General features: G+C 37.1%; 2 protein-coding genes across 2 annotated transcripts; one reads left to right on the plus strand and one right to left on the minus strand.

Annotated features, from left to right (window-relative positions):
• Positions 1–22,771: 22,771 nt before the first annotated feature.
• On the minus strand, positions 22,772–39,571 carry LOC306857978 (ADP-ribosylation factor 1-like). The gene is made up of 5 exons (XM_079398298.1): positions 39,481–39,571; positions 33,062–33,219; positions 26,379–26,489; positions 26,169–26,293; positions 22,772–24,904 (listed from the first exon to the last, which is right to left on the minus strand). Exons 2-5 carry the CDS (start codon positions 33,207–33,209, stop codon positions 24,743–24,745), a joined length of 546 nt encoding a protein of 181 aa, XP_079254424.1. The 5' UTR covers positions 33,210–33,219; positions 39,481–39,571; the 3' UTR covers positions 22,772–24,742.
• A 2,284-nt stretch (positions 39,572–41,855) lies between these two features.
• On the plus strand, positions 41,856–55,686 carry LOC306850430 (protein Wnt-9b-like). The gene is made up of 4 exons (XM_079386089.1): positions 41,856–42,003; positions 43,117–43,370; positions 47,650–47,915; positions 52,478–55,686. Exons 1-4 carry the CDS (start codon positions 41,918–41,920, stop codon positions 52,946–52,948), a joined length of 1,077 nt encoding a protein of 358 aa, XP_079242215.1. The 5' UTR covers positions 41,856–41,917; the 3' UTR covers positions 52,949–55,686.
• The last annotated feature ends 3,124 nt before the right edge of the window (positions 55,687–58,810 follow it).

The raw sequence follows: 58,810 nt of genomic DNA on the forward strand, positions 1-58,810 counted from the left end.
AGACACATACTCAACATCTCAAAGTCCAGTCAAAAGAAGGGAGAAAGGGAAGGACAGAAAAAAGAAACCCAGAGAAGTCACTCCTCCATACAGTCACGTATTTCAAAGAGAAAGCACTGCCAAGCATCAATGGTAGAAGGCTTGGCCCCATTGATTCGTGCTGTTGTACATTCACAAGACACTATTTGCAGGAGGCTACGGATCCAATATGTTTTCCCACACATATGCGGTGTAAACCAGTTCTGTATTATGGTCTTCTTCGCAGCTGTAAAACCAGCAAACAACATTCTCTTTTGCATCGAACTTATACAGAGACCAGAATCATCATTAAGAAGACACAAACTTGGGTTAACTGACCGATCAGTTTGCAGTAAGGATGATAAAACCAGGTTTACATGTGTCCATAGACTGATAGTGATAGGACATTCCCAAAACATATGCAGAAAGTACCTGATGATGTAGTATTACATATATGGCAGTTGAAATTTGATTGTAGTTTCATTTTGAATCTTTTGTAAGGAGTTATGTATGCTCTATGAATGACTTTGAAGTGAATAAGACAATGAGCCAGATTTTTAGATGTTAAACTGAGATTAGACCACACCCTCTCCCAGTCGACAGATAAATTAAGGTCAGATAATTCCCTATTCCAAATAGTTTTAATAGAAAGAGGTTTTATAATGCAATCAAGAATCTTATTATATATTAAGGAAGCAGATGGCGACCAGCAGATGGTGCAATCCAGTCCCGCATAGGATGAGAGGAAACAGGAGAAGACCAAGGAACGCCATACGCTTTGAGAGAGGAACGTAATTGAAGAAAGACAAAATATGCAGATGCTGGTAGACAACATTAGGTTCTTAACATCTGAAATGAACATAGGCCCTGGTTATCATATATATCACCGCACGTGTTTACACCTAAAGAAGACCAAGAGGGTTGGACAAATGGGCGATTTCCGCATACAAAATTAAAATTGTGCCATAAAGGTGTACTATTACAAAATTTGAAGGGTCCTCCTATCCGACGTTCAACCGTTTTCCAGATTTTAATAGAGTTGGCCACAATCGGACCAAATTTATAATTATCCCCTTTTTTCCCTGTGCCAGTAAATAAAATATCTTGGAGTCTATTTGGTTTAACCTTGTCAGCTTCAATCACTCTCCAAGAAGGATCAACCCAAGTATGAAGAGCCTTAAGCTGGAACGACCAATAATACAGTTCAAAATTTGGTACAGCCAGTCCTCCTGCGCTATTAGGATGTTGTAATGTGGTAAGTTTAATTCTGGGGCATTTATCATTCCAGACAAATTTCGTAATTATGGAGTTGATCTCCTTAAAGTAACCTGGAGGGGGAGAAAGCGGTAGCATAGAGAAAAAAAAATTAAATCGAGGTAGTAAATTCATCTTAACAGTGGAGATTCTTCCTTGGAGGGAAACAATAAGGGGGAAAGCGGACAGCCCTGCCTCATTCCCTGCTGTAAAGGGAATGGGGGGGAAATAACATTACCAGTTATGACTGATGCTGCAGGTGAGTGGTATAATGTCTTAATCATAGAAATGAAGTGTTCACCAAAGCCGAAACATTGCAAAACTGCCCACATATAATTCCACTCTAGCCTGTCAAAGGCTTTTTCTGCATCAAGTGAAAAGACTGCACAAGGGGTTGGGTGGGAGTCTGCAAAGTCAAGAATATGAAGGAGTCGACGCATATTATCAGATGCATTACGCCCCTTGATGAAACCAGTTTGGTCCTCCTTGATCAGACTATGAATTACCTTCTCCATACGAGAAGCAAAAACTTTAGCATAGATTTTTAGATCACATGAGATAAGCGAAATTGGTCTGTAGTTGGAACAATCTAATGGATCTTTCCCTTTTTTAAGAAGTAATGAAATCAGTGATGTTTTTTGATCTCTATGAAATACCCCATGTTCAATTGCAAAATTAAATGAATTAAGCATAAGTGTCCCTACCAACTCCCAAATTTCTAAATATAATTCCGGGGGGAGACCATCTAGGCCCGGCGATTTGCCCTTCTGAAGGCTTTTTAGAGAGACATGGAGTTCCTCCAAACTTAATGGGGCCTCCAAAGATTCTTTATCCATCTGTGAGATCCGAGGCAGTTCCAATTTATCTAAATACTGCTTACAAATTGATTCATCAAAATCTGTTTCGGCTTTATATTGTCACGGTGTACACACGAGGGAGGAACAAGGAACACGCATACGAGGATGAAACTCAAATAACATATACTTTACTTAAAACATCAAGGAAGGACAAGGCAAGGCAGACACAGACATCAAACACCGGGGAGTAACGAATAGACCAGACAAAATGGCACTACACAGACAGGACTATAAATACACAGGTAAATTAACGAACACGGCTGGACCAGAATAAACTACTAATGACATGACAAGGACAGGAAACAAACCAAATATGGGCACAAGAGGCAGCAACACATGACACACACACAACAGTTCCCTTACATATATAGATTTGTGTAGAAACCTTTAAATATTTCATTAATTGCCACAGGGTTTGTGGTGACCTGCTCATCCGATGATTTTATTGCGCTAATATATGCCTTAGACTCGCATTCTCTCAACCTAAGAGCCAATAAATGACTAGGTCTCTCCGATTCAAAATAATATTTTTGCCTAGTCCTATGTAAAATAAATTCCGCCTTTGATTGTGAAAGCAAATCATATTCTTCTTTTAAAGAGGACAACTGTGTAGCCTGTTGCTCCGTAAAATTTTGTTTTTGTAGGTTTTGTAATGATTGGATTTTATTTTCTAATTGTGTAAACTGGCGGGTTTTCGCTTTGGCAAGAGTAGAAGAGAAAGATATACAGAAACCTCGTATAGCGCACTTAGTCGTCTCCCACAGTTTTTGAGGATCCACACCAGAGGGCATGTTAATTTCAAGAAACTCCTTAATATATTCTTTTAAAGAAGTAATGAAAGTCTGATTACTTAATAATGATACGTTAAAGCGCCATCTAGGGGACTTGGCTTTAACATCGGAAAGAGGAACACTGCACAGCACAGCAGAATGATCAGATAATAAAATTGGTAATATAGAGATGGAGGAATCAGACGAAATTAAAGATGGGCTGAGAAATATGTAGTCTATCCTAGAGAAAGTCTTGTGTCTATTAGAGAAAAAAGTGAAGTCCTTAGATTTAGTATTCTGAATTCTCCAAAGATCGATTACGTTAAGCTCAGTGATAAATTTATTCAGTAATTTAGAGGATGGATTGGCTGTTGTATCAGACTGAGGTTTATCTAAAGCAGGATTTATGGCAGCATTAAAATCCCCACCCACCACTAAAGGGCAATTAATCTGCTCAAGCAGTTTTGGAAATCTGTGAAAGGAATGCACTGTCTGTCTCATTCGGACCATAAATAGAGACCAATGCTAACCTATTATTATATATTTTGCATCGGATAAAAACAAATCTACCCTTCTCATCACTACCAAGGTGTTCAATTGTTCAATTTAACTTCCGGTTAACAATGATAAGCACCCCCTTAGTTTTATTTTGAGCGCAGGAAAAAGCTGCTAATTTGTAATACTTATTCTGGAAACGTGCCATGTCGGATTGCTTTAAATGTGTCTCTTGAATTAGGGCACAGGAAATAGATTTACGATGTAAATATTCTAACACACGAGTTCGTTTAACAGCAGAATTTAACCCATTCACATTTAGTGATAAAATATTTAGAGTATGCATTGAATATATAGCGTGTAAACATTGATGTGTATTTTAGATACCAAACCTCCTAGATGAAAAATCCCTTTAGAAATAAGGTAAAATAAATAAAAGTATAAATGTCTGTTGTAAAAAGTAAAAACAACATAAAAACATGAACAACCGACAACCTTAAACAAGGAACAACTCAGACCGCACATTACCCAGAACTGACTGAGCAACAAAAAATAGTGATGGTTCGTGACCGATCCACTCCAACGCAGGACATGTCTCCCAAAAAGCTTGTACCGCCAAAAAAAATATTTTCAATTAAACCAACTCTCAATTAGTCCCCTCCAAAAGAGAAAAAAGGGGTGTCAGTCTTGCCAGCAACTGTCACGGTTCAGGGTGCCTTCTCGGCTCCTCGTGCTGTCTGTGTTGTCCTGTCATGTGCGGCAGCTCGTGGTCTGGGCAATCAGCGCTGATCGTGCAGCGGGAGGGCACGGATCACGAGCTGACTCTCCCCCACCTGTCGCTCATTCCCCCACTCCCATATATGTCCCTGTTTTTCCGTTTCTCGTTGCGAGTAGATTATTTTGTCCGTACTCGTGTTATGTGTTTTTTGAGAATCTCACTTCTCGTTTCTCTGACCCTCTATTCCCTTGTGCTACAGGACTCATTGCACGGAGATCCAGCAGCTTGTGTGGTCCGCAGACACTGCCGGCCAGCTCTGGAATCTCCGCTTCCTTGAGTCGCTTATATATTGTTTATGTTATTTTGTGTTTTGGTGGCAAAATAAAAGTTTGCACCTTCTCAACTCTGCACCTGAGTCCTTCCTCACTCACGCCGTGACAGCAACGAGATCGTTGTACCGGATATATAGGAACAATATCTCAGTAGTAGAGGGGAGTAAAAATTGGTTTAGCCAGCATCCATGTCCATTCTGCCATCATCTGCTCATGGGCAGCTGGGACCATGTTCATCCCGGTCATCAAAGTCCTCCCGTCGGGCTGGAGAGACAGCGGCCGCCGTTCCCCCGCGCAGAGCCGCGGCATACGTCTTCTGCTGGGACAGGGAGCTAATAAAATCCTCCGCTTTCTGAGGAGAATCGAAGCTTTTCTGTTCCCCCTTGTGCCGTAGTTTGATTACGGCCGGATAGATGAGAAAGGGCTGGAGACCAAGCGCTGTCATCTTCTTCAAAACCGGACCAAATGCCTTTCTCCTGATCACTGTAGCTGGACTAAAGTCGGGAAAAAATAGCAGTGTGACATTGTTCTGTGCGCATTTCACCGGATAAGCCTTTCGAGCACCCTTCAGGATATCTGATCAGTCATGCCATCTCAGTACACGGAAGATGAGAGTGTCAATTTACCGGGTTTAAATATTAGCATTTAAAGGGACATGCAACAAAATGGTTCGCTGTGAACAAAGCTGATTTTGACAAGGTAAAAATGGTGTTGTTTTACACTACCATTGCGAAATTTTAAACAAAGTATGTTATAAACTTTTCAGGAAGACCCTAAAGAATCATATCAACTTCTGAAAAATGGGCATCTGATGTCCCCTTTAATGCAAATTTGTCAATTAAAAACACACACATATCCCAAGCGTTTGAATGGTAGTATACCATGGTTTCTGCATAGCCTAAATATTAAGCCCAACTGATTTCAACATTGACAGTAATAAGAAATGTTTCTTGAGCAGCAAAACAGCATAATAGGATGATTTCTGAAGGATCATATGACACTGAAGACTAGAGTAGTGATGCTGAAAAATTAGCTTTCCTATCACAGAAATAAATGGTATTTTAAACAGTTTACAAAACTATGTTAAACTATTTTACAATATCAGTGTTTTACAGTATTTTTAAAGTGGTCATCGGATGCCCATTTTCCAAAAGATTCTTTAGAGTCTTAATGAAAAGCCTATAACATACTTTGGTTGAAATTTCTCAATGGTAGTGTAAAAAAATACCCTTTTTACCAATTTGGCTCTGCCCAACCCACCCCTCTCTTCCGTGGGGTGACGAGTCATTGTAAACTTTAACCGCAACTAACTAACTATAATGTGCTAACTAGCTAACTAACTAACTAGCACATTATTAGTAAAGGTGATTTGCAAAGATTCATAAAAAACCTTTATACCTCTTCTGGAGGTGAAACTAGATCACGACTGATTCACGCTAACATAAACGCATTTAGGCAGATTGGGGGGGGGGGGGGGGGGGGGGTGCATTCCCTTCAACAAAAAAAAAAAAAAAAAGGTAGTCCACTGTGTCTTCAGCGGCTCAGATGTTGGGAGTAAATGACGACTGCTATGTTCATTATTACATTCAACAACAAAACACCTCAGTCGCTAAGGAGACATTCTTGTCTACCTGTACACCGGCGTCGTAACAATATCGGAATAATGGCATTTCATTTCAATCTGTGATAAAACGGCAGTGTCCTTCGACAGTCGTGGGAGGGGCCTGTGCAGAACTACATCACTCTGCCAAGAGTCTGTGAACGGCTTGTTCTGAGACACTGCTTATTATTTATTGGGATTTTTAAAAAAAACACTGGGTAGATTTTTAATCATTACAGGGTGGTTGTGTACACACACTGCCAAAACAAATTTCAGTTCAAACAACATATATAAGTGAATTTTGCATCCGATGACTCCTTTAAGCACATAAATGCAACCTTGGAAAGCATAAGAGACTTCATTAAAAACAATAAAAAAAATGAACAGAAGGAGCTCTGTGTACATGTATACATGGATAATAACTTGATGATGAATAGATTGATGATTTAGATTATTACTATTATTTTCATTATTATTAAAAATACACATATTTATATGGAAGTGCCTCAAAAATCTGTTTAAATGAGCATGAGGTTGTTGGTTGTATTAAGATCATACTTCAGTCCAGCTATAGAAAGTGCTGTGAATCCATGAGAGCACATTAATGATAGATCATTGACTCATGGGTCAAAAATCCCTCTGATCATAACAAAGCCAGAAGAAGAAACCACAACATGTATGTGCAGGTGAGTTGCGCACTAGGGTCTGTTTTGTGCATGTGTTTTTTACGGATGCTTCAAAGAAAGGCTTTCTAAGATTGACAGATAAAGGGACGGCAAGGCAGAGAGAGTTCTTAATGATTTGTATCATTAATAATGTATGGCCAGGCAAGCTCAGGCTCAGAGAACACGACTGCCTGCCTGCAGTCCATCTGGTAAATGACAAAAAAATAGAAAGGAGAACAGGGTCCAACCTGCTGCTATACCTCTATTAAGAAGAGGGAGATCACAGGAGATCTCAGGCATTGTGCCAGGGAGTTATGCATAGTTCAATCTATCACTTGCATGTCCAGGATCAGTTTAGCCAATAAACTCGTCACCATGTTATAATGAGATGAGTGAGATCTGATTGCAAATCAACCTCAGTGCGGTTTCTGTTAGTGGTTATTACAGAGCAAAACTACGGATGAGTCAGATGAGAAATGCACACACTTGCACGCTCATTAATATGCAGTACTGCATGCGATACAGTTGGACCACAGGGGTCTATCACACTCAAACACAAGTGCATGATTAAACACACTCAAACACACACCCTCAATCACACTCATCTTTCACTGTCACTCTAATCTAGCGCATACATGGCATGACGAAGATGATGGGAATGATTATAATAGCCGAGTAGTTCTCAAGGTCATTATTATCATGATGGAGAAAAGCGAGAGAGGAGAAACAGGAACTAGACTGAGAAAAATGGAATAATGAGTGTGAGAAAGGGTGTAAACAATATTGATTTATTGGAAATAGCAAGAGAGAAAACATTGAAAGGGTCAGTTTAGTCTTTGAACCCCTACCAAGACTAGACCCTGCAACAAGCTGGCAAAACCAGCAGAGAACAATGCAAAACAACTGAGATATTGATGCAGCAGAAACAGCACTCTGCTCATCTAATTTGATATATTAGGACAAACCTTCAGACTCAGCAAAAACACAGCAACTTTTTCAGGGTGTTTCTAACTGCTTGTACTTGTGTGCTTTTACTTTGCAATTCGATTTTTGAATTTGAATAAAGGTAGCAAACAGGATGTATAATATCGCTACTACTACTACTACTACTAATAATAATAATATAGTTATTATATGAAGAGTTCAGATGTAGAGGCCTCTAAGTGCCGCCTGAAATTTTCTTCTAAAATTAGCATTTTTATTAGGCGCCTATGTGTAAGTTCAGTAATTTCGCATAGGTTTAATTTCACATAATAGGTTATTTTCATTGCTATTAAAGTGAAATAACTGAACATAAATATAGGAGTCTGATAAAAATGCTAATTTTAGAAGAAAATTTCAGATGGCACTTAGAGGCCTCTGCATCTGAACTCTTCATAAAGTTATTATTATCATTATTATATTTAAAAACATTGTCAATGACAAATAATCATTTATAACCTTTAATTGATTTTGGGAAGCAACGCTCATCTAATTTGATGGTGTTTCTAACCACTTGTACTTGTGTTTATCTTGCAAGTCAATTTTAATATGAATACAAGTAGTTAAAAGGATGTATAATTATAATAATGTATGAGGGGTTAAGCCATTTGGCAGAAAATTTTAAAACAATGTCAATGATAAATTATCATTAAAAATTATTAAATAAATAGTTCACCCAAAAATGAAAATTCTGTCATTAATTACTCACGCTCATGTTGTTCCAAATCCATAAGACCTTCGTTCATCTTCAGAACACAATTTAAGATATTTTTAATGAAATCTGAGAGCTTTCTGATCTTCCATAGACAGCAAGGGAACTACCACGATCAGTGGTTCAACCGTAATTTATGAAGCTACGAGAATACAATTTGTGTAAATAACGACTTCATTCAACAATTTCTTCTCTTCCATGTCAGTCTTTGCAGCACGTTCATGATGTACGTAAAATGACGCATGCGTGCGGTGCTGACTGAAGTAAACGTCCATCTCTCCTAGCTCATCATCTGTATATTCTTCTTCAAATAAGCAAGTCTGGGCAAAACATTGCATGTCATCCTCTCTGTGGAAATCTTCAGACATGTTTACATGTATATTTATGTAAAGCATGTGTCTTCTACTGCTTGTAAACAAGGTGCAGCACATCTGGTTTCTATGTCAGAAAGCTCTCGGATTTCATCAAAAATGTCTTATTTTTTGGTGAACTATCCCTTTAATGCAAAGATGGAAATCTAAACCCTCCTCATAAACAACATTGGTTATGTTTAGTTTAATTACAAACTGGACACAAGAACAGTTGTTATTTCTTGCCCAACTGGTTAATATAATCAAATATAATATAATATATTCATATATAATATAATCAAAGGTTGGGATAACCTCCAAAACCAAAGGTGATACATTTTTAAAAGCTCATTATCGTCAAATATTTCTAAAACGCTTACGTTCTGAGGCAGATTTCTGGCAGCAGCTATTTTAAGTTTGTGGTTCGGTCTTAATGACTTAGGAGTCCTCTTCACTACTCCTAACGTTTCACAGATTTAGGAGCTAGTTTTAGTGCTAAAACGCTTTGTGAAATACTCTTAGAGCAAAAATTTAGGAGTCCTAAATTTAGGACTGACACGTCCATTATTTTTAAGATTTTCTCCTAAATCTGCGAGTTATGAGCTACTTTTAACCTTTCGTGAATACGGGCCCTGATCATTTACAAGGCAAGATTTCTTATTATTATTTATAATAATTTACTATATGTATTTTTTTTACAAACTGAGTATTTGAATTGTGAAATAAGAATCATCTTTCCAGCATATGACAAACCTACAGTGGCCTTTTCAAAATGTATAAATGATCAGTGACTCAAAACAATACTAAGGCACCATTAAAAATGTCAAATGGAATGTCAGGCTGAGCTGCTTTTCCCTTTGAAAGCAAACGAATCATCACAAAGCTAATTTTACAGTGACATTTGACATGACGCTAAAGGCATTCATCTATAAAGAGATGTTTAAAGGCCTTTTCTTTGTTGCTCATTCAATCAATGTCATCTGAAGAATACTGTTTCCTAAAGGCAGCTTTGATTACGTTATGAGAAAGTTACTCAGAACTTCCTCTTTATAATTCTTTGTGAGATTTTTCTTGCATGAAAAACCCTGTAATTGCCAGGGAAGCAGTGTTCAGTTTGAGACTATGAAATAATTTAAATTACTTTTATCAAAATAATGAATGTGGTTTAGCATCACCAGTGATATGAATTTGCCAAATGTAAACTTTCATTATCAGAAGTTTACGATTTTTGTTGTTGTTATTTTCCTCCCCAACAGGCATTCCGAAATTGAATTAGTTATGTGAATTAAATTATTTATGCGGTTTAAAGTATCAGTATGAGGTCTGCTATTTTCACAAGGTCTTAATATTAAAGCAACTTGTATGAGAAAACTGAACTAAACTAATACATTTGTCCAAACTTTATGAGATATTTTCTGATTTATTCCAGGAAAACATATTACCATGCAAAAAGCCTATTACATTTTGGACAATAATTTGTACCCTTAAAAAGCATCTGTGAGCGGTAATCAATGGAGGCATGCTGAGACCAACTGAGGGATTTGATTACTGCAATTTAAATATCGGCAGGGCTTTTGAGCTCTACCAGCCAGCACTGAAATGATTTTCTCAGAGAATTTTAGCTCAGAAGACTGAGTGGTTATGACATTCTTTTCTGAGGCAGAATGTGGCGTTTTACAGTTTTTAATCCCTTCCTTCCAGAGCAGCACAAATTACAAGGACGTGCAAAGCCAACAGCGCCAGGCTGTCAGACACTGACCACTGCTGACCATTTCCCATGCTGCTCTTTAACTATTCTTGTTTTCTCAGTGCATGTGATTTTCTGGGCTGTTTTAATCTAACACTAATACCTTTTGTATATTGTTTTCCAAATGGTTGCAAGAAAAAAACAAATATATATAAATATGTATATACATACATATGCATCATTACACGATTTATCTCGTTTCTGTCTTCAAACCTTCATCTTTCCTATGCCTTTCACTCCTATACATGTTTCCCTTACCCATATGTGTGTGTGTGTGTGTGTGTCTCTCATTAGTGAGGTGGTTGTGGTTGTGTTCAATAAAGCACAGAGCGGGTTCCTCCGTTGTGCTCTCCTCTCTCTCTTTCTTTTCCCTCAGGCAATGTGCTGCAATCTCTCTTTCCCTCCTGCCTTCTAATAACATGTCATCCCTCCTTCACCGCTCTGATGGCACAGTGAAGCTGATGAGGACAGATTCAAGTGCCTGTGTTTCTTTAACCTTCCTCATCTCTGCTTTCCTCTCCTGTTCTCCACCTGCCATTTCCCTCAGAAAAGCCAGGAGCAGCTCAATGCGGTTGCTCTCAGTACACGTGTATGTGTGTGAGCAACTGCTTTCTACTGGTCCTCTGTTTCCAGCACTGCCCCTCTGAAGAGTGCTGCGCATTAACCCAGAAACCTTTGCAACAGACAGCAACTCAACTAAAAGAATTTCTCCTTCGCTCCAGTGACAGCATTGCTATGGCAATCGTTAGCCCTCTGGAGGTGGAGATGCTGGGCTAGTGGCTTGAGAAGACTAGATCAGACAGGACAGTTGAGTGGGACAATAATCACACACACTCACTTCTCGAACTATGCATACTACAAATAATGACAATACAACTGGCCACAAAAACTTAAAGTACTATCAGGGTCAGTACCACTAATATAGATACTAAATGCTAATGTCTCTATTAAAGGGATAGTTCAACCAAAAATGAAAATTCTGTCATTAATTACTCACCCTCATGTCGTTCCAAACCTGTAAGATCTTCATTCATCTTCAGAAAACAAATTAAGATATTTTTGCTGAAATCCGAGAGCTTTCTGACCCTGTAAAGTATTCTCGTAGCATCACTAATGTAACAAACTATTTTTACTCATTTTTTTTCTGGCCTTTAACATGGTGTTTTTAACAAGCTGTTTTTGTCATTTTATTATTATTAATATAATTTTTTACATATATATTTTTTATTATATTTTAGTTTTCAGTTTCAATTTCATTTTGTTTTTAGTTTCAACAAACAAACTAAATGAAGATGAGAAATGTTGCCACGGCAAATTGCTGAAATAAAATAACTAATAACATTTTTGCTTTTATTTCATTTAAAGTTTATTTTATTTCAAGTAACTAAATTTATTTAGCCTTAGTTAACAATACTAACCCTATAACAAATTTTAAATTTTCAGCCATAATAGAGCCACAAAAGTTTCATAACATTTTTTCTGATTAAGAATTTTGACCTTCTGATATTAAGAATATTTTTTGAATACTCAAGTTTGCATTTTTTGGAATATATATTTATGAAATTTATATTAGAAATTGTGTATGTTTATGTGGAATTATGTACATTATATTAAATGCACGGACAATACTTTTAAATACTGAAGAAGAAGGGGGTGGCTCTAAACAATCTAGAGCATGAAATCATGTTCATTTTGAAGCTTGCAAATAGTTCGATTTTTCTGTATTTAGACAAATGAGCAAAAACTGTTACACTGCAAATTAGTGGCTTCATGTGTCTAATCATAATGACATTCCCTACAGACATGGCAGAGTTATTAAAAACAGCTTACTGCCAATACAATATGCATAATTTTTGTGCTAAATAAACAAAATTAAAAACGCACACACATAGTATATGTTATCTATATAACAGTATAACAGTACACCATCAGTATCGAAAGATTTGATGCATCAAGTTCAATTCCTAATGTTTGAGAAAACAAAAACTAAGAATATTATGCATCCATCACAGCTTTCCCCTGCACATCTTTAGTGTACCAATACACTTTGTGTTATGGTTTACGCTCCACGAAGGAATGCAGGAATCGAGAGGGCAAGTACAAAACAGGGTTTTAATAACAAAAGAGTTTCTGAATACAAGGAATTAAACTTCTAACAACGTAATCATAACTTCAAGACGAGACAAGGACAAAGACTAAACTGAATGCTTATAAAGGAACTAGAACAAAGGAGCAAACTAAATAATTAATTGGAACACAGGTGAAAAGACTAAACCATGATTAACTAATAACAGGAAAGAAGAACAGGAAGAACCAAATAAGGGCAAAAGAGGACTAAAGAGAAACTAAACCATGACAGTTTGTACATTCAATGACAACATGCCTCGCACACACTAACATTTATTTTCACACATCTCTGGGCCACTAAAACAGAATTTAAATGGAGGAATACACTCATGCATCTACATTTTGCACTTTATTCACAGGTACACAAACAAGCGAACATCTTCAGTTTAACCTTCATATTTTTGCTTATGCTATTAAGGCCTTATTGCATTGTGCCATGGTACAGCGATGAAGAGCCAGGGTGATGGATAACTGCAGAAAAGCACAGTGAGGTACAGAGAATTCAATAACCTCGATTCTTCATCACACATTGGCATCCCATCTTCTCACTGTCTGGATTTTCACTGAAATCAGCTTCTCCTTCACCAATAATACTACTTAAATTCCCTTTTTAAACACACACCTTTATCTGCCTTTGCTTGCTAAATCCTGCTTTTTACATGCTTCAAAATCAGTATAAAGGAATATTCTTTTTGTTTTGTGCTGCAGTGGATGAGAATGACAGCTGTCTGTCTTTCCTTGTGGACCAATAAAGCAAATTATGATCATTATGATGTGCATATTATATGCCATTAGTCTCAGCTCATCCCTTGATAATAATTATCCACCCATCTCTGTTCGAGACTCATTCGTATGCAGTCTCTTCACAGTATTGCGTTACAATTGTTACCTTAAAAAATTTAAAATAGTTCAATCTCTGTAGATTCTATGGAACGACTGCTCTGACTGAATTTTCCCTCAAATCATAACCCTAAAGCACAGCACACATCATCACACACCAACCCAGACCTTTGGGTTTCCATGGCGACCATGATGGTGGTGGAGGGGTGCTGTGTTTTTGCATTATTGCGTGAGATGAGGAAAGTAAAGAAACTGTGGGGAGCTGTGTTTACAGGGCACCGATGAGGTCTGAATGTGACAGCCCATTACAGCATCTATAGCGCAGACAGTTTTAGGAGGGGACAGAAAAAAGGCCCCAGAATTACAGACACTAAATCTCATTTACTGTACGCACAACTGTATGTGAAAGCTGTGCATGTTTGTGCACAATTATCACTGTTCATCAAAACCTTTATACTTGAGGTGGCTTTTTTATATATATACTTAAGGTGGCTTTCCCTACTTTGACATTTAGAATAATGACTTTGTCGTCATCATGTAGTATTCTTTACATACACTAATAAATAAATACCACAGTTAACTATAATATTAATCTTACTAAAATATATATTTTTTAATTATATTAAAATATACCAATATTTATTTATATTATAATTTTATTTAATTAACAACAATTATAAATTAAACAAAATATTCATTTTTAATAATATACATTGTAATATTGTGTTTTAGGCAGCATTTATTCTATACTAGTCTATTATTCTCCAAGTTAGAGTTTTTTTCCATTTAGAAAAATACACACACACATGCATACATATATATTACAAATTGTAGTCCGTTACTGATTACTGATTACAGATTACATGATGATAATTGCAGTTAGTAATGTAATCTAGGTTACTCATTTTAGGTATTGTGATGTGAATAGATCACTTTTAGATTACATTTTACCTAACTTGTTTTAAACTTGCCATTAGATGTACCACACTGATATAAAAAAGCACAGAGAAAGAAAGTATATTTCATTCTTTGATACCAACATCATAAAATGCATTAAACATTTGAACACTAGAAATATTCAGTTTGTTCACCTTTATTCACATATACTGTATATATATATATATATATACCCACAAACACAAAAATACACACAGAGAAAACTATTACTCAATGTCCTTAGAGTATAGCTTGCGTGCCGTGCCAATGATTGCGTGTGAAGCTGGATGTGAGCTGTCGATCTGATGCAGAGGAAAATGTGATCTGACACCCTAAAAGAGGTCAGATAACCAATGAAATGTTCACAGATGTACACAAATACTCAAACTAAACAAAGAGCAAAACCATGTCCCCACTGTATATAAACATAAAATGCATCAAACATGCATACAAGTGAGATCACACATGCACATTTACACCTGCATACACACAATGAATAACTAAAGGGGCACTCAAGATAAAACACACATTTACATTATGCCGTTCTCAACTCTAGAAAACACAGAATTGTGCATCTAAAAACAATTCTCATAAAAATAAAATTTACTATTTGTTTTTATCAAACTACATTTTAAAACATGAATTAAATAAACGTTTTTTAAATATGCAGATATTAGATTTTATTTTAGATGCATATTTTAATAAAAAATAAAAATGTATATTACTTTATCATTTTATTTTAACGCCATGGATAGTTTTAAATGTCTACTAATTTTCCATTTAAAATGGGATTTATTTTTTATTTCTATTTTTATGTTTTCTTAAATTAATAACAGATTCCTTCATTTTATTTTCATATGGCACTTCTAGTGCTCCATAAAAAGAAGGCATGGAATTATGAATCGATGATGTGACAGACATGACCTTTAACATACTTTGATCAGCTATATCAAAACGCTAACTTTGCAAAGAAATATGAGGAAAAATGTCTTCTCAATTATAGTTTGTTCCTTTATGGCATGGTGTGGGGAATAAAGGAGAAATAAACTCTCATCCATCCATCTTTCCTCAATCCACGATGGCCTTCAAATAGTCCTTTGGGATTTAGAGGGGAGGAGACATGCTCTGTGTGGTGGAGGCTGAAGCTTGCCAAATAAATAAGACAGCGGCTATTTGCACTAAGTGTTATTTATTTGCACTAAGTGTTATAATTAGATGCTATTTGCACTAAGTGTTATTTATTTGCACTAAGTGTTATAATTAGATGCTATTTACACTAAGTGAAAAGAGCAGTATTTCTTAACGATATGCTGTTTACACTAAGTGCAAATAGCTATAGATTCTATTTACACTATGTTAAAATAGCAAGATTTTCTGCTATTTATACTACTTATTGCAAATAGTGGCAATTATCTGCACCTCAGTATTGTAGTACATTATAAAACAGTAGGCAATAATAACGTACTGAGTGTAAATTATAATTTTAATTCAAATTTATTAAATGGATGCCTCTTATTGGGACAATAAAGCCCTCCCTACACCTACCCTAACCCGACCCGATACTTTATTTTCAACTTTTTGATTATTTCCTTCATTTTTATTGAAAATAAATGCCTTTCTGATGCGATATGAGATTTGAAAAGGGAGAAAAAAATGTTTGGCTAAAGGTGGGCTCGAACTCGGGTCGATTGCGTCAAAATGCATGCGCCTTACCATCTACGCCACTGAAACTGATGTTGACTAACCCAATCACACGTTAGTGGGCGGAGTTAGTGTAAATAGCCTTTGCCAACAAGATGAGCTATTTGCACTTAGTGTAAATAGACACTCTGAATAAATAACTGCCCTCAAATTTCAAAGGACCCATAGGTTCAGTGATCAATGCGATTAATGCCGGGTGAGTGTATGCGTGATGCATGCGCCTGTTCTCACTTCTGGGAGACATTGGGTGGGGTTGCATGGCGCTGAACTAGAGGTGTGAGATACTGAATTCGATATGAATATTTAAGAGACGTGCCTCACCGATCAAACAGCCCCCAGATGTGGAGGAGAGAGAAAGACAGGAGGTTTCTTTTTCTTATCTGTTCCTGCTCTGTTTCTCTCTCCTCTCCGACTCTATAAATAAGTAAGATTCCGTTTCCAAGGTAACATGTCCCCTGAGATTCGGTCCCTTCTACTATTAGGGGGAAAAGGTGCGAGAGGAACCAACACACAACAGGTCTCACAGTCCTTGCAACTTCAACACACGTTATCTATACACAAATGTTTACAATCAAACATAAGCTGGAGTCATAAATCTATCTAAATGCCTAGGGTTTCCCATCATTCCCACCTGCCGTGTTTGTGTTGTCACCAATGCTTCATTCCCCATCAGCGGCCCCCTTTAAATCACAGCATATGGGGACAGCTTTGTGCTGAGATACATGAATAAGTGCTCATAAACTGGTGGGAAATTTACAAGTGCACTGCTACAGCATGTCAGTGACAATGAGAACAGATGCCAAGTCAAAGAGATTTGAATGCTTTTGCAATTAACTCGTCATTGCTGTTCATATCTGACTGCTGACTTTGCTCAATTCGGCACTGTAATGATAAGCTGAGAAGCTTGATATAATTTAAGCATGCATTAACTAACAGGAGAGTTGGATGAATACCAAGGCCTCTCACCTGCAGTTTTTGTGAACGGCTCCCTCTTGTGGTGGCTTTGGTGTTTAAAAGCCGAGCAGTGGCCTGGAACAATGTCATTTGGAGATCGAACCAGGAACAATCCACTCGACTGCATAGGCGATTTGACCAAGCCATTTTCACTTGGCTGCGGACCAGTAAAACTAGTTATTCAAATTTACTCAAAAGTCCTTATATAACGAGAGGTGTTATACTGAATAGCGGCCGAAGACACTTTAAAACCACCTCTATGCCGCGTGTGTGCCTCGTTGTCTGTCGATCAGTTTGAAACGGCCGATTCACGAACGAGTCATTCTTTTGATTCACTTCAACGCTAAGATAGAACGTTATCAAAACGGTTTGAATCGGTTCGCGAATCATTCGAAAATTCGAATCATTCACGTTTTGAACGAATTAGAAAAAATATATATTTTATGAAAAAGCTGGATGAATTAAATGTTTACCTTCAATCAATTTAATCAATTAAGTTTTTCATTAAGACGTTTTTTGAGTTCAATACCAGGCCTATTTTGAATGACTCAACAGTCGACATATAGGCTATGTGTAGTAGCCTATTATATTTTAATACATAATTTTACCATAATCATCTTAACGTTATTGAAAAGTAATTTTCATTACTAGTGCTCTGTCATGTGAATGTTTTTGAAGATGCTTTGTAGCCCAGAAACTTTCATTTAAATAACTGATGAAATTATTTTATTTATCCTGTAGAAAACAACTGTAGGAATAGTTTGAATATTACACAAGCCAGATGTGTTTTGAGGGCCTCATGCCCTACATGCCTAAGAAAGAAGTCACACGGGAAATAATGGGATTTTGGCTGAAATTGGCATTTGTATTGATACTAAGTTGCTTTTCTAGGCCACGTGGCTTTCAAACATGGTCTTATGATAAAAAATTATGAGAGAAATACACTGAATAATAATTTTTGTGACATGTTTTGATGCAGGCTATTTGGCAGTCCACCACTCTTACAAGGTCAACCAAGTAATGAGGAGACCATGGGAACAGAGTTAGGGAGTATCAGGAAGAGAACTCCTAAAATAAGATCAGAGGTTGAAAATCATATATTCAATCATATATATATGATTGAAAATCATATATATATATAAAATCATATAATCATAATCATAGCTTTGAGTGAGAGGGTCAAATCTCAGCTTTTTTGTCTCCTTCAAAAATGTCTTATTTTGTCCTCTGGAATTCCGACTTTGAATATTTTTTTTCAAGACTTATAAGATTTTCTCCACAACATAAACTAACATCATGTTTATTTATGATTATGTATTTTTCTAAATCGATGCACTGAGGCCTAGTTGAAAATGTGGATTTAGTGTATCTTGGAACACGGTGTAAAAAACAAAATATATCATATGATTGCTGTCAAATTTTATTCATTTGTCTTTATATTAACAAGATTTTTACGAGATTTCTGTCTTTCCCTATTTAGGCAAATATGTACTTCTATAGAAAATAGCCCACAGAGAATATTATAAGCCATTATATGGCCACTGAGTGAACTTCACCTGAACTCAGTAAGCTTACTGAGGCTAAAGACTTGTCAATTAATATGTGCTCCAGTCAAAGAGTCTAGTCTATGTAGGTGTTAATGGAGCATACTAGGGAGTATGAGAATACTGTATTAAGCTTCTGATTACACACACCAAGTCTAGTGGGAAGAGTATCTAGCGTAAAATCCCTCGTCTCTCCTCTTTTCGATAATGCTAATTAACATCTTTTAGCTCAGCAGATCCCAGGAAACATCAAAGCATACGATTAAATTATCACAATTAGTCCACTGGAAGTCATTATCCAGCGATCATCCCAAATATCAGTCATGGAGATTGGGAAATGCAGGGAGGAGAGATGGGTGGAGTACCGTGAGGGTGCAGAACAATGCAGTAGAGACCAAAAATATAGGAGTGAAGATGAAAACTGGATGCTCATAAGCTGATTTTTAACAAAAGCTCATTTGCGAAAGTGTGATGATAGTTCTTCACCTCAGCTAATGTGTGAGTGACATGGGGAAGCTTGTACAAGAATGAAGCATTCACACCAGATCTCTCCAGAGCAACATACACCCCTCAGTGTGAGTAATGAGATGAATCCATACAGCCGTTTCTCTCACCCTGGTCCTTAGGAATTTAGATTTTTTGGCCAAAATGTGTCTCTATTTTTTCAGGCAGATGAATCTATTTCCTCTTATTTCCTCTACTGGATCTCAGTCCTGGGCTGAGTTTTCCTATTCCCAAGCGTGAAGTGTTTTTCTCTGTGGTAACACATAAGTGAGATGTTCTTCACATTAAGCTGTTTAAATGAAAATAAAATCATAATGTGTCTTTTAATTTTTGTGACAGGTGTGGTTTCAATGGGAGATGGAGACTGGCTCATGTGAGCATTGAATGATGCAGTGACTGAACAACTGGGTTTTTGTCACCAATATACAGGAAACGCAGCAAAATAATGAGCAAAATAACTATTGCATGGAGGCAGATCTGAATCGAGATGGAGGTTGATTGTAAGAAAGGGGCAATGTTTAAGCAGACTAAATGGACTTATTTACACTTCATGATATATTGATCATCTAACTAACTGATTGTAAGAAATTACCAGGTGTAAATGCCCTTCAAAACCCATTCAAGGCTTCAAAAAGTGATTTGAGACGCATTCCAGCCGTACAAGCTGTACAAGTGTAAATGCATCTGGTTAAGTCATATATGTAAATTGTAAAAAAAAAAATTGGTCCCACTTTATATTAGGTGGCCTTAACTACTATGTACTTACATTTAAATTAATCATTTGATACAATGCAATTATTGTGTACATACGTTTTTACATTGTAAAAATACCTATATGAAATTACATCTGTAATTCATTTCTGTAATTAAATTTATAGTTACACTGTTGACCCACCCCTTTCACCTTAACCCACCCTTAAACCTACCCATACCACCAAACCTGTCACTAACCTTACCCGTATCCCACCTTTATAGCAGCAAAAGTGCTTTACAACACAACATGACCACAATAAGTACATTGTACTTATTTTTTTATGTAAGTACATAGTAGTTAAGGCCACCTAATATAAAGTGTGACCAAAAAATTTAATATAAATGGAGCAGTTTTGACAAATCAGATAACAAAACTGATTGAGAAAATGCATTAAGTGACAAGTGTAAACAGGCCCAGTGATTGATGAAGGCCAGCATACTTCATGCAATACAAAATGCAAGTCTTGTGTTTTACCAGAAGATCAAGTTATGACATTTTGATGCATGCGTGATTAAATTGTTCACACTAAAATCATTAAGATGCTGTAAAAAATAGATATGGTGATTTCTCATTTAGTGCCAACTTTGAAATTAATATCTGAAACTCATGTTTCTGAAATTCGAGCCCTTTGGTTTAACTGTAAACTGGATGAAGTGATTCATCTTGAGCAATTGTGCACAACCTAATGTTCATTCGAGTCCGCCTGTGTTCAATCGCTCAATGGCATCATTAATTCCAGTTTGAGAGTTTTACTCAGTTGAGCTTTTATAACTGAAATAAAAGCATACATCAATTCTGCTGTCTGTGGGGTGTAGAGATGAATTTGTAAGAAGGAAAAAAAAAAAAAAAAAAGATTTTCAAAACCTTGAACTTTCTTGCCTGAAAGGAAAGTGCTATATTGGGTGCAAACCAAATATAGTTCCCCCACATAACTGTGGTGACAGCATTGTGTGTTCATTTCAACAGGAGTAACTGGAAAGTGTATTAGCATCAAGGACAACCTGGATGGAACCAAATATAGGCAAGTCCTTTTGGAGAGTTTTATTCAACTAGAATTCTCCAGAATAATGGCCTAAAGGAAACTGCAAACATATTGAAAAATTAGGCTAAGAAAATGGTAGGTGATCTGTAATGGTTCCATTTTGAGTATAGTCTTAAATGTGGGTATCAGAACCAATTGTTTGTGGAAATGCTTAAGCAGCTGAGAACATAAGGAATATAAGAGAGTATGTAAATGTTTAACTATAAGATTTGCTGAATATTAAAGGGTTACTCCACCCCAAAATGAAAATTTTGTCATTAATGACAAATTCAATTGTTGAATAAAGTCTCTTTTTTTTTTTCTTTGGGTACAAAACGTATTCTCGTAACTTCATAAAGTTCAGGTTGAACCACTGATGGCAGATGGACTATTCTAATGATGTTTTTATACTTTTCTGGGCCTTGACAGTGTTAATTGTTTGGCAGTCAATGGGACAGTCACAAGCCTCCTGGTTTTTACCCAAAACATCTTAAATTGTTTTCCGAAGACGAACAAAGCTTTTACGGGTTTGGAACGACATGGGGGTAAGTGATTAATGACAAAATTTTCATTTTGGGGTGGAGTAACCCTTTAAGCTCTGTTGCCCCTTCCATTAGTGTGTGTGTGTGTGTGAGTGAGAGAGAGCGAGAGAGAGAAGCCTCTTTCTTTTGTTTTTACCTACCACAATGCCATTTTATACACTGATCACAGTTATATCCTTCCTTCACAGTGAGTCGTAGTATGTCTTTATAGCATTCTTGTGATTTATTGTATCTCTTCTCCAGGGTCTCTACATGTATTAATGGATAACATATGGGCTGCTCCTCTTGGTCTGTTGCCACCATGACCTAGTCCCAGATAAGCAGAAGATGGATGTTTTCATTATATGTGCAGCTCAAATCTTATACTCCAGTGGCACGGTTCCGCTAGACCCATTTTGTTTAACTTGATTTATATTTTCTATGGATTACAAACAAATGGCTTTTTTCACTTGTAATCCTTAAGTCCATTCATCTTCCAACTACTAGTCCTATGTAGTATGCTGGAAACTGTCCCAGCAGCTCAGGCTATAGGTTGTACTAGTTACTATGGCTATTTAAAATGGAAGTTCTGTGTGGCTACCACATTCATGGCTCTGCAAAAGTCATGTCCTTGCACCCCTCTTTAACTAATGCCATCTTTATAATGGTGTCCACAACTTTTTGTCTTTTCTTTCTATACATATCTGTTACCGTTACCGATGTTTTGGCAATGTAAAGTCTTTTACTGTGTAAATAAAGCTACCAGAGTCTTATCCAGAAATTTTAATTAATTCTCCAAGTTGTTCATGAATAAGCATTCGTAATTTAATGACAAGCAAAAATGTGGTGCGGTAGCTCATTTGCTTAATAGGAAATAAAATGTGAACTGTCAACTTCAATGAATTGTTGGGTCATATGTGCAATACATGTTTTTAATTTATGACAAGACCCCAACAGGATATTTAAGTTTTCAGGATTGATTTATGACAGCTTTGAGAGAAAGGTTATTTGAAATTATTCTACAGAACGTGTATTAGTGGTTCTTTATGAAAGCTGTAATGTCTTGTGCAGGACCTGTTTGGGTGTCCACATATCCAAGAGGCTGGACAATGAACCAAAATTTAAGCAAACTGTTAAGGTAAATAAATGATAAAAGCTCAGACTTAACGTTGACTTGATGTCTTTATAAGGATAAGGCATGTATTTGTCAATCTGATAACTATATAACTCTTACCTTGTCAGCATCAGTTCCACAGCACCACCTGCAGTTGAACTAGTGTCTGACATAACCACACCAGAGCTCCACCAATAGGACACAAAGATTTGAATATTGACAAAAGTTGTAAAATAAAGGAACAACAAAAAATCAGTTGTAATAGAGATCTCTTTATTATAGTGCATTTATCAGATGTTACAAGATGGGTTTAAAAAAAAAAGCTAAAAACAAAAACCATTTCAATAAAAGAAAACAAACATGTGCACACGTTCCTTGCTCCTATTATTTTACAGAATTTTTGAAATTAAAGCTTCACATCTGAACATAGGATAGCTAAATGAAATCCGCAAGCTAAATACATTTTCATACTCATACACTTTAATTACTTATCATAGACGATGCTTATTCAAATAAATCTATCTACTACAGTAGATCTGTATCAGAATAACTAAAAGGCCAAAAACATTATTAGAGTTATGAAACATGAATTTTGGTGACAGACAAAGGGGGAAGAAAAATTAATAAAATGCATTCACGTTGCCATCAAGTTTCACACATGGTGAAACTTCACCTATTCCCTTGTGAGAGGTCAGTACAGGGTTAGGAAAACTGCGATCATTACAGCACAATGTTCAATGCTGTATTCAACACTGCAGTTGCCTTTGGAATATGAATGAAAACAAAACGTGTTTGTCAGTTTTGGATTATTATAAGATGCATGTACACGTTCTCAAAGCGAACATCTCTCTGCTGGTGCTTGATTCTATCAGTGACGTGTTTCAAAATGGACTGGTGCATCAGGTAGAGCAGCCATCAACCGATGAAGAGAAACAAGGAAGGAAGAAAGAATGTGAGAAATGGAAGAGGGAGGACTAAAGCTGGCTGGAGGAGTTTGCATTTTGACCTGCAGCTGTTCTGCAATTCTCTCATACCAACCGAGGATCCACTGGAGCTCGTTGGCAACTCTGGATCAGTCACAGATATGCCTGGATCTTCATCTATCTATCAGCTGTCTCAATTTTAGATTACAATTGGGAGAATTAATGCATCTCAAAAAGCCCTTAGTGGCCTCACCTGAACACTCATGAGATTCTGACTGTACATATGATGCAGGACAACTTGAAAGAGACCATAATAACAAAACAAAAAAATCACAACAATTAAAAAAAAAAAAGAGCTAAAAGAATCACTGGAGTGGGAGCAGCTCGCAAAAGGCCTCGCTGCTCCAGCATAAGGTGCTCACTCCCTCCATACTCCCACAAATGCTCATCACTTCTGCAGTCGTCACTTACATGGCAATCAAAACACATGCAAGGCTGTTAGTTAGTGCCTGGGATCTGATTGAATGATCAGCAAGATCCAAAAAAAACAAAGCAGACACACAGGGTCAAATGATGTCTTCCCACAGGCAATAGTTTAAGACGCTGTACAAACTGACTTTGTGTAAACGAAAGCTTTCACAGGCTTGTGCTTGAATGCGCTTGACTGAGAACAGCAGTAGGGAAAGCGAGCTGGTGTTCACATGGAAAGTGTCATGTGACTTACCTGAAAGCATTAGCATGATTTTCAAATAACGCGAAGAAGAATGGATGGAAAAGAAATGTCACTTTATTGTCTGATTTTTTCCTTCTTTTTTTCCCAACCTGATGCAGGTTACAATGAGTTTTATCAAATGTGGGGTCAAAGGATGGCAACTCACACCTTGTAACATTTTAGACATGCGTGATTGCTTTAAACATTGGGAAAGGGACAAATCAGGCCTATAGTCTGGTTTCAGTGTATTAGGTAACAGAAATATTTAACATCCTGGGTCATTCTTTGCGTGCAGAAAACCACGGGGAGAGGAGGGAGAAGAGAGAGAAAGAGAGAACCGTGCTGTACACTGAGTGTCTATTTTGAAAGGCACAGCAAGGCTACTCCCACCCTCAGTTCACACACACGTAAACACACACACACTCTTGCATGTGTATTAAAGACAGCACTGGGCACAGTCTCTAATGTATACAAGACTAGACAAGAGAAAGAAATGGATAAACTGGGCAACCGGGCAAGACTGAAACCGGTGCTGTCACCCTTCACACATTCATACACACACAGCACTGACAGAAGAGGAAGGTGGAATGGATCATTTAGCGTTTTTGAGCTGGTTGGAGAGCCAGTCGAGCCCTTCGTACAGGCCATCCCCACTGGTGGCGCAGGTGGCCTGGATGTACCAGTTACGATGACGCAGGGAATGAAGGCCCAGCTTATCTGTGATCTCGGCTGCGTTCATCGCGTTGGGCAGGTCCTGTTGCGCAACAGATGAAAAGAGCAATGCAGTCAAATACTGAGCTTTTTAAAAATACCTTTTTTTGATTTGCTCGACATTGATTCATTAAAAACCCAAGATCTTACATTTACATTACATTTACATTTAGTCATTTGGCAGACGCTTTTATCCAAAGCGACTTACAATTGGGGAATACAAAAAGCGATTCATCTTGAAGAGGCAGTCAGACAGAGGAAGTGTTCGTAACACCAAGTCTCAGTCATTGTTCAAATAAGTACAAGCTAGTAGGTGGAGAGAAAGATAGAGGGAAAGTTTTTTTTTTTTTTTTTTTGAGTTTAGGATGAAGTCAAGTACTGCCGAAAGAGTTTTCATCTCTTTCAAGATCTTTCTGGTTATGCCTATTTTTACTAGCTGTGTGAAAATGTGCTGCCCGTCCTGCAGATGTGATTGTGTTCTGCTGACCTAACTTTAATGACTCATATGGGCCAGTTCATTTTAGTGAATCAACAGCATAATCAAAAACGTGGCTAGTGTAGTAGTTAAAAAAGATGAGTTAGTGGTTTGAATCGGTCTAAAGCACAGGTGCATTTAATCCACAGCATTTACAGAGAGGGAATTTCTTACATCAAAATTTTGAGGTTAAAAAAGTCTTATGCTTGCATTTCATTACATTTAAAAAAAAAAAAGTGTGATGACAAAACTAGATTTTTAGCAGCAAATCTGAAATGACTATAATACGCTAAATTGGTGCCCAAAAAAACATTTATTTTTATTATCAATGTTAAAAACAGCTGCGTAATATTTTTGTGTAACCAGTGATACTTTTTTCAGTATTCTTTGATGAATAAAAAAATCCAAAAAACAGCATTTAAAATAGAAATATTTCCTTACAACGTAAAAGTCTTAACTCTTAACTTTTGATACATTTAATGCTGCTGAATAAAATGCCTGCTAAATAAAATAACTAATTTCTTAGAAGAAAAAAAAACTAACACTAAACTTTTGAATAGCAGTATAAGCAAAATCGATAAATGTGAAATATTTTAATAAGAAAGAAACTAGTATACCTTAATCGGAATCTAATCAAATCCAAACAGAATTTAATTAAGAGCTTGTAAATCAGAATTAAATCAAATCAGAACAACTGTATTGATACCCAGGCTAATCAATGAAACAGTCATGCATGACATCAACCACAGCAGAAGTTAGAAAAGGAACCAAATGAATACTTGGACTGCTGACGCTACTCGTGTTTAAAGAATTTAGTTTTTCTCTCTTTTACCTGCTTGTTGGCAAAGACGAGCAGAACAGCATCTCTCAACTCATCCTCCGCCAGCATCCTCGTCAACTCCTCCCTTGCCTCATTCACTCGCTCCCTATCGTTACTGTCCACAACAAAAATCAGGCCTGTGGAAATAACAGTGACAGACTTAAGTATGCACACAAGAGTTGCTCAATACCTGGTTCTCTGTGTGTATGTGTGGACACTCACCTTGTGTGTTCTGGAAATAGTGCCTCCAAAGTGGCCGGATCTTATCCTGACCGCCCACATCCCACACAGTGAAGCTGATGTTCTTATACTCTACCGTCTCAACATTAAAACCTGCAAAGAGAAAAGGGGACAAGTTAAACACTGGCTCAAAGAAAAGAGGGACATGCAATGAGGGAGAAAAGGCATGAAGTTCTTGTGTCTCATGCTAGGGCCCCGCTCTAATAATACTACAGCCTGAGGGCAAAGAATTTTTACACACACACAGCAGAGAAAGAGATGGGATAGAGGGATAAGATAGGACAGAAAGAGATGGAATGAGTCTACTCCACCAAGCTACTGTTATAAACATGAGCCCTGTCAGACTGGTCGTGGCGGCAGTGTTGCAACAATATATAGTGATATTCTGAATGTTACTCAGAAAACAGGATACAGGAGGTTTAACGCATTCGAAATCCTTCTGCTTAATGTTACACTGTTAGATATGCAAAAGAAATCTCTCTTATCTCTTGCTCTGGCTACTGTGTATAGACCGCCAGGGCCATATACAGATTTCCTAAAAGAATTTGCAGATTTCCTCTCAGATCTATTGGTCAATGTTGATAAAGTCCTCATTGTCGGAGATTTTAACATTCACGTTGATAATACAAATGATGCGTTAGGACTTGCGTTTACTGACCTAATAAACTCTTTTGGAGTCAAGCAAAATGTCACCGGACCCACTCACTTTAATCATACGCTAGATTTAATTATATCGCATGGAATTGATCTTACTGATATAGATATCGTACCTCAAAGTGATGTTACTTATCATTTCCTTGTATCGTGCATGCTGCGTATTACTGATATTAGTTATATGGCTCCGCGTTATCGTCCGGGCAGAACTATTGTTCCAGCCACCAAAGACAGATTCACAAATAACCTGCCTGATTTATCTCAACTGCTCTGTGTACCCATAAATACACATGAACTAGACAAAATGACTAGCAACATGGGCACTATCTTCTCTAATACATTAGAAGCTGTTGCCCCCCTCAAATTGAAAAAGGTTACAGAAAAACGTACTGCGCCATGGTACAACAGTTATACCCATTCTCTCAAGAAAGAAACTTGTAATCTTGAGCGCAATTGGAGAAAAACTAGCTTAGAAGTTTTTAGAACTGCGTGGAAAAACAGTATGTCCAGCTATAGACAGGCTCTAAAAGCAGCCAGGGTAGAGCATATCCGCAAACTCAAAACAATCCAAGGTTCTTATTTAGTACAGTGGCTAGATTAACAAATAAACACACGCCACCCGATCTAAATATTTCCTCACAGTTTAATAGTAATGACTTTATGAATTTCTTTACTGATAAAATAGATAACATCAGAAATACAATAACAAATGTATATTCTACTGCGTCTAGTATTTCAGCTTCATTCATCGCACCCGAAGAAAAACTGCAGTGCTTTACAACTATAGGACAGGAAGAGCTAAATAAACTTATCAGTGCGTCTAAACCAACAACATGTTTATTATCCTGTACCCACTAAACTACTGAAAGAGTTGTTACCTGTAGCAGAAGAACCGCTTCTCAATATTATTAACTCATCGTTATCTTTAGGTCACGTCCCAAAACCATTCAAGCTGGCGGTTATTAAGCCTCTTATTAAGAAACCACAACTAGATTCTAATGAACTGGCAAATTCTGGCGGGGAAGTCGTGGCCTAATGGTTAGAGAGTCGGGCTTGTAATCCGAAGGTTGCGGGTTCGAGTCTCCGGCCGGCAGGAGTTGTAGGTGGGGGGAGTGAATGTCCAGCGCTCTCTCCACCCTCAATACCACGACTGAGGTGCCCTTGAGCAAGGCACCGAACCCCCAACTGCTCCCCGGGCGCCGCAGCATAAATGGCTGCCCACTGTTCACGGTGTGTGTGTGTTCACGGTGTGTGTGTGTTCACTGCTGTGTGTGTGTTCACTGCTGTGTGTGTGCACGTTGGATGGGTTAAATACAGAGCACGAATTCCGAGTATGGGTCACCATACTTGGCTGAATGTCACTTCACTTGTCACTTCACTCAAATTACAGACCCATTTCAAATCTTCCGTTTATGTCTAAAATTTTAGAAAAAGTTGTGTCTGCTCAATTGTGTTCCTACTTGCAAAAAAATTATCTCTATGAAGAATTTCAGTCAAGTTTCAGGCCTTACCATAGTACAGAAACTGCACTTGTTGGAATTACAAATTACTTGCTTCAGACTAAGGCTGCATCTCATTGCTAGTATTACTTGATCTTAGTGGTGCGTTCGACATTATAGACCATGACATACTCATAGATTGATTACAAAACTATATTGGTATTCAAGGGCAGGCTTTAAGATGGTTTAGATCCTACCTCTCCGATCGCTACCACTTTGTTCATTTAAATGGGGAGTCATCTCAATTATCACCAGTAAAGTATGGAGTACCACAAGGATCTGTCCTAGGTCCTCTGCTATTTTCAATATACATGTTGCCCCTTGGTAATATTATTAGAAAATACGGGATAGGTTTTAATTGTTATGCTGATGATACTCAACTATATATCTCAACAAGACCAGATGAAACTTCTCAACTATCTAAGCTAATAGACTGAGTAAAAAATTTAAAAGATTGGATGACCAATAATTTCCTCCTATTAAATTCAGATAAGACAGAGATATTACTTATTGGACCAAAAAACAGTACACAGAATCTCTTGGATTACAATTTGCAACTAGACGGATGTACTGTTACATCCTCTAAAGTAAAAAATCTGGGTGTTATATTAGACAGCAACTTGTCCTTTGAAAATCATATTTCCCATGTTACAAAAACAGCATTCTTCCATCTTAGAAACATTGCCAAGCTTCGAAACATGCTACCTGTTTCTGATGCAGAAAAGCTAGTTCATGCATTCATGACCTCTAGACTGGACTATTGTAATGCACTGCTAGGTGGTTGTCCTGCATCTTCAATACAGTGTTAATTTCGTTGACGAAGACGACGACGAAAAATATTCGTCAACGAACCTTTTTTCTGTGACTAAGACGAGACGTTGACGAAGACTAAAACTAATATCTGATGATAAAAACTATGACGAAATTTATGCCACATCTTCGTTAACAAGACGAGACGGGACTAAAATGTTATTTGAGGACTACCGGACATTCAAAATACATCCTATAGGCCAAGTTAACTGCCTTGTCTTTCAAAATGTGCGTCTCTGTCATTGGATAAGGTGCGTTTGCATGGCAGCCGCAGTGGACGGATAGGCTATCAAACCGCGAACTAGCGATCTGAAACAATGGCCTCAGCACCCGAAGGGTTAGGGAGTGGGTGACCAGATGTCCCGTTTTTCCCGGGAGTCACAATTCATTGTCGATTAACTTAACGTCAGTGAAGGTGCGATAGGCGGAAACGCGCTGATAGAAGTGCTCTCTCTTGCGCACGCTCCACTTCTTCAGTTCTCATACAGCACGCGATCAGTTCTCAGTGCTCAAATACACACACAGCAGTCCAAATGTCTCTCATGTAGAGCATCTCACGGAAATACAGTCCGTTATGATTTAAGTGAGCTTAAACAGGTGGGTGAAAACTGAATGTATGTCAGTAGGCTATTACATGCATACCTTCCTTCTTAAATGGACAGCATTCCTAATTATCTGTCATAAATGTTAACCAACAAAAGATGTTAAATAAATGTATACTTGTTAAGTAAACCTACTGTATCTGAAAAATGAGTTTAATTTATATCTCTACCAAAAAATTAAAATTCCAGTTTTTCCAAATTCAATCCTTGATTCAAATTTCTCATAACTAAGCTTAATTGATTTGGTCTAAAGAGAGAATAATTGATGACTATTTTTGTTTGAATACTACATATATAATAGCTTCCAAAATAAATGTTGGTAACTGCAGTTTGACTAAAAGTAATGACTAAAAGTTGACAAAAATGCAATGACTTTTCGTCGACTAAAACTATGAAAGACTCAAATGACTAAAATGTGACTAAGACTATTAACCATTTTCGTCTCAAGATAAAGACTAAGACTAAATCAAAAATGCCTGTCAAAATTAACACTGCTTCAAAAAACAAGCTACAGATAGTCCAAAATGCAGCGGCTAGAGTTGTTACCAGGTCAAGAAAATATGATCATATTACCCCAATTTTACAGTCTCTGCACTGGCTACCTATTAAGTTCCGTATAATTTACAAAATATTATTACTTGCCTATAAGGCCCTAAATGATTTAGCTCCTGTGTACATAACTCGTCTTCTACCACGCTACAATCCAACCCGCTCCCTAAGGTCGCAAAACTCTGGACTTTTGGTAGTACCTAGGATAACAAAGTCCACTAAAGGAGGTAGAGCTTTTTCACATTTGGCTCCCAAACTCTGGAATAGCCTTCCTGAAAACGTTCGGGGTTCAGACACATTCTCATGTTTAAATCTAGATTAAAGACACATCTCTTTAGCCAAGCATTCACATAATACATCTAGGGCTGCAACTAACGATTATTTTGATAATCGATTAGTTGGCCGATTATTCTTCCGATTAATCGATTAATCGGATTAAAAAAATATTGACCAAAAAAAACACTATTCCACATTCTGCCCAATGTCCTTCAAACAAACGTGACAACTGAATGCTATGAAAACATACAGTGCTTAATTTATTAGACCACTTAGCATAATAAAGAGAAAACATATTTTAGAAATTTGTCAAAAATTTGTTTAAATTTAAAAATGTTATTGTCATTTATTAGACATAATAATAAAAAATGTCCTCATAACAGCTTGCATTCTTGCTGGTATTGTTTATGTACTTTTTGACTGCAATTGGGTATCGCGAAAAAAAAAAACAAATAAAAAATACAAGAAAAAATAAGTGCTCTGGTTTTCTTTCATAGATAACAGCAATAATGATATTATAGCATTAAAAATAGCCTACTACTGTTACTAAAGAGCTTACACATATTGGAGTACTAACCAGTACAGAAAGCCGAAAAATGATTTTGGTTATCACCAATACTGTTACTTTAGAGCAGCAGTGGCACAAACCTTACATAAACACATTGTTAAACTTACATAAATTTGTTAAGCATTGTAAATAATTGAATATAGTTTAAACCTCTATTAAAAATTTAAATAATAAAGATAATAATAAAGACGAATAAAAACACAAACTCAGTGTTAACCAACAGGTAAGAGTAATGTTCTGCAGGAACTACTTTGATCACAGTCACCTCGTCATTTCTTTATCCTGTAAAAGGCCGTTATGGAGCGTCTCATGTTTATATTCAGACAGACAATTACACGCTGTTATCCCTTTAAAGTTCCTACTCTCATAAAATATTTTAATTTATTTTAAACCTTAAATTAACTTTCAACAACAGATAATTCAGCACAATGGATATGTTTGCGCTGAAAAGCCTATTAATTGTCTCCCTCTCTACTGTGTTCTGTCCGTCTGACGCGCGTGCCCGCCGCGCCGGCGCTCATTCGGTATTTTAAACTTAACACAGACTGTCAGGACGGACCTTTATGCAAAAATGGATATGCTCGCGTGAATTTGTGGCATTTATAGATAAGGATATGACCGTAAACTGAACGTTTTTGCGCTGAGGACGCACACGCATCTGTCAAAGCGCCTGAAAGGGCAAGCCATTACTCTTATGCATTAACTTAAAGCTTAAAATAAAGAATTATCATGCTTTGGGCAGCTTGGATCACGTGCTTCTCCGGCAGAATCTCATTCTGTTTCCTCCACTATTTTTAGATGCATTTTGTCCATAGAAATGCATTATTCAGTGCCGTAATTTGACTAACCAGCTGAAGTTGGACGTGCACTGTGGGCAGACCCGATTAATCGATAATGAGAATCGTTGTCGATGATTTTCATAATCGATAATAATCGATTTTATCGATTAGTTGTTGCAGCCCTAAATACATCTTATAATCTTGTACTGCAGTTATATCTGATCAAATGTACATTATTATTATTCTTTAGCTTGGGTTGAATAAATAATTTTTGCTTAGATGTAACAGCAGCTACGCTAATTATGTCTCTATTTGTTTCTCTGTTTCTGTCACGGGATTAACATCCCATGGTAACTAGGAATTACAGAAGCTTCAGTCTGGATCCAACCCTTAAATGATCTGAGATGACCGAACACCTGAGAAAAGATGATGCCAACCCCTCAGAGGAGCTCAGAGGATGCCAACGCTCAGACAACATACAGAATTACCAAATTTTGCCATAAATTAAAATTAATAAGGTTCTGCAATATATAAATATATTGTGGAAACTTAATTTCCTGTAGAGCTGCTTTGCAACGATTTGTATCGTAAAAAGCGCTATACAAATAAACTTGAAACTTGAATGAGATGGGAAAGGACAAAAGATAAAAGAAAAATAAGAGTTAAAAATACAGGAAACTTTTTTTCTTAAAATAACTTGGGCCTATCTAATGACTAATTTCAGAGCTGGTTGGATTGATTCATGCCTTACAACTTTTTATTAATGGAGAAAATAACATTTCCAGAACCAGGCCCACTGAGAAAATGAAATCGCAATACTCATGTAATCTATACCAATACATGGTGTATACCAAACAAAACAAGTCTGGTAGTCTGAAATAGGGAAAACTGAGAAAGCAAGCATGGTAAAAGTGCAAGAATCACAGACCGATAGTGGGGATGGTGGTGACTATTTCTCCCAGTTTCAGTTTATACAGGATGGTGGTCTTTCCAGCAGCATCCAAGCCCACCATCAGAATTCTCATCTCTTTCTTCCCAAAGAGATTCTTAAAGAGGCCTGCAAACATATTCCCCATGGTGGCGGATCTGCAGAGAAGAACAGAGAAGGTAGATGGAATTAGATCTTATACGCCAGAGAAACAAGAGAAACGCAGCCCTCTTTAGAATTTTGTCTTTGAACTTCTGTTTTTGCGGTAACCCTATAGCATCACTGTTGAAGAGTAATTAGCTGGTGAAGTGGATAAACTTTAAAATGCACATGAAATCTTTTGTTAATGTTTGAAGCAGATATCAAATGTCAGTAGACCAATAACACTTTAAAATAAGTGACTAATTCATAAATTCATACACTCCAAAAAGTGATAAGTTGACTTAACTTAAAAACATTTAGGAAACCGCTTGCCTTAAAATTATCAAGTAAATAATCATTTAAAAAATTAAGTTAAGTGAATTGTCATGTTCAATTAACTTAATTTTTTTAATGATTATTTACTTGATAATTTTAAGGCAAGCGGTTTCCTAAATGTTTTTTGTTTTTTAATTATTATTTACTTAATAATTTTAAGGCAAGGGGTTTCCTCAATTTTTTTTAAGTTAAGTCAACTGATCACTTTTTACAGTGTACAACTTTACCTTCACATCGTGGTAATACAAAAAGACGTCAGAAGACAACTAGCTACACAAGGTCTATAGAGCAGAAAAATGCCTCACTCAAGTCACTGTCTAACTGAAATTACGGACCAAAAAAAACAACAGAAACGCAACTTCATTACTACTGGCAAACAATATTTTGACTGCCTGAAAATGGTGTCACATAATAGCAATGATCGGGGTGGGAACTGAAAAACAGAAGCTTAAACCCTGCAAGGGGCGATGCTTCAAGTCAAAGCACTCAACCCCAAATCACTCTGCCGTTAGTTGCAAATTCAGGTATCTGCTAAATAAATGCATAGTATCCATTTGAAAGAAATTAAAGCTCCAAATGACACAATCCATACACAGGAACTACCCAGGAAGTGTTGAAGTGATTAAGCGTTCAATGTGCCATGAATGCTTGTTATGGTTCAACCACATCTGACTCTGGGGAAACAAGTGTAGGTAAAGGCTGATTCATCATGTGAAGAGAATAGAGGAGGGAGGAGAGACAGAGACAGAGACACAAAAGACCCAGCAGTGATGAGGTGAATGCAAGATGCCATCGGTGGAAAGACGAGTACAGGTGGTAACCAGAAACCTGACAAACCTGTAAGAGGAGACATCTGCCCTCTGAATTAATCAGAGACACAGAGAGAGAGGGCTGGAGATCCTGGTCCCCATCGACTGAGTTACACTCTAATCTACACACCTACATTTCACTGCTGGTTTATACTCTGTATAATTGTATATGTAACAAAAAAAAACTAAAAAAAATCTTGAAAATCCCAACTGTAACTCAAGCGGTAAACTAGTTTTAGACAATGATGCCACCATATCCCTATTCAGACTGTCATTTGTTTGTTTTCATACAACAGATGGGTTAACTTGTTAATCTGCTTTAAAACCTGTAGTGTTTGTATATAAAAAATGTATATACAAAAGCTCCAATCTGATGCAATCATTCATCAGTCATTCACCAGTCATCATTGATACTTCGGCCTTTGAGTATTTTAATTTATAATTTTCGGTAGTTAATAAAGAAGAAGGTCATCTAAAGCCTGAACTCTGAAACCACTGAGTCTGAATCCAGAAAGAACAAAAGTGCAGCAAACTTGCGGGAGAGATTGAATCTGATTCACTGAACTTCTCTTATGCGTATGCCACTGTTTCAATTATGATTCAATTATAATGTCATGAAGCACAGTGACATTTTGAACTGTGATGTGTACCATGATGCGTACTGTATTAAAATAAATTTTGTGCAAAAATAATCAAGACTGCAGCTGCACAAAAGATAAAAAAGATGTTGTTCACAAGTACTCAATCTGAAGAAATTTACAATGTCTAGTCTACTGAGTCTAATTGTGGCACAAAAGTTAGGCGCTAACAATGGTGAGAACACACCCAATGAGATTGTGAGAGCAGTGTCCTTTGGGTAAAAAGAGAAAAGGTAGGGCTTCAGAATGCAGTGACACCAGAGTTGAAACCAAGTCCCAACAGAACAAAACAACTACATAAGCCTCAAACTATTTGAAAAACACCCTTTTTGTTTAAATGATGTGCTCTACAATGGGCCACATCATTGGAAGAAGTCCCTGCAAATACAAGGAAGTGCTACAAACAAATTGACTCATTCTGTAACTTGCACATATTTTCACAGGTTGACTCACTGATCAGTCAGCATTGTGGTCGATGTGTGTTTCAGATAAAGAAAGAAAAGGTAAGACCAGACGTTTTGGAAAAATAATGGACCAATTCAAAGATTTTTTTTTAATCAGCCGTAGGGTCAGCAACAAATTAAGCCACATCAATTATTTACAAGAACCATAGAAGTTGAATTATTGAGTAGAAAAGGTGAAACGAGAAGCTCTTGCTAATGAAGTTGCTCTAGTCACAACTTGTACACTAAACTCTGCCCTGTGTAAATAAAGCTAGAACCTCATACATTACATTGAAGATTACCTCGATCATCGGTCTACAAAGCCTTGATTAAATTTATATATGATGCCAGTAACATGTTTCAATGACTGCGTCTTAACTAGGGATGCACGGTATACCGGTACTGGAAAAATACCGGTATTTATTATATTTCAAACGGTACAATATCATAATTTTGCTCAATTCAGTATTTCATGCACTGCAGTTGGCAGTGCTTCCCAAATTGCTGCGCAACCGGTAAATGTGACAGAGCAATGCAACGGATCAAGCAAATTAAACTATCAACGCATCCAAAATTAATAAATAAACAGAACTGTAGAAGTGAAATATGGCATTACTTTGCATACAAAACAGATGACAAAGGTGAAGGAACTGACCTCACTGCACCTGAATGCAAGAGTTGCTATAAATCATGTGTTGCCACAGGAACACATCAAACCTTTTTAAGCATTTGTCGCTTGCTCATCCTGATCTTTTCAGAGAATTAAGAGATCGACAGGTGAGAGCATCATTCATAAATTAATTGAATTTTAAATAAGCGAGAATTTTGCTATATTAATTTTAGTATCAATAATATGAATGGAATGTTTCTGCCGCGCTGCCGATCACTAATATGAAGCAGCCAAAAGAGCGAGAGAGTGAGATTTATATTTAATGCTTTTTTATATTTAAGGATTTATATTTAATGCTCGGCGGAGTCTGGAATCTGAAAACAATCCGAGAGAAATAATAACGTGATTTTGAATATTACTTTGACTGTTAGGATAACACTTTACAATTAAGCAACATTTGTTGCATTAATTGCGTTACTTCAGTTATATTTATTTTCTTCAAACTCAGTCAAACTGTAACCTATGTTCCCGGTAGTGTTTTTCTTACAGTTTGATACAAATGTATTAAATTATTATTTTTATTTTAATAAAATTGTTTTAAATTCACTTATCTTTTAAAGCTGGTTATTTGTCACCTATGGTATCGATTTAGTATCAGTACCGAGGTATTACATTCTGGTATCGTACCGAAGCCAAAATTATGGTATCGAGCCATTCCTAGTCTTAACATTTACAAACAATTGGTTGTGTTAAGTGAAATTTTGCTCTTTCTCCACAGTTATTCACTTTATCCCTTTGTGCAGCAACACATCAGATGTGATGAGTGCTGACTCGTGTTTTTGTTGTTGTTTCCACTGGTTACAACAGACTGAGCTAGTCATGCTGAAACTGATGGCATTTAAGGTTAAGCCCAAGCTTAAATAACGACCCCAGTCTTACTGTGAAGTCTTCAGCTTAATACTTAAATGCAGAGTAACGTTCATATACACTACCATTCAAAAGTTTGGGGTCGGTAAGATTTTTGAATGATTTTGAAAGGAAACTCTAATGCTCACCAATGCTACATTTATTTGATAAACCTGCAATATTATTAAATATTATTACAATGCAAAATAATTATTTTCTATTTTAAAATCGGTAACTCTTTACTTGAAGGGGTGTGCATAAGACTGACATGACCCTAACCTAACCCTACCCTTGCCCCAGCCCATAACAAAGACATCTCAAACAATGTCATCTTTGCATTAAAAATTACATAACTGAGCGAATGACACTTAATGACAGTTGTCATAAAGATGCATAAAAAACATTCATATTCATGACATGTGTCATGTCATGATTATGAAGGTGTCATGTCATGATTATGCACACCCCTTCAAGTAAAGTGTAACCTAAAATCGAATTTATTCCTGTGATGTCAGTTTAATTTTCAGCATAATTACTCCAGTGTCCCATGATCCTTCAGAAATTATTCTAATATAGGCTGAACTGATGCTCAATAAACGTTTCTTATTATTTTAAATTTTCGCTAAACTGAGAGTTCAAAAGAACAGAATTTATTTGAAACAAACCTATCATAACATTATAAAAGTTTACTGTGAATTTTGATCAATTTCCAGCATCCTTGCTGAATAATAAATTTAAATAAAAAAAATCTTATTGAGCCCAAGCTTTTAAACAGTTGTGTAAATTGTGTTTCTCCTGTGTAACTCCAGCAGCTGTCTGCTAACATTTACAATAACTGACTTTCCCTAAACACACAGAAAAGTTTTATTTTCCCTGCAGGGAGTATCAGCAAACAACATTCCTGATATTTGGGAATGAAAATGAATAAAGTGGCAACAGTTTTACAAATGTTTAAACAAACTCTTAAGACTTAGCTTTTATTGGAAAACCTTAATAAAGTCATTCTAAATACTGATGTATAAGTTGATGCATGAAAGACCGAATGCTCTGGCTAATGAACAACTCATAATGAGAGAAATCAACACCTTCCCATCCATCTGAGTCACTCCATGCTCCAAAAATAATAGCAGTAATCAAGCTGATTAATCATAACCTTAAACATGTACTTTTAGATGAAGTACAAAAAACAACAATAAAAACAAACCAGGTGTCAAATACATCCAGATCTCTAATAGGTCAATCAAGTGAGATTAAACACTCTTGTTACATGTAAGATATGAGAATGAAAATGCTCATCAAACGTGCAAAAAGATCAAAGACTGAAATGCTTACGACAAACCATTTATCAGGCATACTAGGAAGTGAGAGCATAACAGAGGCTAGAGAAAAATCACATGACAACATCTGATCCCATCCACAGTTTGAATGTTGCGACAGAGACAGCCAATTATAGCGAGAAATGCTTCCTAACTAGAAATCAACACGCCAGTCATTCATCTGGGTGACTGGGAGGCTTACAACACACCTTACAGAAGCGGTACAACTACACAAATAAAAACAGATCTAGTTTTCTCACCTGACCTAGAACTGAATGGAGGTAAAAAAAAAAAAATTATAATTTACAGCGAACTACAACCACACTTTGAGTGAATCGATCCCTTCATACATTACAGTGGAAACCTGGTGTTTGACACCTGCTAGTTATGTAGACACATGAAAGATGTAATCCTATCACTTTTTTTATTATTTTATTTATACATACTCTGTTCTCTAATTGTTTTATGATGCAGAACTGGATCAATCCTGTTCTCGCTTGTCAAAAAGCAAACCACTTTAGACCTGCATGAGGTTACCAACAATTATACAGGCATTATTTCTGGTGAACTCGTAAAAACAGACGCAACACTGCACACAAAAAATAAAGCGACAGAAATTACGTCAGTTTCTTCGTACTGAAGGATCTCAGAAACACGGCCTAACAATCATTCACACTAACAGATTACGCACAGTAACTGTAATGCTGACTTTGAGTCACTCTGATCTAACGATATGTTCAATTCCTCAATCATTTATGTTTACACTGCTAGCTAAGAGACAAACTAGATCTCACAATCAATGCAGACTGTCAGCGTAGATTATAAAGGGAGCGTTCAGATCGTGTCGCCATGTCGTCTACTATGTGCTAAGGGCGCAGGCCAGATAACTAGATCACTCCACTGTTTACTTCCCTGCTGCGTATTTACTCCAGTCACTCCCGAGAAACTATACAATTTTGAAGACGGTAAAAACATGTTTACGCGAAAAAGAGGCGCTGAAAATGTCTGTATATTCGTAGGCGCGAACCGGTTGTGCAGTTCCACATCAGCTAAGCAAACATCCGTTAGTTAGCCTGTTAGCCTCCCTGACTGAAACGATAATTCATTAACCGAAGTCACGGTTTCTGTGAGCCACATGTAGACGACAGGTAAATTAAAAGACCTCTGTATGACATACGTCAGAATGACAACGCAAAATGTGTCGTTTCGGCATTATTTACCTTTTGGTGCAATTTCGCTACAATTTTTCCGGTTCTCCTCCTCACCGCTAAAAAACAAAATGGCGTCTTTCTCTAGTCCGTGGACAGTGGCGTCATGGGCCCCGCCTTCGCGTAAGCGTTGTCCAATCACATCGTCCAAAGTAGATGCAAAGTCCCACCCCGTTGTTGTCGTCGTCCAATGACTGCATCGTGGGCGTGGGGGCCGAGGTACTCGTGTACAGGCCGCCTCTTCTCATGCAAAATGAAAGATGAGTCGACCTGAATGTTTAGTAAAGATATGCCCCTGATGAGAAACTCGTGTTTTCGAAGCGCGCTAACCAGAGGAATGAGTAATTATGAAGCAAAAAGATAAATGAATGGAAGGTTGTGTTGGAAGAGGACTTTATAAATACATGAGAGTCAGATAAGCTGCTTTGAGTGTAGCCTGCAGTGTTAACATAGGTACTGTATGAGGTTACCCTCTAGTGACAAAGATGCTACAACGATGCCTGTCCTACATCGCCAATAATAATAATAATTTATCATGTCTTAAATCCTTTACTTAACGAGGTTATTATAGTTAAAAGCTAAACATTATTATTATCATTATTTAGTTTGTTTTGTTCGTTTACTTGACATTAAATTAAAAGTTTAGTTAAATAAAATGGAGAAAAACTTGAGCTTATTTTATTTCAACTAGTAGCCAGGACAATAAACATATATGAAAACTATTTAGATATATTTAAAAAAAAACATAATAATTAAAAAGTGAATAAAATAATAATGAAGATGACAAATCACACTCCAGAATTACTAAAGCTTTAACAAAAATTAAAACAGAAAATATAAATGTCAAATATTTAAATTTATAAATCCTTTAAAAGTATCCCAGTGATAGGTTAAAATAACACTGTTATTTAGAAAACGTGAGTTAATATACTTGTTTCACACTTTTCGTTGTATTACCTTATTTATTTATTAGTCATTTTTCTTAAATCTTGATGATCTGATCATGAATATTTAACCAAATCATAAAATCAATAGTCCACCAGATGGTGTAATATATTCTTCTTGATTCACTGAGCTAATTCTGCAGAATTTAGACAGAGTGTCGTCCAGTCAGCAGAGGGTGCTACAGTTCAAGCAATTATCAATCCACTGAAGCCACATTGCTGCAACAATTGGCAGCTCATTGAAGATTGTACTTGGATTCAAAATTTTAGGTCAGTGTGGGACAAGATAGGCTACTTATCTGGGTAAGCAGTGACGATTTGAAAGTACTTTTAACATAAAAGCTGGGTACCTGGAGAGTCTGCCATTAAATTAAGTTAATTCTATTTTTAGGCTGAAGCTTCTTTCAAGTTGTACCAACAGCAGTGACAAAGAAATAGGACCAAAATGGGCCTTTTCGAATTCAGACCTAGAAAGTACCTAAAATACATAAATGGACCAATTGTCGGAAATATAATTCTATTTTGGTGTTACAGTAACAGCCCAACAAAGTTTACTCCCCCAGGGGAGTGAAGCTCCTGAAATGCAAGTTCATCTAACAACTTTTCATCTAACGACAGTGGCACCGACCAAGAGTCTGATATCCAAGATATTACTGTCTACAAGATAAACGTATCTTAATAAATAGTGACATGCATAACACTCTTTAATGTAATATCAGCTTGTGTTATCTGCTGTATCATTTCAATACAATTTTAAACTAAAATTTAATCTATTCAAGAATCTAACACTGATGATAGAAAGACAATTGTGTTAAACATTATATTCACCCATATTATTCTCATTTCACAAACAGGCCTGTGTCTCATTTGTATTGTTGGACTGGTCACCGCAAGCAGGAAGTGCACCTGGCACACCTCCGTCATAAAGGTGGGTGTCTTAAACAAACAAGGTGACATCATAAGGGAAATTTGGTCAGTCACTGATGGAGGCCAGAGGAACTGAGATGAAAGATCAGTCATGATTAGCTCATTATATCTTGTGCTTAGTGATGACAACAACATCATAGACGCCAGTGTGTTAATGATGCTGAGGAAATGAGAATGGAGCCAGTTTGTAAACAAGGTGTTGGAATAAAACAAGAGTAAACAGACACTCATTATCCTTATACTGAACTCAATAGTATTTATAGCAAGTGTTGATACATTTTTAATCCATATCTTCCATGATCAGAAATAAAAGGAATGTTGTCTGAATCAACCCTAAATAAATGTGAACCATTCAGCAGGTAAACGCACCTGCTAATATGTAGGGAAATATCGTTTCCCTGGCAATGGGCGGAGTGACTGATGATCCTATAAGTTTGGCGCGCCTCAACCCTCTCAGGACCGCGCCTCCCCAAGGGCTAAAATGAGTTTCTGCCCCTTTAAGAAGTTGAGCTGTCCAGCACAGCTGGGATTTCAGCACGGACAGATAACGCAATGAAGAGCAGCGTCGACCCGTCATCATGTGCACCGGGCTTCCGAGGACTGCCTGTCCGCTGCGACTTTTTGCCCTCTGCATCCTTCTCTCCCACGCAGCAGCCTATTTCGGGTCAGCAGAGACTTTTATATCCTCCATCTTTTCTGAATACATGGAAATTGCCTCTGACTGCATTACTGATGTATTTTAGAAGGAATCCAATCATTTTAAGTTGCGGCAACAGGTGGAGATATTTGGTGATATTGAATGCCCCATGCGCAATTATGCATATCTTGTTATTGGTTGTATGCTTAATCACATTTAACACCTACATTGCAGGTTGTCTGTTACAAATAATCAAATGAGGCTAAATTAAATAATTATTTGTTGAATGTGGCATTTTAAAAAGATCTCAAATTAATTATTTAAATAAGGAAGAGATTTTGTAGCTACAAGTAACAATTAGATGTAATTTTATGCATTTTTTGTTGTTGTTGTTGTTTTTAAAACATTGATTTGTTTAAAATGTTTTACTAGTGTGCTTCGGGTCGATTATTGGTGTTGAGCGCGGCGCAGTGTATGGATCCAGATGTCTTCCGATGGTTTGGCACCGCGTCCTTACCCTCGCACTACCTGATAATTAAAATCTTTCTGGCTTACCCTTATATGACGTTGCCCCACTGGTGTTTATAATAAGAATCCTATAAACACGTAAAAACACTCTGCAATTGGTTTTTATTTAAGAATGCTTAAATTTGTTAAGCGCCACAGTAGCGCTTCCAAAAGCCAAGGGCGCTCAGACTAGTCTACTGAGTGACTGGGGGAAAAGCACGTGTAGTTTTGTGCATTATTTATTCAAACACGACTATTCAAATTAGGTATTTAAACACATATTCAAAGCATTTGTGTGTGCCATCACTCGGGCATTCTAGAGAAAGAGAGAGAGAAAGAAAAAAAGTTAATTTGTTGCCTTGAATTTTCAAATAGTAACTTTAGTGCCAAAGTTTAAACTCTCAAAACTTATTGGAAATTGGGGTGAGAGAAATAATTGTGAAACTGTGTTAAACTGAAGATGTTTATAACATTATGATGAAAACGTTTTACACTCTGTCTGATGTTCTAAAAGGTCTTGAAGGTTATTTTACGGTGTTTGTGAACAAATCAAAATGAACACCCTGCTGAAAAATAAATGAGAGGTTTCAAAGTAAGTAGTTTTGGTGACTGTAGTGTGCATGTTATCGTTAGCCTTACAGGTCGCGAGCCACTGGTTTTTCTGCCCGGTCCATTTGCCAGCGAGACTCCGAACGGTAAAGCGCACCTGAAGCAATGCGAGCAGATGACTTTGACGCGCCGGCAAAAACGCATGTGCCGGCGAGAACCGGGGCTGGCGGAGACTCTGGGGGAATCTGTCCGCTTCAGCCTCCTGGAGTGCCGCTATCAGTTCCGCAACGAGCGCTGGAACTGTAGTATGGATGGCCGTGGAAGCCTTTTAAAACGAGGTAAGATATGAGACCCTTAATACAATATTGGTGTTCCATTCTGAAAACTTGACTTTAAAAGCAAATTTCTGTCAAATTTGAAACAAATATTAAGTGTTATTAACATTGCTTTTACCATCTCAAGCTAAATGTACAAATGTTTGATGAAATGTTTTACAATATGTTGGAATATGATAAGGTTGACAGTTCAGCCATTTAGCTTTGCGCTCAACGTCATGAAACTACAAGTTGTTGTTTATGGAATTGTTCATAATTGAAAAAAAAAATGGTACATCTACTCAATAAAATTGTGGCAACAGATTACAAGCAATATTATTAATTCAATTCAACTGCTATTGAGAATTGAGTTAGAATTAATCAAATTAATTCCTTAAAAATTAGCCATTTAAATTAAGTAGATGCAAATAGCCCACACAAAAATATTAAGAAAAATTTAAACAAAAAATATTGTTTATTGGAGCACTATACTAATGCATACTACTTAAAAAAATTGATTTAACACAAAAAAGTATTATTTTTAATAAATGGATTAAAGTAATTTTAATATGATTTCACATATGAATAACAGACAGTCGTTAAAGATTAAATACAAGCTTCTGCTTTATTGCCAACAACAGTTACAATAGCATCTATTAGCAGACTGTTTCCACAATTACTTATGAATTCTGCAAAACAAAGTCTCTTTTTGTGTTTCTTTTTAGGTACCAATTGTTTAAAATACACAATGCAGTTACTTTTTTGGGTAATTTTTCTCTTTCTAGGCACAAAATGTTTGGCAACATGGAACCACAGAACAGATAAAACCATTTTATTTTAAGACAGCAGTTTAGACCTGAGTGACTGGACTCTGTTTGACAGCATTGAAGCATCCAGCTCCAAGAAAAGCTTCTGAAATACAGTAGTGGCCAACATTATTTTAAATGGTTTTAAGTCAGTTATTTCTATCTTTTGCTGTAGTGTGTCACTGAAATATCAGTTTACATTTCCAAACATTCATTTAGCCATTAATTGTAATAATCCAGTGAGATTTGTGTGCTCCACACAGAGATCTGATCTGATCATCATTCAGTCTGTCTAGAATAACATGAAGAAACAGAACAAACTGAGACAGACTAAATCCAGAAGAACTGTGTCTCCAAGACGCTTCAAGAAAGCTACCTGCAAAGCTCCTGAAAAACTCTGCTCAAGTGCACCGAGGACAAAAGCTGCTTTAAACACAAAGGACGCTCACACCAAATGTTTCATTTAGTTCATAGAAGTTAATTGATTAAAGAAAATCGATTTATGACAATTTTTGACAGCATCCTCATTTTACAGCATTTTTACACAAGTGCCTAAAACTTTTAACAGTACTGTAGCTTTGCAGGAGGTTTCTTGAAGCGTCTTGGAGAAACAGTTCTTCTGCATTTAGTCTGTCTCAGTTTCTTCATTTCTTCAGTTACTGTGAAAGTCCATGAAATTAACTCAAGGTTGTTACTATAATTTAAATTGAACTTATATAAGACGTATTTTTTTCTGTGAAAGTCCAATAAATTAACTCAAGGAAACAAAACATAACCTCACTGAACCGTTGTCACACAAATGCATTTGTCAGCTTTAAGTAGCTAAATATCATCAAGTTTAATATTTAATTTACAGTAGGCTAGAAGGGGAATTACTACCTGAGTATCATGAAGAAAAATACAAGAATAAACCATTTTTCTCAGCCTTACATAAAACAACAAGTAGCCGAATGGCTTGCATGCTTCATTATAAACTGTACCTTCAGTAGTTCTATCTCAGTTTTCAGTCTTTATCCAAGTGCTCCTCCTTCAGCAGCTTGGGAGTGTGAAGGTCCAGTGAGGACCAATTTAGGTTCCAGCTGCACAGTGATTATTCTTTGAAATTCTGTATTCACCTGAAATATGGAATGAGAGGAAAAAAATTCTCACGTTTTGAGAGGGGGTTTTCACAAACATTATGTTCCTTTAGGTCTCTAAACATGATTGATAACTCACTTCAGAAGGCTGAAAAAGGGCTGGCATGCTTGGACATTCATTTTTTCATTCTTCTTAAATTCTGTTCTGCAGTTCTGAAAAAAATTATGTTAATAGAAATGTGGAATATCAATAATTCAGTAGACGAAAATAACTAACATTTATAGCAATCACTTGTTATTTTGTTCTGAAACAAAGACAAAATAACTAAGAATTAGGTTCAGGGCTTCCGTACAATCGCGATCGCGCAGAATGACCGTTCAATCTCATCAATAGCTCCTAACATGATGTGTAACTATGAGGAATGATTAGGTTCGAGGGACTTTATTTAAAAAGATACATATGTGTGCCAGCTATTACTGTAAATTACCGTGGAACGTACTGGCAGATCGCCACGTCAGGTCCTCACAGATGTGTAAAAAAACAACAACAAAAAAACACTTTTTGAATAGTGACTGTTCAACGGCAGATCTAACGTTAAATAGTTTTAAAATGAACCCCTTCAACCATTAATCGGTGTAAAACATGATTACCCATACTTTAGGAGCAACACCCTATAGTTCAAACGTTAACACTAGGCCACAAAATAAGGATCTGTTGCCCAAGATCGGACAATGACTACAGCCATTATTATACAATGTTGCTTGTTGCCCATTTGTTAAGATAACGTTAGTAAGCTACAAAAAATATATAGGCTACATGAACGAATTAGCATATTTATTTTTTCAAGAGTACTATAACTTGCACTACCACCAATCAATTTTAAGCCGACTGTTATGAATGATGCCTATATCAGATAAAGTGGACCATTTCGATAATTTACAACAGTTTTTTCCTATATAAATAAAATAATAGCCCATACCTTTGTGAAGTTAACTGAAAAAGAGCAGGGATCAGCCTTGCCTCCAGGTTGTCTCGTGCTCACGAGCTGCTGGAACAGGAAATGCTTGTAAATTGAAAACAGCTCATTTCAATCACGTTGGATTTATTCAATATTGTCTCTATTTTGAGTTATTCAAAATTAATAGCTAAATCCTTAACAACAGAATTAAGTAGGTTTTATTCCTGACATTTTTAAATAGTTTGAACTCAAAACATATTTATAAAAACAAGAAATTAATTTTGTTAAATAAAGTTTACATAATAAATTTAATGAAATCTACAACCCTACAGAATGACTTTTTACAGATAGTTTCGTTAGGAATATATAATATCACATAGTAAAAAATATAACTTTTTAATGTTTAATGTTAATATGGAACAAAAAGAAATGACAGAATCTTGTGAGTTTAAAACCCACAAAACACAATTGTACAATTTGCTGTTTGGTAGCCTTAAATTAGTCAGTACCACTTATATATTGTCAGAATGGGAAGGTTTTAGCATTAACAACTATGCAGAAACCTCCATGTGGTGCCTGCTTCCAAACGAACATGTGCGTAATGTGCAGGATGTGAATGTGAAAGCCAAGCTTAGGTCAGTCCGCTGGTAATTAGGGACTTGGGAAGCGCGGAATCCCTGTGCGGTGAGGCCTCGCGGGGCCAGTTGAAGTATTTTTATCTCGCGGAAAAGCGCCCAGTTCTCAGAGGAAAAGGGCGGCGTGATCGCGCGCTTTCATCTGACAGGAAGCTTAGTCAAAATAATAATTAATTGGATCAAAATACACGCCCTGTCTCAGCTCTGATCTAAGCAAACAATAATACGAGGAGGTTACAAGGAAGGATTATGCTTAGAGGATCGTGACAAAATACTGCACTTAACACTTAATTGGAAAAGTTGTAGGCCTATAGTTCATGTTAGAGGGGTTCCATTATACCTAAAGGCATGATGAGGGTGGCCTTTTCGTCTAAAGTTGAGTTTTAAATATCAAATGTGGTGATAGAAATGTATTTCAAAAGAAAAGCTACAAACAAAGTTCCAGTATATACTGTGAGCTACTCATATCCACTTATTATCAGTTATCAAAACTGTTTTAGAATTGCTTTATTTGCAATCAGATATAATTCTTTTTATTAATAGGCCTATTAGTTAATTCCTAACAAGTGCTCAGTATTTAGCTTGTAATGTGAACTCCTCATGTCGCCCCAATGAGGAGAGTCGACCTATTACATAAAATCTTTTATTGCGTTAGGACTGATATGCGTGGAGTCGTCATCTTATTTCAATGCACGTTATTTAAAACAGTTTCAAAAGCACTAATAGGCTGATTTTATTTATGTGTACGACCGTTTAATGTCTAAAAAGAGCTGTACACCTTTAAAGCAGTCGCTAAGTGCTCATTTATGAATGCATCTCTTCATCAGGCTTTAAAGAGACGGCCTTCCTGCTCGCGGTGTCATCTGCAGCGTTGTCGCACGCGCTGGCCAAAGCGTGCAGCTCAGGGCGCATGGAGCGCTGCACCTGCGACGATTCTCCTGGTCTGCAGCACCGCGAGGCCTGGCAGTGGGGCGCATGCGGGGACAACCTCAAATACAGCACTAAGTTTCTCAAGAAATTCTTGGGGCAAAAACGGGTCAGCAAGGACCTGCGTGCCCAGATCGACGCTCACAACATTAACGTCGGCATGCGGGTAAGACTTAAAATATTAATAGGCCTATTAAAAATAACCATGTATGCTCTTTACTATAAAGTGTGCAAAGGGGGTTTTCTTAACTATGGTTCCCCAGTGAACCATTCTCAAATTAACTTTTTTTTTTTTTTTTTGCCTTAATTTGCAGAAAATGTAAATAATCTAAACAACCTTTTTGCACTAATAAAGAACCATTAGTAGAACTGAAGGGTTCCATGGATGTTAAAGAATCTTCATGGAATCCTGTATATAACCTTAATTTTTAAGAGTGTAGCCTACATGATCCAGTGTTCTCCAAAGCTTAGAAGAGAACTTATGTAAGAGTTAACTCTTTAACACTATACCATCCTCTCTTGGTTGATGGGGTGCGGTCTTCTAGTTCATTTGTTGCCCAAAGGAGAGATCAGCAAGTGGGGTGAGGCAGGTGAGCAGGTATTGGCCAGCTCTCTAGAGCCAGGTGTTCCTTCCCCTGGTCCAGGCATGACAGCGCTTGCTGTGGAGGCCCTCTTCAAAATTAGAGGTCTCCCATGAGGGCGATTATGCAGAGGCCTCTGTAATATACGAGCATTTTTTCCACCTACTGTATGCCTCCCGCTCTACCAGTCTCCCTGCTGCTGCTGCTGCCGCCGTTGCCGCTGCTCTCCCAGACTTTCATAAATCCTCAAAACAGTTCTGTTACCAGGAGACTAGCAGCCTCAGGGAAAGACAGAGGGAATGAAAAAGGGGGAGGGTTTACAAGGTTCACAGAAAGAGTAAGAAAAGAACGGCTGGACAAACTCGGATCTTATCTTCTCAGTCTCCGGTTTTGTTGTTTCCCACAGTTGACACCTCAGGCCACAGATGGCGGTTAACAAAAACAAGCAAAGGTGGCTGAGGTCTTGTTTTCCCCTCCCCTTTCAGATTCTCTCCGTTTCTTCGCTTCTTCTCAGTATTGCTCATGTGGCCCTGGGGTGGGAGCTCATACCTGTGTAGGGTGGAACACCCAGTGGTGTAGTGGTGCCTGGAGAAGTGGGTATACTCTTAATTTATGCCCCCAGTTTTTTTTTTTTTTAGCAGCTCTGCAAAGGATGAACTACCTGTGTCAAAAACAGTGACATGTAAAATAGTCTTGCATATTTAGTTCACTCCAAAATGGGCCAGTAATATTTGCACTCTGTTACTTAACTACTTCTACTTGAGTAAGGATCATTATGAAAATAATATTATCCACAGAAGAGGTGCAGATTTTGCAATTAAAATAAATGTATAAATAGACTGCAGCAACTGACATTTTGTCAGAATCTCTAGTAAATTACATGCTATTTTGTTTAGTTGTCTGTTCAGAATTGTGGGAGAATTGTGATCCCTATTTGAAACAAACAAAAAATCATGATTCTCAATCATTTAAGAAGTTAGAAATATAATAACTTTTTTTGTCTAATTGACAGGTTTTATTATTGATTATTATTGCTTATTTATTATTACCACTTGCTTTTAATTGGCTGAGAAATCAAATACACTGCTGGACAATAACCAATAATTTAATATTTAGTTTTCCTAATGAGTTTTATGATTTGTTTAGCCTAATATATAACTTTTTGTTTTTATTTTTGTTTTTTTTTATCACAAAATAAGGCAGAAGTTATATTTTATTGCCTAGTACTGTATCTATTGCCAAGTGTAATAAATGCTATCGATTAGCACTGCATTATTCAGAATCAGATGCTTTTTTTATTGGCAGCGGCTATTTGCACTAAGTGTAAATAGCGATAGATTCTATTTACACTGTTAAAATAGCAAGATTTTCTGCTATTTATACTGCTTATTGCAAATAGTGGCAATTATCTGCACCTCAGTATTGTAGTACATTATAAAACAGTACGCAATAATAACGTACTGAGTGTAAATGATAATTTTAATTCAAATTTATTAAATGGATGCCACCTTATTGGGACAATAAAGCCCTCCCTACACCTACCCTAACCCTATCCGATACTTTATTTTCAACTTTTTGATGATTTCCTTCATTTTTATTGAAAATAAATGCCTTTCTGATGCGATATGAGATTTGAAAAGGGGAAAAAAATGTTTGGCAAAAGGCGGACGCGAACTCGGGTCGATCGCGTCAAAAAGCATGCGCCTTACCATCTACGCCACTGAAACTGATGTTGAATGAACTTCTTTTTTTATTCTTGACTAACTCAATCACACGTTAGTGGGCGGAGTTAGTGTAAATAGCCTTTGCCAACAAGATGGGCTATTTGCACTTAGTGTAAATAGACACTCCGTTTTTGATTACCTGTAGATGACTTGGAAAAACACACACAAACCATAATGTCGCAATCATGCGTTTACTGTCTTCACGTTTCTTTTTATTCAGTTTAGCTACAGTAGAGATGGCTTTGGCCACAGCGATAGCTGGATTCTTACACGTCGTGACTCGTAAGTTCTACTTCTATGAGGCCGTTTCAGGGATATCCGGCTTCGAGTATAAATGAAACATACACTGCATGAGTGTGTTTACGTCTCATTCCTGACCGCATCACTGTCTTTACTGGATGTTTTTAGAGAATATTTGCGCATATTCACATGCGATTGGATAGTTACTCATATGCTGGACTGTCGTGATTTGGCTAATGCAGGACACTACTGAATGGTGCGCATCAGAGGGGATTTAGAAGTGGGTATACGGAATGCCGACTGATAAAGAAGTGGGTATACGCCGTATACCTGCGTATACCCTCCACTACACCACTGGGAACACCCCCATCGACCATTTGACCTCCCCATCTCCCCTTGGGCCCTTTTGGATAGACTGATTTGCTTTGCAGCTACCTCTGCTGTATATGTGAAATAAAGAGAGGAGAATTCATAGGAGAAATAGATCAACAGTCAACAAGTGACCACAAATGTGATTTGCGTCCTAAATTCAGTGTACCAATACTTCGAAATTGAAAATGGAGAGCGAGAGAGCAACAGAACAAAGATGAAAATGTGCTGATCTGAGCATAGATCAGGGATGGTGGTCTTCAAGAGGTGCAGGTCAGAGTTGAAAGACCAACAGCTCAAGCATTCCCCCTGCATCCATCATCTACACCATGTCAACCCGATGTTTTTTGCTCAGGGCTATGGAGTCCCAGAGTATCAGCGGAATTACTTGAACAACTTATAATTTTGGATAACATGCTGTTCAGCTTTTACAACTTCTATGTTCATTTCCCTCCCCACTTTTGGGGAGATAATCAATAGCAATATACTAATGTGGCTTCCCAAACATGTAAAGTATAGTTCTTTCTAGGCCAGTGGTTACCTATTTTTTGGACTCCAAGGCCTCCAACTGTCCACAACAATATTTGAAGGCCCATGACATTTTGGTTAAGAATTGAGAAGAAGGATTTTAAAAATACGCTTACTCACAATATCTAACAGATTAAACATTTTAAAAAGTAGGCCTATATTTATCTGTATATTTAAAGCACATGGAACTTTAAAGATTTTAATTTACATGACTTTTTAAGTCTAGAAATTCTACTTTTAAAGCTACCCTAGTAAAAAAGTAATGTATTTAAAATACACTAATATTTCATACTAAGTATAATTCAAATCTATTAACACTTACTGAGAGATAACTCGAGACTTACTGATATAAAAATGATAATTAAACTTTATTTGTTCTTTATTTATTCTATTTCAAAATATTTAAAGTGCACCTTAAGTATACCTGCAATCGTTCCACTTTAGCACAATCAAATATACCAAGTATATATTTAATTGGACTTTAGCACTACTTCTGCACAATTAAAGTGCATTAAGTACAATATCAGTTGTTCCAGTTTAGCAGACTTTAAGTATACCAGTTTAGTATACTAAAAGTACAATTGCAGGGCATTTTATTAAGTACATAAATATGAAAATGTTTTTGTACTATACTTAGCATGAAATAAATGTATTTCAAATACATTTAAGTATATTTATTTTTCACTAGAGTAAGCTACCTCATATATTCCTGTTTTCCAAGGCCACAGGAATCCTGCTTCCTCAAAGAAAAAAGGTGTTTTTGAAAGTGTGAAAAAATCTTGAATTATTTTGTTTTAAGTCATTTTAAGCCATCTTTAGGCCCCCTTGGAAGTTTGCTGAGGTCCTCCCTTGGTTGAAAACAACTGATCTAGGGCCTTTTTACACCAATGCAATATGAAATAAATTTAAATAAATCACCAATGAAAGGCCTGTTCACACCAAGAGTCAAACCACTTGTGATTAGTGTGGCGATTTTGAGTAAATTCTTGTGAAACTCGAATTTGATTCATAGTATTCAATTATCAGGCTTGGGCTCTGGACATATGACTAAAAGCTTATAATCTTATTGGCTGGCACATTTCATCACTGGACAAGAAGAAAATCAATGCGATCACTGAAGTGTGAATATCTCCATAAAAATAGTTTCTCTTTAAAATCTTCTTCAGTACCAAATGTCCATGTGAAAAGGTCATAGCCAATCCATAAAGATTTCTTAGTTTCTGTTTAATTTTCACAGGATCATAGTGTTGTATTTGGTATGTGCATGTCTTTTCATTTCCTCGCAGGCGGTGAAGAGTGGTCTTAAAACTACTTGTAAGTGTCACGGTGTCTCTGGTTCCTGTGCTGTGAGAACATGCTGGAAGCAGCTCTCCCCGTTTCAAGACACAGGCCATCTGCTGAAGTACCGCTATGACACGGCCGTTCGAGTGCATAGTGTTACCAACTCCGCCACTGGAGAGACCGAGCTGGCAAGCCCACGACGCCACAGCAACACACGTCCCCGTCTGCGGCCCACCGAGCTGGTATTTCTGGAGGAGTCACCCAGCTTTTGCAGGCCATCGCGCTACTCCCCCGGGACGGCCGGCAGACCGTGTTCAAAGGACACCAGCTGCAGCAGCCTGTGCTGCGGACGGGGCTACAACACGGCCCTCCGCCTCACCACTCTTTCGTGCCACTGCCAGGTCCGCTGGTGCTGTCACGTCGAGTGTCAAACCTGCCTCCAAGAGGAAGAGGTCTATACTTGCAAGAAACATTGATAGCAAGAAGGAAACTGAGAAGATGAGGCAGAAAGTGAGGAAGGTTGAGGATTGTTAATGCGTCGGCTAGACAACTAGTAGAATTGTGAGAAGTTTGGAGGTTGTGATAAGGAAAAAGATGTTGAGGATGATCTGCCAGTCTTACCTGGCTTAGTTGAGATGGATAAATCACTTTCTTAAACTCTGAGCTCCCACATGGAGTTCCGAACAAAAGTTCAGGAGGAACATGTTCATTTAATATGACCAATCAGTGCCTGAACAAGCATATATAAGTGCCTTTGACAGTTTTTCCAGCATTCCTCCACCACCCCAGCTCCACCTTCTTGATCGGTTATCACAAAAACCAGTCAAGGAAATCTTACTTTTGTTCTTCAGTTCAAATCCTTTAACGTGGACTGCAAGCAAAATATGTATACCTCCTCTTCATTAAAGATTACATGAACCTTTTAACTCATGACACAAGTGTGGGTAAACCTGGCCATGGGTCCCAGAGCATTTGTGAGATGCTTGACTAGATTGAAATGAGATTTTCTGCTGTCAAGGAAACTATATGGAACATTGCATAATGTTTCCTGGTTTAGTGGAGGTTTGAATTGAACCAGACCACTTTTTTGTTCTGCAGCAATAAACCAACCTCACTGGGAGGTTGTCTGTTGAACGGTCTGTGTTGATTACACACCGTATGGCAATGGACTAGAAATGTGCTATGTGTAGATATACTCAAACTGATAGTTTGTAAGTGAGACGGCGGTCTGCTCACTTATATTTCTGACTGCTTGTACTGTATATCTCTCTCTGTTGCTCTGAGAGTCCACATATGGCTTCAAACATACTGCGAGTATGAAGCACTTATGAATGCATTTATTTGGGAATATTATGATAGTCTTTTATATGTAGTGAAGAAAGTACTTGCGTTTGTTACGGTATTCACAGTTATAATGCTTAACAAGGATATTTTACAAATGAGGGGGCAGGGGAGTTGTCATGCTGATAAACTGGAAATCTACTGGGACACAATCTACTTTCATAGACTTCTAATGAATGTTAGAGAAAGTTATATAATCATAAATGTTTTGTTTTATATATTGAATGGCCATTAAATGGCTGTATCTGGTAATAGATAGGCATGTTTTTATTGCTATTAGATAAAACCGATCAACTGCTGCATCAGCTTTGAATACACTTTCTGGTGTATTCCAGACTGCATTCACAAATTTACACCTTTTTATTTACATTTGCCGTATTGCGGCATGATTTCCGGCTTTTCTGTGTAGAAGTATGCCAAAAACACAAACATTAGGGATCGAACAGAACAAAGTGTGTCATTACAGCATGACCCAAACATCACCTCTCCCTACAGCTGCGTATAGTGTGTGCAAACATCTGGGCTTCTGAGTATGTAGTCTTTATTCTACAGTTTCCCAGCAAGAGCAATGAGAGTGAGTATGTCCCATCCAGAACAAAGTAAAACATCTCCTTCCCTAGTAAGCAAGGCTCTCTGGCCTATAAATTCTGTAAGCCCTTTCATGTGTATGAAGCCTTTGATAAAGTCCATTCCAGTCTCTTATTAGCCCATTACCAATCAGAGCAAATAACAGTGATTTTTCTTCAGAATGTGCTGAAAGCAGAAAGTTGAAAGTAGGTATGCTGGATGCCCAATCGAGGCCTTTGTTACAGGGATATTTAAATAAATATATATTTTTTGTTTCTCTTTAGCTTAATTTTTTATGTTGTATTTTTGCTGTTTGTTTTATTTTACAGTTTTTAGCTGTTTTGTTTTTTGTTGACCAAATATGAGTGGAAATGTTGAAAATCAGTTCTGTAGGTGCACTGTAGGCACATTTTTAACTCAGACACAAAGTATTACTCATAAATGTTTTCTGTTAAAATTAAACATTACATGCATTTATCCACTTAACAACTGAAACTCAAATTTAAAGTATGAGAATGTGAGAGTGCACGTGCCTACTTCTGTGTGTGTGTGTGTGTGCGCGCATGGTGATTCTGGGAAGGCAAAAAACTGCAGTAAAATTGGCCACATCAATCAAGTGAAAGAAAGTCCAAGCATTCGGTGACATGCCATTCAGCTGAAGCATTTGTAATGTCTAAAACGTTTGCTTCAAGAGGGCTTCACTTTGACTAAGTTGAAGTTCAAATGTATGCTATGAAAACCTTCTTCTGTAAACGATTCAGTTTCTATGAAAGAGAATTTACTGAAGAAAGAGAGTTCTCACACTGAGTCAGCACATGCAAATATCTGAAAGCGGTGGCTGTGAAAATCCAAATGGGATTGTTTCATAATTCTAAGTGGATGTGAGCATGTTTCTCTGCTGCAACTGATGAAATGGTAACATTTATAGCACAGACATCCGTAATGAACCCTCTGTCAACCTGCGGGGTATGGAGTTTGTGTTTGTTTGTGTTGTCATAGCTTTAACAGTGCAATGTTTCACTTTGTGATTTCACACCGGGGATTTTTGCTACTACCTCACCCGGTCTATGGGGGAAATTAAATACTAAGATTTTTTTCTTACTAGATATTTAAGACAATGCTTCTTTTAAAAGCTTTAGACTGAGATACAGATGCATTTGTTTTTTTTTTTTTACTTTTGTGACCTATTTCCTTATTTAAGAACCAATTTAGCATATTCAAATAAAATACTACATTTTTAAAAATGGTGTCTGATGTTTGCCAACAGATTGACCTCTTCAAATGAAAATTAAAAATGCTGATTTCCTTTCTGTCTCTCGCTTTCTCTCTTTCTGTGTTTGTGGTTGCAAACCACAGGGCTCTGCATGCAAACACCTGCTGTCTAGTTAAATCACAGCTAATCATGAAGCTGATGGATCCTGACCTGCAGTATTTTCCTGTCACTACTCTCAACTTGAGCCTCATTCTAATTTCACTCACCCAAAACATATACAAATAGTTGCGCTTGCACAAAACCTAAGTAATGGACACCGGGAATCTGGCATGAGCCAAGTGAGTTTCTTATAGTTCAGCTGTCATAATAGTGTAGCTTTCCAGTAACAAAGCTACTTTATGAAAAGCTGTTGTAAATGTCTAAGCTGGGCAAATAATCAAACAGGCTCACCTCAATGGTCCTCTATTCCTCTCTCATATGTAGCATAGGGAAGTTTGATTCATTTAAATGAAGTGAATCGACTTTATCAGCCCACTCTCCCATGCAGTGTTGAGGAGTCTCATTCTAGCAAACAGGTTCACTTTTAAAGGGATAGTTCAACAAAAAATGACAATTCTGTCATTAATTACTCACCATCATGTTGTTCCAAACCTGTAAGACCTTTGTTCATCTTCGGAACACAAATTAAGACATTTTTGATGAAATCACAGAACTTTCTGACTCTGCAACAACACAACTATCGTGGCTCAAGGCCAAGACAGGTAGTTAAAATAGTCCATGTACATTGGGGGTTCAACCATAATTATATAAAGCTATGAGAATACTTTTTGTGCATAGTACAATAATTAATAACATTAATGTGTGAATTATCCCTTTAACAGTCTGCTCTTACATGGTGGCCAATATTATTAGAACACTAGTTTTTTTTTTTAATACTAAACGAATTTTAAAAAATAAAAAATAAAAGACATTGCCACAGTTCTTCTGGATTTAGTCTGTCTCAGTTTGTTGTGTTTCTTCATGTCATTCAGACAGACTGGATGATGATCAGATGTGGAGCACTGGCTGTTGTCAGACAAAAATCTCACTGAATTATTACAATTAATGGCAAAACGAATGTTGGGAAATGTATACTGACACACTACAGCAAAAGATAGAAATAACTGACTTAAAACCATTTTTTAGCTGGTGAAAATACTAGTGTTCTAATCATTTTGACCACCACCACATATATGTAGCATTGGAAAGTTTCCTTTTTTTTGAAAAATTTCATTTACTCTCATATGTAGAGTTGAAGCGTCCTATTCACTTCAGTGAATCAGTTCATTCGGCTCTCATATGCAGCATGTTAAATTCTAGAGTTTTGGTTCATTCAGACAATTCATTTAATCCATTCAATTCATTTAATTTAACCAAATTAAACAGAAAGATTCACCAGTTCTAGTTCCTCTATAAGTTTCTGACTTGGTTTGGTTATGTAATGTTAAGTATAAATTTATGTCCACACTAGATTGTCCATTGTTTGTAAACCCTTCATTACTTTTGAATGAGGGAAAAAAATGAATACATATGGATAGTATAAAATAACATTGGATAGTTATATATTGTAATTATAAAAACACATTTCCCTTGTCAATATAGACCTTAGCCAAGCTAGGCATCTTGCTGAATTTAAACAAAAGAAAATGAGGCTGTGATGTATTGACTCACACTATCCCTAAAGGTCCTAGATTGCGTAATTTTCACAACTCACAATATGTAAAACTTTTAAGTTTTTGTTTACTGAAAGTTGCAAAAATTAAATATGGCACTCTATTTTTGTGTTTGTATAGTGCAGCTAACTACTTCTTCAAAACTCTTCAAAAGTTCCAAATATTGCCATAGAATTGGAACACCCGTCATTCATAAAGAGCTCCCTGTACTGAATGTTAATTTATTAAATATTCTGCTAATTTATTAAATTGGATCCTTCTTTCAGCTTCCTCCAAGAGTGCTCTCAGATCTAATTAACACATTTTACCATATTTAAATCCATTCCACAGATTTCCAACGAAGAATCACAGAAAAGAGTCTCCAGATACCGTCTGGCCCTGGTGACATCCATAAGCTGACTCATCACAGAACTCATGTGCTTGTACACAGCACTTTATTATCTGAACATTAAAGCATGCGTGCATTGCCGTGTTTGATGTATCTAAAGGTAATAGCCCCAATAAGACTCTACCATTCTCTGTTTAGACGTAATGAGAATAATAGTCGTGCTCCATCAAACAGATCTGTGCTTTCACTGTCTGCCCAGATCTTCAACCCAGACCTCGTCTAATGACTGTTTATCAGTACTTACCTTTATTAAATACACACAGAAAAAGGTTGTAGGTGAAACGGGCCAGAGATTCCATGTTTACAAGACAACAGCCACGTCATGTGGGGGCTTTGCGAATAAAAGCTGATTTGTTACAAAACCAAAGTCTAAAAACAGTTAGAAACAGTCTAAAAACAACTTAAGTCTCGTTGACTACATTTAAGCACACACAGATGCATGCATGCCTCAACAAAGGAATTTCTAACCCTTGGGGCATGTCAAGGAGAGAAAGGTAGAGTTCAGACAGAAAGGAGGAATGAAGAATGAGTGAGTGAGTGTATGGATGAATAAATGAAAAATGTGCAGCAGATAGATGGCTACTTTGTAAATAAGTTACTGTTTGATGTTGGTTTCACACAGAGGGGACGGGATTGCAGATGAATATGCTGCTATGGTGAACTGCAGGGGGTCTGTAAGGGATGACACAGCACTAGTTTAATAATGAATCCTAAAGCCTTCATTTCCCCAAAGCCCAACATCCACAGCCTTCTTCTCACGCACACATCCCCTAGAGAGAGGCTGCAACAGGGGAGACAGTGTGTGTGTTCCTCAATGAGTGGCTTTAATGTGTGTATTTTCATCCTTATCATTTATCTTTTCATTTACATGTGCAAGTGCATTTGTGTTGCGGACATTTAAATATTGACTATTCGAGCATGTTTTACTGTAATCATAATGTGTGTGTGATGTAATACTGTTTTGTTTAGTCAGCGAGGTCAAGCAGGTAGGTCTGTTACCCTCTGGGGACAGAATGCTTTATCTGCCATCTTCAGTCTAGATAGAGAATTGACACACATAGCATAAAAATACCAGTTAGCTCTTTGATAAATTAGATGTATTAAATCTTTAAATTTA

Source organism: Barbus barbus (genome assembly GCF_936440315.1).
Source record: "Barbus barbus genome assembly, chromosome: 3".
NCBI lineage: Eukaryota > Metazoa > Chordata > Actinopteri > Cypriniformes > Cyprinidae > Barbus > Barbus barbus.

Excerpts from the sequence above, each read along its gene's own strand:
- LOC306857978 (XM_079398298.1), bottom strand. The coding sequence starts at position 33,209 with ATGGGGAATATGTTTGCAGGCCTCTTTAAGAATCTCTTTGGGAAGAAA. Across the intron at positions 26,490-33,061 it reads CACCACCATCCCCACTATCG|GTTTTAATGTTGAGACGGTA; the intron begins GTCTGTGATTCT and ends TTCTCTTTGCAG. Across the intron at positions 24,905-26,168 it reads TCGTCTTTGCCAACAAGCAG|GACCTGCCCAACGCGATGAA; the intron begins GTAAAAGAGAGA and ends GTTGCGCAACAG.
- LOC306850430 (XM_079386089.1), top strand. The coding sequence starts at position 41,918 with ATGTGCACCGGGCTTCCGAGGACTGCCTGTCCGCTGCGACTTTTTGCC. Across the intron at positions 43,371-47,649 it reads TGGAAGCCTTTTAAAACGAG|GCTTTAAAGAGACGGCCTTC; the intron begins GTAAGATATGAG and ends TCTCTTCATCAG. Across the intron at positions 47,916-52,477 it reads ACATTAACGTCGGCATGCGG|GCGGTGAAGAGTGGTCTTAA; the intron begins GTAAGACTTAAA and ends ATTTCCTCGCAG.